The sequence below is a fragment of the Rutidosis leptorrhynchoides genome, chromosome 10, assembly GCF_046630445.1.
Source record: "Rutidosis leptorrhynchoides isolate AG116_Rl617_1_P2 chromosome 10, CSIRO_AGI_Rlap_v1, whole genome shotgun sequence".
Lineage (NCBI taxonomy): Eukaryota > Viridiplantae > Streptophyta > Magnoliopsida > Asterales > Asteraceae > Rutidosis > Rutidosis leptorrhynchoides.
Genome location: NC_092342.1, coordinates 41,754,889 through 41,826,977, shown reverse-complemented (window position 1 = coordinate 41,826,977; position 72,089 = coordinate 41,754,889). Strand labels below are relative to the sequence as shown.

At 33.8% G+C, this 72,089-nt stretch overlaps 6 protein-coding genes across 6 annotated transcripts; 5 read left to right on the top strand and 1 right to left on the bottom strand.

The window, feature by feature from the left end:
- The first annotated feature begins 13,102 nt into the window (after positions 1 to 13,102).
- Positions 13,103 to 15,464, top strand: LOC139873386 (uncharacterized). The gene is made up of 2 exons (XM_071861320.1): positions 13,103 to 13,250; positions 15,043 to 15,464. Exons 1-2 carry the CDS (start codon positions 13,190 to 13,192, stop codon positions 15,255 to 15,257), a joined length of 276 nt encoding a protein of 91 aa, XP_071717421.1. The 5' UTR covers positions 13,103 to 13,189; the 3' UTR covers positions 15,258 to 15,464.
- Positions 15,465 to 17,295: 1,831 nt separating this feature from the next.
- On the bottom strand, positions 17,296 to 22,881 carry LOC139872379 (ran-binding protein M homolog). The gene is made up of 10 exons (XM_071860237.1): positions 22,261 to 22,881; positions 21,747 to 21,893; positions 21,569 to 21,658; positions 21,400 to 21,445; positions 20,863 to 20,939; positions 20,464 to 20,620; positions 19,460 to 19,528; positions 19,100 to 19,159; positions 18,832 to 18,918; positions 17,296 to 17,791 (listed from the first exon to the last, which is right to left on the bottom strand). Exons 1-10 carry the CDS (start codon positions 22,686 to 22,688, stop codon positions 17,510 to 17,512), a joined length of 1,443 nt encoding a protein of 480 aa, XP_071716338.1. The 5' UTR covers positions 22,689 to 22,881; the 3' UTR covers positions 17,296 to 17,509.
- Positions 22,882 to 25,685: 2,804 nt separating this feature from the next.
- Positions 25,686 to 30,553, top strand: LOC139872207 (protein disulfide-isomerase 5-2-like). Its single transcript, XM_071860047.1, has 5 exons — positions 25,686 to 25,991; positions 26,925 to 27,028; positions 27,631 to 28,001; positions 29,152 to 29,459; positions 30,064 to 30,553. Exons 1-5 carry the CDS (start codon positions 25,779 to 25,781, stop codon positions 30,370 to 30,372), a joined length of 1,305 nt encoding a protein of 434 aa, XP_071716148.1. The 5' UTR covers positions 25,686 to 25,778; the 3' UTR covers positions 30,373 to 30,553.
- Positions 30,554 to 40,146: 9,593 nt separating this feature from the next.
- Positions 40,147 to 43,524, top strand: LOC139872599 (transmembrane emp24 domain-containing protein p24delta3-like). The gene is made up of 4 exons (XM_071860514.1): positions 40,147 to 40,454; positions 41,791 to 42,000; positions 42,349 to 42,425; positions 43,226 to 43,524. Exons 1-4 carry the CDS (start codon positions 40,236 to 40,238, stop codon positions 43,368 to 43,370), a joined length of 651 nt encoding a protein of 216 aa, XP_071716615.1. The 5' UTR covers positions 40,147 to 40,235; the 3' UTR covers positions 43,371 to 43,524.
- A 2,677-nt stretch (positions 43,525 to 46,201) lies between these two features.
- Positions 46,202 to 49,147, top strand: LOC139872029 (transcription factor PCL1-like). Its single transcript, XM_071859815.1, has 2 exons — positions 46,202 to 47,483; positions 48,661 to 49,147. The coding sequence occupies exon 1, from the start codon at positions 46,420 to 46,422 to the stop codon at positions 47,437 to 47,439; it is 1,020 nt and encodes a 339-aa protein (XP_071715916.1). The 5' UTR covers positions 46,202 to 46,419; the 3' UTR covers positions 47,440 to 47,483; positions 48,661 to 49,147.
- A 4,284-nt stretch (positions 49,148 to 53,431) lies between these two features.
- LOC139870215 (uncharacterized) lies at positions 53,432 to 55,081 on the top strand. The gene is made up of 2 exons (XM_071858052.1): positions 53,432 to 53,766; positions 54,103 to 55,081. The coding sequence occupies exons 1-2, from the start codon at positions 53,432 to 53,434 to the stop codon at positions 55,079 to 55,081; spliced, it is 1,314 nt and encodes a 437-aa protein (XP_071714153.1).
- Positions 55,082 to 72,089: the final 17,008 nt, after the last annotated feature.

Genomic DNA, 72,089 nt, shown 5'->3' with positions numbered 1-72,089 from the left:
ATACCCCACGAGTAATGATGATTATCATTTGAAGAATGTGAAATATCGTTAAAAATGGTTATAAGTGGAATTAGCTTCCAATTAATGGCCGACACTCTCCAAAAATTGACAAACCCCACTTAAGATTTTGTGTTGTTTCTTTTCTTTCTTAATTGGGAATTTGTTAGTGACTGATAAAGCACAGAAAAATCATTTGATTCCCTAGTTGGGCCGAAGTAATGCCATTTAAAGTATTGGGCCGAGATTTATTAATTGTTGGGTCATATGAAGATGATCTATTGGGGCCTTTTTGATGTGGAAGTCGCAGATAGATTAAAATAATTTGAATCCTTCATTTAATACAGAAATGATTAATTAGAGTGATGGTTGTGGGTGTTGATGTATAACTGAGAGGTCTTGAGTTCGAGCCTTGGCCATGGCATTTATTTTTAGGCTTGTTTTGAAGGTAGATGGGTATGATAATGCTTTGATGGTTTAAATACTGAAAGTTGGGGACGCATCCCACTCAGTGCCTTCCCAGCTAACCGCCTGGTGACCACTGAGCGTACCTCAGACACTGATTTTACAGCCATGCCTCTCGGCAAAGCCAACCATATTCGGACCGTGAGGAGTAAGAGCCAATGCTTCATCACAGGTAACACTGTGAGAACCCCCTCTATGATTAAGCCGACGACACGGCTTAAACCAGCTCTAATAGCGATCCTCATTGTTTCTCCTAACAAGGACAGTGTTGCACCCGACCACTTTATATAACCCGAGGAGTAAAGTCTCCAAATCGACACACTTGCTGATTTATTTCAGAAGTCGTAGTCCAGACCAGTTGTAGGGTGACGAAAAATCTTGAAAAGCCATTGCTAAAATTGACTGGAAATCTACTAGGCCTCAACGACAAATAGGAAAACTGGTAGTCAGACTTATCTCGATAAGGGAGATCTGTCTCGTCAAATGGGAAGCACACCATGATACACAATTCTGTGATTGATCAGATTCTCAGTTGGATAACCTCCAGAAAGGTAAGATATCAGCTTTTAAGCCTGATGAACTTCAATCTTTATGATTGACTTAACGGATTAGATGATTACCTCATGATTATCAATGATATCTGGACGTAATGTGTATCCTCATAAGCACATTATTTTCTTACCGACATCGCACGATGTTAGGTACTGTGGGAGGCATTGACTTGACCAATTGCGGGGTAGCCCGTGCGTTCTTTTTGGTACAGGCGTTCAATTGTCATATCTTTGGTGTTTGGCTCCCACTTGATTCCCGGTTCCTCTGAAGACTTACATTATGGTTCGAGATTCTTTGCCTCATTTTATTTGGTACGCTATTCAAGACTTTATTTAGCTACTTTGTTCATATTGCTTGAGGATTGGGAAGTTAATTTTGGGGGAATGCAAGTGGGAGGTATGGTTGGTGATTACTCTAAATCGTGCCCATGCTAGATGATGGTTTGTTGGTTGTTTGTTTGGTTCTACATATACTTTTGAAGATGTTAATTCATGGTAGAAGATTAATTTCGAGTTCTATTACTTGAGGACAAGCAAAACTCTAGTGTGGGGTGGTTTGATATCGCATATTTTATACACATTTTCCTTAGCGATATCGGGCACATTTTGGTCCTTTTGGATACGATTTGGTGTTATTTCGATAAGTGTTGTGAAAGTTCGAGTTCTAAGACCAAGGAGATGAAATTTGAAGTTATTTGATAGTTTTAGTGAATTTCTATGTAAACGAGTGAAAGTGATTGGTCCGATTCGAGTTTGGGTGGTTTTACTGAGTTTTACAATCCGGAATCAGCAAAAAGGGCCTGGAGCGCCGCTCAGAAACATGGAGCGCCGCTCTAGTAGGCAGCAAATCCAGTTCGAGAGTTTTCAGAAAACCAGAAATCAATTTTCAGTGATATGGAGCGCCGCTCCACCTTCTGTCGGTTTCAGAAATTTACTATTTAAAGGCCGAATTTTTACCCTAATTATTCATTATTGCATCCAGACGAATTTCAGCAGCTTTTTGATGAAAAAGGGTGATTTTTGGGGAATCCCAAGATCATTTTAACACATCAATCATTCTGGAAACGCGTCTCGATCCGTTCATCATTCAAGAACACAATTTTCACAAGGTTTAATTCTTATCATCATAATGAATACTCTTAATTATTTATTTGTGATTTTGGCTTTAGCTATGATTGTTGGCTAAGCACTTTAATGTTTGTCTAGATTGAATATTCGTATGTGTTTGGATGATATTTTAATGTTTAATTTGATTAATGCATGATAATTATGAGTTTTGATTAAGAACTATTCTTGTGGGTGTTGATTATTGTTACTAGGTTGATTAGTGTACTTGTTTGAACAAAGGAAACCCTGTTTCAATTTAGTGCATTAGTGTTCAAGTGCTTTGTCTTAACCAATTGGGTGCTTACTGGACCAAGGGGGTAAACCGGGTAACATAGATTGAACAAAATAGGGGTGAATTGTGTGGAGCGAACGCGTAACCAATTGAATCTTAATCTTATAATTAGTTAATTACTAAGTCACAAATGAAAGAGGTCTTTGGTGAAAGGGAACCCTAAGCCAATAAATCCTAGTTTGACGTGTTTGCTAAAAGAGAACTCTGGGTAAACCGACTCTGTAATTGCATGTATTGATAAATTGAACTAGTGCTTAATAACAAATCATCCGACACTGTGAATAGGAGATCTAGGCGAACATTCTTTTATCTATTGAATTCAAATATCTTTACTTTTCGTTGAGTCTGCATTTACTTTTTATAAACTTAAAAACACAAAAAAAAATATTGTCTTTTACTTTTAATCTATCCTTGATTTGGCTAATCGTTAAATAGCCACAAAAAAAATTATCTCGTACTTTCGATTTTCATAGACTAATTTATTTTATTTTTATTAGTTGCAATCTTAGTTCTCACGTTAAACTGTCCTTGAAACGATACTTGGAATTACCAATTTTATACTATTGCACGATCGGGTACACTGCCCGTTAGTGTGTAGTAATCTTTAAACCGGCATTTTTCCAGAGATAAATTATATACTAGATTTTACACATCAGTGATACTTGTACGGGTGGTAAGTAATTCGGTTGAAGTAGCGAAGGATAGTCTGAAATCCTTCGTGTGCTCAAGGGTAGAGCAAGTGCATATTATGGAATACAGGACGGATGGATCTTGTTTTTCTTTAGCATGTTGGTTGTATGAGTCTCGGTGAGACGGAGACGGGCTCGGCGGTTGACTAATTCAACAATGAGTGGATAATGGTTTCGCGGGATACTTTTATCTCGATGATGTGGTTACGGAACGGAGTTCTAAGTGGGAGAGTTTGTACTCTCGCACGAAGATGTTCTAGTGTGTTGATATTGGACGATGCTCGTATAGATTCGAGGCTAGCGTTGAGACCTACGTTGGTCAATTGTGGTAAAAGTACGGTCTGGAATAAATTGTACTTATGATTTTGGATTTAAATTACCACCGAGGTTGTAATGTGGTGAAATCTCTTTGGGAGATAAATGGACGTGTTTGACGAGTAAGGTAAGATCCCTCGGTTAAGGGATGTGCGTATCGGATTCTCTTCTAGAGAATTATTGTTGTGCCTATGTATAATATAGGTGGTTCTTGGCTCGATTGTGATAGCGATGTTCGCGTGTGCGTATGATTCGTGTGCGGAAATTCCAGGCGGTGTGGAATGATTTTAAGTATGCGTATATACTTTTGTTTGTGGTGAATGGTTAGTGTAATCCGTCAGGATTCACTATGGTGTGTGCAGTGCGTGATGCCACACTACTCGTTGATTGAGGCCCAAAAGAGCGTGTGTGATTGGTGGGTTATGGCCATTGATTCGATCTGCTAACTTCACCTTGGGATTAGTGTTACGCGGTGTTAAGTACACTAATGGATATTTGTGTTGGGAGTAGTGTTATATCGACATGGTATAACGTTATCGCGAAATGCGAGTACCGGTAGGGAATGAGAGTACCATTCTTTGCATTGTGATTTGGGAAGTGAATATTGGGTTGTTCGTATTCATAATATTTCGGGTAGTACAATTTTTCCTGTTGGTCGGACTCATAGTTTGAGGTAGTGAATGTCGGGTGGTTCGGATTCACTAAGGCTCTGTTTGCACGGCCATCCTCCGTTATACTATGTGGTGGAGGTAGTGGATATCGATTTGCGCGTATTCACAATGACTCGGGTTGTGTGGTCATTTCGTTGTGGGAAATATGGATTGGGTTGGTGAATTTCGGGTTGTTGCGAATTCACTAAGGTTCGGGTTGTTTCGACCATCCTCCATATGTGTTTAGGCTCGGGATGTTTCGGCCATTTTGGCGTGAATTATGATGCAATAGTCGTATTTTTCTCACGTGTTTGCGGTAGTTGCGTATTAGCCGTGTTGCGCACTACAAGGGATGTTAAGTGGTAAGTGTTATCCGTAAGGATTCGCTTTTATTCGGTCTTCATCGGTTAGATGGTTGACCTTATTTTGGTATGTGGTTGTTACTAGCGATGTACTTGGTATGGGTACGCTAGGAGTTGATATCTCAGTACGAGATTGGTTGAGTTTTCCTGATGGGAGGGATTGAGCAAGTTTTAGTGCTCGAATTTGTGGATTTTAATAAATCGCGGGTGACGATTTAGTTGTTAAATGTGACTCTTTGAGAAGTGTGACGATCACTCCAAATCCATATGGACGAATACGTCATTCATCGATTTCATTGCGAGGTATTTGACCTCTATATGATACGTTTTATAAACATTGCATTCTTTGGAAAAGGTATACCATAATGAATATTTAAATCTAAGGTTTTCGACATTTGATGATTTCTACATATAGACAATCACCGTAAATAATAGTTTACAATAATACTTTTGTTGACAATGCAGTCAAAATAGATACATGATGATGGTTTTGTGAATGCAACGTTTTCTTGAATAAAGCATGTATGACTCCATGCACAAAGCTTGTCTAACATATAAGCAAACAGCGGAAGACTTCTAAGGAACCTGAGAATAAACATGCTAACAAGTGTCAACACAAAGGTTGGTGAGTTCATAGTTTTAATGTATCGTATAATCTGTATATAAAGGTGGATCACAAGATTTCAGTTGTTTCATCCAGAAACGTTTATCAAAATATTCTACGAAATTGAGCACCCTGGTAACTAAACTTAACGTATATATAATTTGTACCCTTTGTATAATCATCTTAATAATACACGCAAACCAACGTGTACGCTTCTCAAATAGCATACGTCCGTTCAAAGGCTAGCGCTCTAGCTCGGACGGGGATATCAAGCCCTATGGATCCATATACTACTACTCGCGCCCACCAATTCTTATAACTGGCAGTTACTAGTTACCAAAGCTAAGGGATTTTCGGTTCAAAGTCAGTGTAGAATTTAGTATGTACTTGTATCCATTGTTTTTAAAATAAAGTGCATGTATTCTCAGCCCAAAAATATATAATGCAAAAGCATTTAAAAAGGGAGCAAATGAAACTCACCTTAGTAGCACATAAAGTCGTTCACCGAAATGTGACCGAAACTCGGAATACCAAATAACCGTAGATCTCAACCTAGAGAACATATGTTGGTCAATAAATGTCTATCAAGCTAGGTCTGGTCATAGTGTATCACAATCCTAATGCTCGAGACCGACATGTAAAAGTTAACAAAAGTCATCTCGAAAGTCAACCTGACCCAATATAATCTTTAAATCTATACATGTTTATTAACATAGTATAAGTCTTGATAATTGAACGAATTTATAGTTTATCAAACTCAAAATATTATTTATTTCAGGAGTTATATTTTATTTGACTTATCATGACAATCGAATATAATTTTCATATAGTTTTCCAATAGTTGAAAAATCAAATTATAGTGTTTATAAAGCTTTAAAACATGATAAGATAGTCAACTTTGACAATTGTTCAACAAGACGAGACGTGTCTTATATAGAAATTCATTTACTCGATTAGTAATATCTAAAAATCCAATTTATCAATCTCATAGATAAGTTATTTAAATATTAATTTATAGTTTCAAAAACAATTTCAATTAACGTCATACATAATTTAGTTGACCATCTCTTTTAATTCGTTCATCGAAATCACGCGATTTCTAAATGAAAAGTTAATAATTTTTCGCCAGCTTTCCAAAAACATGCATATCATATACTTTATATCCGTTGCATGTGTATCAATTTCGTGATTTATCATAAACTATCTAACGACAAAATTAAAGCATACTAGCATGCATAAACATATATACTCGAGCACTAGACATGGATACACTATTAATATATAAAAGATAAGATATGAATGCTTACGTATCAATATTATGATTCAATATTGCAGGAAAGTACGTAGACGCAACGGAGATGATAAACACTAGGTTTGACTTGCGAACAATACCTATGTACATTACCCATAACCTTCATAGTTATAACCCATAGTTTCCTTAGCTCTATCCCGCTCGAAAAGCTTGTTTGAAATAACTCGCTCATGACTTCGTCGTAGTATTTTATGTATAATAATACTACTAATAATAATATTAATACTCTTAATAATAATAATAATAATATAATTAATAATAATAATAATAATAATAATTTAAATATAAATATAGAGAGAGAGATACAGAGGGATGAAGAGTTGAGCAAAATGATCGCGTTTTATAGTACCTGACATGTTCCAGCCCTCCATGCGATCGCATGGTTTTTGGGCATCATGGCCATGCGATCGCATGGCCCTCTGATCCAGCTAATATTAGTTTAACATTTTGCTTGTCGACATAATATTATATAATATATATAATATATTTAATTTATATAATTAATTATATATTATATTAAATTCACGTGCATAGTTGACTTGTAATTTTCGTTCCGATGACTCGTACATTGTCACTCGACTTATGTCCCGGTTCCGGTTTCTCGAACGCAATTTTGTACGCTTAGAAAACTAGCACTTTTCGTTACGCGACGTGTACCTTTATCAAAAATTAAACTTAATCATTGATAAACTATGTCACTCGAAGTGTAGCTTTAATCAATTAAGTGTTTTGATTATTTGCTTCTATAAATCATCGTCTCGTAGTATATACATATACATATATACATTTTTATTTTGAAATAGTGTTTTGCTGTAGCAAAGTTACTGTAGCAAATAGTGATTTTCGAAAACACTGTAGCTTTTCGGGTAATGTAGAAATTCGAAAATACTGTAGCAAATTAGTGTTTTACTGGTTCATCTTAAACGTTTTAGTTAACTTATTTAAATATCAATCGAATCAATAATCAAATGTTACTATCGTTTACTAAATAACTTGAAATCATATATATATATATATATATATATATATATATATATATATATATATATATATATATATATATATATATATATATATATATATATATATATATATATATATATGCACATTAAGTTATATATATATATTGTTCGTGAATCTTCGAGAACAGTCAAAGAATAATTGATTACATGAATATAGTTCCAAAACTTTCGTGACTCAACATTACAGACTTTGCTTATCTTGTCGAAAACATTAAATCATTTAAAGATAAAGTTTAAATTTGGTCAAAAATTTCCGGGATGTCACAAGAAGAATTGCCTAGAGGAGTTGGAAGAATACGTGGCGATTCCGCATATTCTGAGTGGTCGTTATAGACTTCGGATGTTGTGTATTGTACGGCTCGAAATGCGTGCAAAGGTGTATGTAGTTAATGGATTAATCTTCGGGTTAATGAGTAATGTGGTGGAAGTCGGATTGGAACGATTGTTGAAGACCGTCGGGTGTAGGTCCGGGGTGGTTAAGTGACGAGGATCACGAGGACGTGATCAAAATTAAGTGGGGGAGAGTTGTAACACCCCATTTTTCTAAACATGATGCTCGAGGCGTCATATGGAGTCTAAGGTAGGTGTTTAAATCTTTAGGACACGTTTAAATTAACCACATTTGACTTATGGTGTTTTTAAAGTGGAAAAGGGTACCATCAGGTCATCTGTCGCGTTTGAAGGAGGTTCATCGCGTTCTGGTGGGTCGCGAACCGCGACATTTGTTGTTGAAACGTGACGTCTTAAGAATCCCCTCACTAGATCAACATATCGCGTTCAATTTGGGCATGTCGCGTTTGGAGGTGTTGCGAAACGCGACTGGCACACTGAAAGACTATTTTGTGCTCGTTTTTGGGGTTAAAATGGGGGTATTTGTGTATTTTCACTTTGAAACCGGGATATATGCTAGAGATCAGTTCCAAACCTTATCCCAATCTCATTTTTCACACACTTCACCTCCTTCATCAAACCCTAGAGTGAGAAACTCATTTTAGTGAGAGAAAGCTCCGTTTGGAGAAGGAGAAGAGTGTTTCAGGTCAAACCTCAAGTGTTAAAGTTGTTCTACTTGTCAACGGCGTCAATTTGGTGGTATTGGTAAGTCTCAACTCCGAATTTCATCTTTATGATTTGATATTCAAGATTAGGGTTTTGAGCTTGTTAGTTGTAAAACCCATTTAGATGATAAAGAGGGTTTATGAAAACTTGTTATTTTGATACTTGGCGAGTTTTAGGTTGGTTGATGATTTAACCATGTTTAAGGCTTGTAAGTGGTGTATAATCACTAGTGTTAGTGATTATAGAAGTGTTGGAACCGATTTGGGTTGACTAATTTTGAAATGGGTCAAAATTAGGGTTTAGGTGTCAAAATGGGCAAGATTGGTGTTTAACACTTATGATTGGGTTTGATTGGTGTATTAGGACCATTCTCACTTGTGTTGGTGATTATTGGTTAGTTTGGACGCGGTTTATGCTTGAAAGTGCAATTGGGTCGAAATTGCACTAAGTGTCAATTTGGGTTGAATTGTAAATCCACCCTAATGGTGTTGTTTGTTATGTGATTAATGGGATAGATACATTCCATTGGCGATTGTGGATTATTCCGGTTGCATTCATAAAGACGATAAGGTGAGTATAAATATATTATATGCATATGTATGCATAGGATGGGTGCGGGTTGGTAGGGTGATCCTTGCTCGGATTCACTCTACATGTGATGGGAAAATGGATTCTTGGAGTTTGAGTCCATGTTGTACGCTTGTTCGTTTTGGGTTACCATCCTTGGGGTAGTGAATCTTTGGAGTATACGGATTCACGTTGGCATGTCGGGCCAACCCCGTCGTTGTTGATGATGTGGAGGAGATGAATCTCGGGTAGTGTGGATTCATGAAGACTCTGGTAGTTCGGTCATCTTAGTGATGAGGTGGTGAATCTCGGGTAGCGCGAATTCACTAGGGTACGAGTAGTTCGGCCAACCTCGATTGTTGAAGCGGTGAAGGAAGTGAATCTCGGGTAGTGCGAATTCACTAAGGTCCGGGTAGTTCGGCCAACCTTCATATGTATGAGGTTAAGGGGTTAACCTTGGTGTCTTGGTTATCTATTGTATATGCGTATATATATTTATTATATGTTGTAGCTAATCTTGCGGATTTAACTCAGTGGTAGCTTGCTAGTTATACTTGGATTGCGGTATGTGTGTACTTTAAGTGTTCGGTTGTACGTATTCATTTTATGTATATGTATGTATATAGTATATTTATACTCACTAAGCTTTCATAGCTTACCCTCTCGTTGTTTACATTTTTATAGGTTCGCGAGGTGACGGCTTGGGTAAGCATGAGGACTAGTGCTTGCGGGCTGCTTTAGAAGATTGTGCTCTAGACTTTTGATTAGGATTGGGTAGCGTTCCCAATCACCATGCTCGGTCTTTTGTTGGAAAACTTATTAGTATCTTTTGGTTACGTCAAACGAGTCTCGGGTTGTATGCCCGTTTGTGTTTCAACTTATGTAATAAATGTTTTAAAGTTTATTAAACTTACTATTGTATTAAAGATATTTTTGGAAACATAATTGAGACCTAAATGTTAACGATATTAATGTATTATATAAAAAAAATATATGGGCCGGTTTAAATACGGGTTGGGTTGTTTCAAAATCCTTGTTTAACTCACTTCGCACTCCAATAATCTCCCACTCAAAGAGACGTTAAACAACATCCATCTTAACCTAACATCATCAACATCATCATCCCACAATAACAACTTGACCCGCTAATTATACCTCCTTTTGATACCGCCAGATTTGCACCCAATTCACGCCACACTTCCCCCGATAACCTTCGAGCAAGTGAAGTCTTTCGATACCAAAAAATACCGCTGAGCTATAATTCGATCCTTTTGTAACTAGCTTGGGAAACAAGAACCTCTCTTTGGCTATGACACTTACCTCCTTAGTTTTGAAGATAACGGGTCGTTTGAGTCCGACCCGACCCAATTAACCCCATCGCCCAAGCGATCCACCCGTACACAATATCATCTACCCGATTCAACTTTTCAACAAAGAATAAACTCGCCGGTAGATCAAACATGTGAATAACACCATCAAGGCAGCCGTGTGAGAACGTAATCACACCCTTGATCTTCCACATAACCGCCTTTGCTTTCACCAAACATCGACCACATACATGCGCACGTCTTTTGACAAACCCGATTTTCCATCTCGAGCCAACTCCCATTGAACGGATGTATCATCAACCATGACTCTTAAGAAAACCTCTTGTTCATCTTCCTCGGTTGACCACAACAAATTTGCCATTGGAGAAGATCTACCCGAAGTACCGAAAGCTCTAGTATACCCAATTCGACCCGAATTTTCACTAACTTCAACTCCATTTGAGCTCCCACTCAAACAAGATCCCTCAACAATTCCGAAAAGCATTAGCATGCTAGGACTTTTGACATCCACAAAATTACCTAGCCATTCCTCCTTAGGAACTTCAACCATATACATGGTTCCCCTTTTAAACGCGCAAGCTACCACATAATCTCCTTTAAACACTACCCATTTTTTATCTCCAAATAGGACATGACAATTATCGTCATCCAATTGCCCAACCGAAATCAACCGACTCTTGAGCTTTGGAACGAACCGCATATTCCTCAAGATTCAAGCATAATTCAAGTGTCCAACTACGAGATCACCAATACCAGCAATATCAAGTGTACTCCCATTCGCAACTCGAACCTTATCGGAGTATTCCTTGAAGTTCACCATCTCGTTCATGTATGGGGTAACATGATATGAGGCACCTGAATCTAAAACCCAAGATTCGTCAAGAACCTCTTTTTGGCACATCAACGCATCTTCGATCACCATAGTCGATACGCTCCCACCCGACTTAAGACTCGGGCACTTTGACTTATAGTGACCAACTTGTTGACAATTCAAACACACCACGTTCTTGCTCCTTGACGGACTTCTTAACCTAGCTCTTCCCCGACTAACACTTAGAACCGAACCCGAACTTCCATTCGAATCTTTCCTACGAATACCTTCGCTAAGAATGAAATTCCGGATTCCTTGAAAAGTTAACTCAGTAGTTCCGGATGAACCACTAACCGCCATAACCGTACTGACCCAACTATCGGGCAATGAAGATAGCAGAAACAACGCCTCAAGCTCATCATCGAATTTAATATTCACCGACTTTAAACGAGTTAAAATCGAATAAAATTCATTAACATGATCCGCCGCTGAGGAACCTCCATCATCCTAGCATTCACCAATTGCCGAATCAAGAAAACTTTATTCAAAGCGGATGACTTTTCATACATGTTAGATAAAGCCGTAAGTACACCCGCCGTTGTGGTTTCACCCACGATGTTGTAAGCAACGTTCTTGGCCAGAGAAATTCGAACAACTCCTAGGGCTTGCCTATCCAACAACTCTCGCTCGCCTTGAGTCATCTCTTCCAGTTTAACACCCTTCAACGGTTGGTAAAGCTTCTTTTGATAGAGCACATCTTCAATTTGTATCTTCCAAAAGCTAAAATCATTCCCATCAAACTTATCAATCTTCACATCACTCTTTTCCGCCATTGTTCCCGTAAAACCGAACCGAAGCTCTGATACCACTTGTTAGGAATAAAGCACGTGAGCCCTAACAAGACTTGATAACCCTAGGTTATCAAACCCACTTACAATAAACGAAAATAATTGATGTATATGAAGAAACTAGCAAAAACGATAAAGACAAGAGAATTTAACGAGGTTATATGTAATCACGAATGATTACTTTAATCCTCAGCCACCAAAGAGAGTTCTTTTATTGATTATTTTCGTGGATACATGTATGAGTTACAATAAGATGCTTAAATAGGCAAAAACTCAACAAGAAAATAGCTTTGAGAACAAGAAAACGCGTTTTTGAAAACTTCCTCGTCAGACTGTAGCCGCATCGCGCTAGGGAGAGCCGCGCAGCGTCTCCAAGGCAAAAACCAAAACAGAATTTTTTCTTTCTTCATTTCGCAAATTCTTGTTTAACTCGCTCCGCACTCCAACATTTATTTCGTCATATATCGAGTAGCTAGGGAACCGAGGAAACATGTGAATGCGGTCAATGCAGATGATAAGATTTTGAAACAGATGGTGGATCATCGAGATCTTAAAGATGCATTCAACAAGATCATTTACCCTTAAAACTAAAGTAGTTGATTGAACTTGATGTGTTGTCTTAAGATCATGCAACATATACGTGTGTATCATCAAGTTGGACCTGTTGACATATAATCCTAAAAATAAACAACCACGACCATCAAACAAAATGAATGAACAAAGACATAGAAACAACCCACGCACCCCACGTAACACAGTGCGCACGGTGCGCTTTGGTCTGCTATAAGATTAAGCAGTCTACAAGATAACCACGATAGCACTTGTATGTCTGCCTAGGTTCTCGGGGACCACGCATTACACACTAAGTTACACGTATCGTGCATGGTGCGTGATGCGTGGTCAAGAGACATTATTACAACATTCAAAATACGAGGACAAATTGTTAAATAATTTTAAATTTTGGGGCATTTTGACCAATGTCCCAATTAAACTAATTCCATAAAATGGGCCAGGTTTAAAGGCTGGTTATGTTTCATAGCCCACCGAGCTGCGGCCCATTTCTTTACCCCTAATATGATGATCGGTTCAATTGATCTGAGCACCGTTCAATTCGCTGTTGAATATATACTCTATTATTATTTTTTCTTCATTTCATTTCCTGCATCAAACACCATCACAATCACCTTCCCTTGTTTCATCACAGTTTCAATTCATGGCGTTGAACAACGGAGTTAGATCGCTCACTTCAAGGTTGATTGTTTCCACCAAATCTGGTAAAATTCTTAACCTAACCTAATCTATTATTTATTTATTTCATTTTATCTGGTTCTAGGTTTAATTTATTTGAGCTTTATACATATATTTAATATATAATGTAATATTATGCTTGTGTTCTCGTATTGTAATATTGGATCTATATATCCGATGAGTAGTGTATTCTTTCATAGATCTGGCTGAATAATTCTGATTATATGACATATATATATATATATATATATATTATATATACCTAATAATAATATTACGAATTTTTATGGTTTTTTTATACGAGCTTTAGAATTTTGATGAAATTGAATTTATATTTAAATTTCCCTGCTTAGCGATTAGTTTTTACAGTTTGTTATCAATATTTAAGTTTTTATTTGATATTGTCCTACCATTATTATTTGTTTCTATATCATTCTTTTGTAGATAAAACGTTATCAGATGATGATGAATTAGCAACCTTCAGTTGTTGGCTAAACGTTTTTAATTATTTATGAAAATGTCATATTTATACATATACTTCATGAAGTTAAGCTTTAAGCTTGTATTTTGTACCATTCATGTTGATGTTGACATGTTGGTTGTAGAAAGGTTTAAAATTGATTTTATTTATTTATTTATTTATTTATTTATTTTTTGTGTAAATATGTAATATGTAATCCATCGGTGAAAAATCTTTTTTTGAAGCTGTTCTATGGATGATTAGTATTGAGAGAAAATGAGTTAGGTATAGATCAAGAGTGCAATGCTAAAGGCTTTTCGAGCTGAACAATAAATGTAAAGAGCTGATTTCAACACAGATATATGTGATTTATATCCATAAGTTTGTGCTATTATGACATATATCTAGCTGTAATAAAGCTGTTTTACCAAAAAAATTATGTAATGATCACGGACTTTGAATATATCAGATTAGCGAGGCCTAATTGCTTTTAATTGTTGTAAGTTATTTGGATAAGGGAGCTGTTATATACACTAGGGCAAGCATGTGTACTTGAAACTGAACCGAAGATCGAAATAACGACCCGTTAAAATCAACAGAACTAAAAAACGGTTTAGGTTTTCGGATTTTAAAAACTGGAAATTTAATGGTTTGGTTATGGATTTTGTTGGAAAAAAACAATCGAAATGACTGAACCAAAGTGTTTGTAAATGCATAATTGAGTTTATAAATGGCACTTTGGAAGAGGTACACAAGATCTGAAGTTTCAGTCAATTTCTTGCATACACGAAACGTATATAAAATACCACTTTTTACTCTTGATCTAATCAATGGTAGCCTACTCCAATATCTGTCTATTCTAGCGTTTACTTTATTCATTCATAGCTTCAAGTTTTTTATTCATTTCCTTTTGCTTTTGGAATGTTTAAAGTACGTAAATAAGTCATTTATTGAACTCTGGTTGCTTCAAATTGTCGAACCGTTTTGAAACTCCACACACTTAATTTTCGGTTTGGTTTTGGCTTTAGCCAAAAACCAAATCAACCTACGCACACCCCTATTCTGTTAGAATACTCCTGTAAATATATCAGAATACATAGGTTTTATTGCTTCTAGTTGCTGCAAATCATTTGTAATGGTCCTCGTCTTTGGAACTTACTAAGGCCGTGTTTGATTTGAACTTAATGAGTTTAATAGGATGAAACTTAATATGGAGAGTAATAAAGAAGTGTTTGTTTTTAACTTATTAGTAACTTCTTGTATAATTACCCCACATAGAGGTTAATTTGGTAATTTCAATTATTCGGACAGTTATTCAGCACATAAAACAAATGGAGCCTAACTAGTGTTAATTTCAGGTCAACGGGGGTTTCATTCAACTGGAGCAAAGAGAATGGGAGGACATGGTCATGATGAACCGGCGTATTTGCATTCAAAGCACATGTACAACTTGGACAGGATGAAAAGCCAGAAATTGACCATGAGTCTTAGTGTTCTTGCTGCATTCAGCATTGGTGTTGCTGTACCAGTCTATGCTGTTATCTTCCAGCAAAAGAAGACTGCATCTGCTTAAACTTTCTATTAAGATGCAGACAGTTTTATTTGACTTTTTTGCTTAATTTCAATAATCCAGACGATCTATGAATGCGTTGTAGTACGTTATTCAGTATTAAATTCTTGTGATCAGATTGATATATGACTGTTTTTGAGCAGTGGCCAAGCAATCAACATGCCGTGTCTTGTTTTGGAATTGGAATTTTAATTTGTTGCTTTATTTTCTTGTTTTGATGACTTTTTTTAGATGTGTAAAAGTTAAAGGTGGAAAATAACTGACCAACTATCTGTTAGAGTACAACTTATTGTAGGTTGCATACTTATGCAGTGCAAATATAGGTGTCAACTTTTTAAACTAAATAATGAGCCAACTAAAACAAAAAACTGAGCAGGGATCACATAAGCGTCGAACTAATTGAAAATTTATCTGATGTGTATTCTTTAATGCATGTAAACTCATGTTATCTTTTGATAAATAAAAAACAGAGTTAGATTTGTTAGATGCTGCAAGAAGTTGATATAATAGTTGAGTTATTGGTGGTGTTTGATAATGGGTTTTACTTGGTTTAATTATAATGTATTCATTACATTTTCTATTTAATGTATACAAGTTTCAAGCTCTTATCGCACTGTAATATAGTTGTTTATAGTGTTGTGAAGAAGGAACTACGGTGTTGTTTGTGCATAGTACGGTAACGGACCAAACTAAATCGGTTTGGTTCTGTCCCGAGTCCCATTATATAGTAAAAAGTCGGACCGAGGACCGGACCATATAATATCGATACGGTTCGGTTCGGTTCCTGAAAATTCGTTTCGGTGCTGGGAAAAGAACCGTCCCTTCTCATAATCATATGATATATAAAAAGTACACAAATATGATATATAATAATTGAATAGCACACGTTTATAAATATATGTAATAATAGACGTCTTAAAAATTGAATTATATGCATTGTCATAATATAAAATAAATGGTTAATTAAAATTTTTTATGTTAAGGAATCGTTACCCTTGGATCTTAGTTCACGGAGCCCGAAACTTTTTCTACATTTACGAGCATATGGAGGCCACATAATATCATTGGGTTACTGAAAGTCATTTATTCTGTTGTTGTATTATTCATATATGATCTTATTTAACATCATATATTTCACATGATCCACCCCTTAGTATATGTAAATGATTGTCCTTTTTATGATACTTCTTTTTTATATATTATTGTTTTCCGCCAAAAAAGTAAACCGTTAATTATTAAACGAATCAATAAGTCTGCTAAAAGATATGTGAACAATATTATACACATTGGTTATTCAAAATATTCACGAACAAGACTAGAGTTGTTTATTATTTAAATTTTTGTCAAGATCCATTCATTACTTATTTGAAAAGAGCAAGATAAAGTGAGCAAATTAGATCTACATAATGTACATATTTTGGTCCGGTCCGTTTCCGTTTTCCGGGTTCAGTCCGTCCCGTTCCGAGAACCGAAAAATGTGAAAATTAAGGACCATGGACCCTACCCAAACTTCTCGGCCTGGTTCGGTGCCGGTCCGGTCTGGTCCGATCCTCGATATTTTCGGTTTATTCTCATGCTATATCATGCACACCCCTGGTTTTGTGGTTTTGTAGTACAGATGAGTATGAAAGTGTGTTTCATACACACTATTGTTTAGATTTGTAACGACTTAAAAAAGAAACTACCGTGAAGTTAATGTTACATTTTCTCACCGAATCCGTACACATTACCATTCTTATTTTTATTTCCATGTTCAAAATTAGCGCTTCCTAAAATATTTCCAGAACATGGATGATCTGCTTCGACCTCCATACATGTATACTTTTCGACTTGAATGTCTTTTAGCTCAACCATTTTTTACCCAATCCAATGCCACAACCACTGCAATGTTCTATTTAAATGTTTCAAACCTTTGGCTGGATAATCAGATATAGCTAGCTTGTCGCGTTCTCCTACTTTAGCAATATCTAAATTTATCTCTTTTGATTATGTTCCCCTACAGTACGATTTTTGATTATGCACGAAATGTACCCAAATACAAGTCACCTTAGCATGCAGTTTATGTATACAAATACAAATCACCTTTAGTTGCAAAAAGATTCATGCTACCTCAAACTGAAATTCATTGCTTGAACCAGTAAAAACGATAAGAAAATGTACATGCCAGTACTTCGGTTTAGTTTTACAACGAAAACATTTCATGGCAATATACCAGAAATAAGGAGATATCGACAGTATCGGTGAGAATAAAAGAATCAGTTGTGTTGAGTGTTCTTAGAGAGTAGTAGTCTTTTCAGATTGAAAGTTTCCCCTTGATCTCCGTTGAGTAATCTTTTCTCTAAGAAACACGCAGTTAGCTGTTTCAGAAGCCTCTCAAGATAAGAATGCAAGCAACTTGTTTTATCTTGCAGGTTTGGATTTGTTGATAATATCATCGCGTTTACTGCATCTGCAACATTTTCTCGATGTGAATCCTCCAACAAATATCCCACTGCCGATTTCTCCGGTTCTTGGTAGGCCAACAAAGCAGCACAGTCCTACACAATCAGATCATCCTTCATAATGGGTCAAAATGGATAATGGTTTTTGTATAGGCTAAAAAAAGTAAAATATCTTTGGTCCAATAAATTAACTTACTTGACAAAAACTAGGAAATGGGTAAATAAGAAAGTTTTGAGATTAAAATTGGATATATATGATATTAGGGTATTTAGCGTATTGGAACCTCGTAAATCATTTTCTTTCGAAAATTAGGGTTCTGTTGAAACAATATAATTTTTGTATAATATTATATAGCCGGCATTTAAACATCACAATTACAAATTTACTCAACTATATACCCTAATATCGTATATACCGACAACTTTAATCTTAAAACTCTCTTATTTACCCATTTCTTTAATTTAATACATTTAGATACATAAAAAGTAAATTTAATGACCAATATGCCCTTATTCGATGGTCCAACCATTCAATACATATCTAACCTAATAAAGTTTGCATGCCGTGTTGATCCCATCATCCAAATATTACATAAAATTTGAATGCTAAATCAATAAGACGAAAAAGGGCTTCAAAATCTTGTAATGTGGAAAGCCAATTAAAAAGTGTTAATTCAATTGAGATCTCACTATTTCTTTTATTAAGAAGAAAAAGGAAATTGAAGTGGTAGTCAAATAGATAATTGGCCATCAATTCTATGGTGAAAAATTCTTACATTTTCTATCTTCAACGAATTTATATTTATTTATATTTATATTATATGAATATAATAATAATCCAGAAGCTTATAACTTTCCGTTGTTTCATGACCTAATATAATTGAATAGATATCTAAAATTCTTATATTCACAGTTGATTTAAGAACATACTCATAAAACATAAACATGAGAGAAAATCAATTGTAAAAACTTGCTAAGAATCAATATCAAGAACCATGCTTGCACGGTGATTGCACATGGGAGCATCTTACTAACAATGTATGATATATTAGACTCAAAGAGAAGGACATAATGATCATTAATCTAATAATAAATACAAACTAACAACATTAGTTAAGTTTAATTCGGATGATTACCTGAACAAGATTTTCATACTTTTTTAAGCTATTAAACTTTTGAAAGTGAGTCCTCCCATATCTCACAGCTTCCTCCAGATGTCCAACCTGATTTACAAACAATACATCCACAAAAAGATAACATTCAGTTATTTGGGTATCATATCCATCACAAATTCAACAACTGCGTATTGCAAGCAAATCCTTTCTTAATTATTAAGAATCTTAAAGTAGATCATAACCCTTTAAAAACAGAAAAATAATAGAAAATACAAAATAAATCATTTACCCGAACTAGCTCAATAAACTCTTGACAGTATAGCATAACACAAATGGCTGACGTATCATCCTGCAGAGAGAAAAAGTCACATGAGGGTCAACATAATATGAGAACCGAAAGGAAATAAAAATAATAGTATATCCAATTTGCAGCCTAATACATGTGAGCCCCAAAATAAACAAGAACAATGGTACATCTTTTAAGAGTCAGAATGTTACATAATCTTAACGAAAAGGTTGAAACAATGTCATGTTTACTCCACACGGAACTACGAAAGGGTATTTAAGCCGCTGCTTGAATTCAGTTTTTTGGTACATATATATGAACTACAGAGTAACAAATGTATTAATTGCATTAAAGGCTGTTCACCTGAACAATATGTGGATACAACTTGCGCAGAATACCAAATGCATCGTTAATTTGACCATCTTTTATTAGCTTCAAAGACAAAAAAGAACACAATATGTATGAGTTATGCCTTGCAAATTCAAAAAACAACTGAAGGTAGTATATGATATATGAATAGAGGTGGCAAGGTGGGGCCAGTTGAAAGGTTGCTACTTGCTAGGCCCTGTTAGGTTGATCCTCAATCGCTTTTTGACCAGTCCATTTTTAAATAATAAATAAGATGTTTATTATATTATTACGGACACAATATATCACATTGATAATAACTTCTAACAAAATGATAGGAGTTGGTATGTATTATGAGTAGACTTTGGATTACTTTTGACCCACTTGAAAAAAGACGATGTCCAACTCGATCAATTCACAAGTAAATGGCTCGAAATTTCCTAAATCTAAGTATGATTTATAATAAAACTCGAATATGGACCTTATTGAATTTCGGATCATTTTCCCGCTATTCTTAGTTCTTACTTTGCCTTCAGTTGGGAAAGCACGTATTAAACCGTTTAGATTCATAAACTTGCTTGTTTACAACTTTACGAGAAGTGTCGACTCATGTTCTTACAAGTCACAAAATTAGGTAAATATTTAATATAATATTTATAAATTACAGAAGAAAATAGAAAAGCAAGTGACTATAATTTATTTTAGATTAACTAGTTGAGCATGTTGCGAGTCGGTGACTTCAGCATCGCCCCTCACCCAATAGCTTACCCATGCCTAATCCCAAAAACTGAACTATATAAATGTACATAATAGATGATATGCATTCTTATTCTTATTAGTTTGTTATACACTACTAACTTAAAATCCGAAAATTTATGACATATGACACGTTGTGAGTTCTCATAGCAACCTAGTGGGGCCACAGGCACATCTTCCTCTCCCCCTCAGATCTTACAAGGTAAATGAATATATTAAAACAAATAATACAACTTTTTAAATACACTGACTAATTGACATACCTTTCGAAGATTTTTTCTATCTTCTACTTTATACATATGCTCGTTGAAGCCATTATCATGAAAACCGGTAATAGGAGGAACAGATTCTTGGGTAGCCTGGTCAAAGACTTCAAGAGTTTCCGTGTAACCATAATGTTGTAGATAAGAACGAACAACTCTGATACAAGCAAAATTGTTATAGCCCTTTTAGCACCAGAATATAAACTAGTAGTGCATGTAAATGCTTAACATACATAGAGAAATTGAAATTCTAAGAACATGAGCACAAAAAGGCTAGAAAAAGAGATTCAAAAGATACTATAAACACCCAAGCCATTATCATTTATCAAAAGAGACACATGTGCAAATGAACTTCTCATAAGTATTAGCAGTGTCGAAAAAACGTAGTAAGATACATACCCATAACTGGCTGTCGGTGGAATGATTATCTTTTCAATATATGCGTGTATTTTTGCCCTTTCTGTTGCTTCATATGTCTGGTCACCGATTTAAAAATATGGTAAACACATTAGATAGCAACAGCATGTGTAGAAACAATCTAATAATGCAAGAAAAAATAAGGGTAAGCGTGCAAGGTTACCCTGCTATCACAATTGGTCCTATTATAGAGAAAAAAATTCACTTTGGTGTTATTTAATAAAACTGAAAGATAAAGTGTTTTTATAGAATGGCTAGAAGTTCTAAATTGAGTTAAAGACTAGAAAAATAATGCAAAGATCTTTAATTTTTTTTTAAGTTTGTTCAATACGTGAGCAAGATACATCTGAGACACAGAGTTAACCAATAAAAAAAAATTATTTTTAATAAAAGTAAACACCCGTTGTGTGGGTCAACATATAACGGATTATATGGCAAACACCCCTACAAGTACTATTTGTACCAGACACATAAGAATAACAGTAGAACCTAATGAGATATTGAAATATCATATCTTACAATGAGGTCAAACATGAACTGAGTTTTCCCGAAATTAACAGTCACCCTGCAATACAGTAGCATACATACAGATATCAAATTATCAATGATTTTGAAAATGCGGCAAATTGTCTGAAAGATTTTAAAAACTACAGGAACATCCAAAACCTATCGAGAAGCAGAAGCTTACTCCTCATTTAAACTGTGAACACCAACTGTAGGATATAAGCGATCTTTAACAGTATTATCTATAAAAAATCCTACCATTTGACCATTTTTCCTGGCATCAACAAAATAAACACATTTGTTACAACATTATGACATAAAGACGAGACTAATTCTAAAAGTAAGTACATAAAAAATCTTACGTGAAAAATATCTTTTGTAAAGCGTAGTTAATACCCGCACCAACCGTATCACCGACAGTATAAGTTGGGCCAAACGCTTCTCCTCTACCCTGTCCACGGTATAGAAGCCCATCATCACCATGATACCCATAAGTGTTTGCTTCCCACCTGTAAACATGATCAAACATTCAAGAAATCAATTTTAGTATAAATAACTATTCAGCAAGAATCATATGTTATGGACTTAACAATATAAGAACAGACAATTGATAAATTAGGAGCATTTGTTGCCCATTTCTGAAATCTTCCTAAAAGATAACATATCAAGATTATACCCAAGTATCGTCTTTATATTCAAAATTTAATCAACTTGGTTCATTAGTAAAAGATACATCATCTTGTATTCAAGAAAGACTATAAAAAGGATACAAGTACTAAATATATAATTCAAGAATCATCACAAATAATAGCAGTTGCAGATAACACATAATGATAATGATCTAGTATAAAAATTCAATTAGAATTAAAAACATACCCAGGTTGTCGATTCAAATTGACATCATTGGGAGTAAATCCAATTGAAATTTGACCTTTAGCACCAGCATTTTTAACAGTGATCTCAAAGTAATAAACAAGACGTTTAACAGGTGCAGGATGATTAGCTTGAACAACACCAACATCATGACCATGTAAATTCACTCTTGGATACTTAACTGATACTTTATCTGGTAACACAATTGCAAATCCACTCGAACTTTTCAACGTATCCAATTCACTCGGTTCCAATTCAGGTTCATCTGAATATAAATCTAAAAGTAAATCTTCTTCTTTTTTGTCTAAATTCATCATTTCAACGACGTCGTTTTCATCTAAGGATGTTGCTTCTCTTCTTTTGGACTTTATTCTCCATAACTCCATGAAATATGAACCTACTAGATCTTGATTTTCTTCTACTTCTGTCATTTTTTGAAAAATTTGAAAACTGCGATTGAATTTGAAACCCTAGAAATAATAATAGAAGGAGAGATGATAATTGATAAAGATTATATGTCTAATTTCTCTCTAATTACGTAATGAATACTGTGCTTTCAAGTGTACAAATGATATATGTATGTGTGAAAAGTCGGTTTTCAGGGGAAAGAAGGAATTGAGTATTACGGAGTATAAGCAATGGAGGATAAATTGAATTAGATGATGATTGTGGTATTATTGTAATAATTAGTATTTTTTTTCTATTAATTAATTAAAAATTATAATTATTTTTTTTAGTAAGCAAATAAACTCTGCTATCACATTGCCTTCCCCATAGAAGATAAAACATCGGGTAATCAAGCCCCCCAAGCGCGAGACTTGGTACCGGGTGAATTACACATTATGCTCACCCTCTAGTCACACTCCCTTTTTGAACAATTTGGCATAGCCAGAAATTGAACCCGGGTGATGTGCTTCATTAGACAACTCGGTGGCCACTCATGCAAACATGCGTGATTTAAAAAAAAATATAAGTATAATTATAATATGTGAGAATATCTACGTGTGTTACAAGTGAGTTTATTAGACCTGTGTATGCTTAGAGATCCAATGATCTTTGATACAAAGATTGACCCATATCTTATAACAACCATGAAGTCGCAATCACATGCCCGAGTAAAACCTTCAAAAAACAAGCTCGATGAGTAAAATCGAATAATGCTTGAATGGCGCCACATAGTTGAAACTAATAAATGGATGTCGTAAAAGCATCCTTGAGACCCATGAGCAACATCCATTAAGAAGAGCCAGAGCACCAAAAGAATAGACACATTAAAGGGTAGCTTCCAGGAGGAAGAGTAGCAATACAAGCGGAGCACGCCATAAGGACATTAAGAACGAATCGTCACTAGATAAGGAGAATGAAGGCAGCAAGTCTAGTTGTATAATCGTCACCAACAACCTATGAGCCCATCCATTGCAAATGGCGGCTCGGTGACTAGCTCGTCCTGATTCGAATAAAAAAGTTTAATAAGTCAAGCAACGATAAAAAGTTGGGTCAGAGTCGGTCAACATTAATTAAAATTCGATTTTTCTCTGTTCTAGTGTAAACGAAAATCTAAAGCCTATTTAAAAATAAGCTGAAAAAAACATTGACTTACATAGTATCTCTTAAAGATAAATAACTAAGTACACTATGATTAAAGAAAACATTATATATATAAAACTTTTTTTTTTTTACGAGGAACCCCCCTAGCGACGAGCCATAATGGCTCCCCTCTAGTTGGTAAACCCCGGGTAAACGGCAAGCCAGGCCTCCACCGCTACCAGGCAAAGCATCCTCTAGTCAATCAGTCACTAAATGGAGCTCGCCCCAAGGTATTTGCCTTGAAGGGAATCGAACCCGTGACCTCTTGCTTCATTGGAAGTCCTGGTGGCCACCCAGGCTATGCCTGGATGGTTTATATATATAAAACTTACATATCATTTAAACTAACACCACATGATTTTAGTTGAAAAACATTTATTTTTAAAATATTTAAGTATAAAGTACATAAGTTTGAATATATTTAATATTTAATTTCTTTATATCTAAGTAAACTTCGTTCAACATCGTCTCGACCACGTCTCGACCAACTTGACTTTTCAAGGTCCTGACTGAATCGTCTCCGTCTCAACACTTTTTTCAACCTTGAGCCTAACCAACAGAAAGATAATTGATAAGATCTAACATATAAGCAAATATTTCGGTGACCTACATCGCCATTTAAAAATGAGCACATGAACTAAATGGTGTGTGATCCACACCCACAAAACCAAACAACGCAGCAACGTTATTGATTAACAAAGATGGATCACCATCACCAGAATATAGAGGTCTGATCAAGAAACTCTGAAGACCCTCTCTCGCCTGGTAAGAGTCACCTCTTGAAAAGTCAAATATTCAATTAAACGATAGAGCACACCAAATTCACTCCCAAAACAAACACTATGAAGCAAACAACAAGCTCCTAACTTAAGAAAAAGCATGAAATAGGAATTGATTACGGTGGCATAGAAGATTCGGTGACGTTGTTGAACATCGAAAATGAAGGCAGATATAAATCAAAGTTCGAGAAAATAACCAAGCAACAACCCATCACTCAAACTAACCCACCATCGAACTCATAATCCGTTGAGAACATCAGATTTGTCACTTGAGAGACGTCAGGAGAGTCTAAAAATGGAGTAAAGCTCGGCACAAAAGCCAAATCGAAAATAGGGAAGAAAAAAGGAAAGTAACAGAGACAAAATGATGAAACTCACGACCACCAGCGAGGAAGTCAATGGCCAGAACGAGCGACTGTATCGAGCGGGGAACTTTACTTTGAATTATAGAAGAACATGTCACATTATTTTTTAGTTACTTTAATGAATGTGCTAGTGATTTATTTGTAGTTATATGATATGATGGACTATATACTAAGCGAACATTAATTGTAATTTTTCATATTAGTTTAATGTCAAAACTTATGAAATAAATCACATTTAAATAAAATACATATATTTAGTTGATAGTAACATAAAATTAAAACTTAGAAACAAATACTTATATTGTAGTGTATTACTCTGCGATGGTAGCCTAATGGTAGCATCGTGGTTGGGAACATGTAGCATAAAGCGGTGGTTATGGGTTCAATCCCTGCTCCGTGTTTCTTTAATCATGAGTTACGCGATATTCTTTTCACATGTTAACCATGAGACGATCGGTGTGAGACTGCCAAAGGGTTGGTTTTACCTCTCCTCCGTATGAAAAAGTACCACCATTTTTCTTTTCGAGAGTCAGATTTGTTATAAAGTTCCGTTTTCTTGCTAGGAAAAAAAATTCTTTTCTAGCAAAAATTTGAAAACAAGTAGGAGTTGAGGGATCATTTACGTAATTTACTCATAATCTAAACAATAAACAATGTATTTGATCGTCAATCTCTATCGTACAGTTCCCATCGTTGAAGCAGATTTGTTAATTTGCATCATCTGATTTCATTCCTTTTCTTTATTACAGTATTAACTAATCAAACAAAAGAACCCTAACTTGAAATCCCGATGTCTATAGTGGTGATGTTACAATTATCACTTTGTATCGTATCTATATTCATATATACTGTATCTTGTCATGAATTTAAGGAGTCAGATTACGATGGAAAAGTGTTGGAGCTTAACGAATCCAATTTGGATTCTGCAATTTCATCTTTCGATTACATCTTTATTGATTTCTACGCCCCATGGTGTGGTCACTGCAAGCGTCTTTCTCCAGAGGTTATTTATTTATTTAATTCAATATTTCGATTTTAATTAATTAGTTTCAAATCATTTATGCCTAAAAGGAATTAACTTGTTACCTGTTGTGCTTGAAAAATAGGCTTTAGTGATTAGTTTTGTATCAATTATACAAAAAAGGAACAAACTTGTTACTTATTGTGGTCAAGGTATGTTAATTCACCTAAAACCCTATTGTTATTTTTAGGCGAAAAACTGAAATATTTTAAAATAAAGTTGTGAACTTTTCAACAAAGTGGTGAAAATCCACAACTGGAGGTGAAGTTATAGGCTTGAGGAATCTTATATTCAATTCTACAAATTTTTATTTTATGTATTAAGTTTAATTAAATTAAATATTAAATAATTAAATATAAGTCATAATAAACTGGAAAAATTCATCAGCATTAATGATGTATTGATGTGTGATCTTATGTGTTTGTTAGGTCAAAAGAAATACCAGTTATGTGATTTAGAAGTCATTTTATATATACGATAGCAATATTGAAAGTTTTATACATACCATAGAAATACATAGAAACTCATAAAGTTGAATACATACAATATGATGTTGGATCAAGATTGATACTTTCGCAGGCACTTAACCCTGAAAAATATGGTAGTAGCATTCCTTCTTTTGTTCAATCATTATAATAACTTGCTAACATGTTTTATACCTGTGACTCCGGTGTATTTTTTATATGTCTTTCAAAAGGAAGAAATTTAGTATATTGAAGCTATTTGGTTCTACACGAATGAGCCAAAGAAAACATTAATTTGGCAAACAATCGAGCTACATTTATTGTATGTAAAAGCAGATGATGTTGCTTCATTATACTAAAAATAATCTTTAGTTATCGTATTCACGTGAAAATTATTGTTTGAATTGAATGTGAACTTAGATATGACTTAAAATGTTATTGTTTATTTCAGTTAGACAAAGCTGCTCCTATGCTTTCTGGGTTGAAGAAGCCTGTTGTAATTGCAAAAATAAATGCTGACAAGTATTCGCGTGTTGCTTCAAAATATGAAATTGAGTATGTTCCATTCATTTAATTTATTTCCATCTCATGTTATCACAACATATATATTCAAACTTGATGTGGCAAAATGAGTGGGTCAAACCAGTGTGATGTGTCAAAATGGGTATATTTTGGAATTGTTCGAGTCAGGTCTGGTTCGGGTAGGTTTACCTGAAAAACATTTGTACTAAATCATTAGATCATAGATAAGTATTCAGGGTTTCAATTATGATCACAAAAGTTGTTATTTTACTAGTATTCTATATTTTAATAATATGATGATATTGAAGGATTTATGTATTAAAATTTTACTCTTTGCACCGTTTGATTCCCCTGTAAGAGAAAAAAACTCACTTCACACAATATAAACTAAATTTTTTTATAGAACTTGTTAGACACATAATTGATAAAACATACCCCTACTCAACCGATATATAAGTAAATAGGTTGAAATTTCCATCTATAATGTAAACATACTAGGCAAGTTGATAATATAACTACAACTGCTCAATAGGATTTGTTTACGTGCGAAGCTCTAGATTATACGTTATAGTATCGAAAATAGAAGATTTTTTTTTAATTTTTTTTATGAAACATAAGTTTTTACTATGATACAGTGGGTTCCCGACCTTAAAGATTTTCATGCATGGAGTACCAACCGATTATCACGGTCCAAGAAAAGCCGACTTATTAGTTCGGTACCTAAAAAAATTTGTAGCTCCCGATGTTACCGTTCTTGAATCCGATTCTGGTATTACCGAGTTTATTGAATCAGCAGGGACGTCTTTTCCTATATTCATAGGATTTGGTTTGGATGAGTCAGCAATATCAAATTTGGCCATTAAGTTCAAGAAAAATGCATGGTTTTCTGTATTAAAAGATTTTTCTGAAAATACCATGGATTTATATGATTTCGATAAGGTGCCTGCTTTGTTAGTTCTTCATCCCAACTTCAATGAACAGAGCATCTTTTATGGTCCTTTTGAAGGTTAGTTAAATTCACCTTTCGGGTTTTATAAATTGATGTTGAGGATGACGATGACATGGCATAATATGATATTGTGGTAGGTTATTCTTAAGTTAGCAAAATAATAGAATAAACAAAATAAAACTGGTTACCTGTTAGGTATGTCTGTCAATACATACATTTGAGTTTTTAGAAGGTTTATCTCAAACCAAATAACCAATAGATGGTTTAAAGTTGGGCCCATACTATACTATAATGACCGAATTTTAATGCGTAACCAAACAAAAGCCAAATACTATGGAGTAGTATACATTTACAAAACCTTAATTACTACAATAATATTTATCTGCTTATATAAAAGGTTCTAGTAGTTATTGTTATATGCATTTAAACACACATTAGGCTAATTTTGACCCGTTAAACCCCTTTTCCTTTTTGGCTAACATATGGGTTTAACCATCTTGACCCTTTAAAACCTTAATTTACATATTAACTAATAGACAAAAGTTATGAATAGTACCAGGGGCATTTTCGACTTTCACCTTTTTTTAAAAAAATTTAACTAAATTTCATTTTACCAACAAAGGCCCCCACATTTTTTGGAAAAATTCAAATCGACCCCCCAAACAGGGGGGTAAAGTGTCAAATAACCATTTTCATAAAAAATCTTAAATAAACTCCACCCAAATATTCAACGGGTCATATCTTCTCGCTCGCAACGAGTTAAATTTTTCCGACACCATCGTTAAACTCGAAATAATTTTAGGAACACAATGTCACTAGGTATACGCAAAACGAACGCTTTTTAAAAAACGCTAAATATTTGTGGTACTTTTCATACACGTTGATTTTGCGTTAAATTTTTAAAAGTCGACAATTCCTTAGCGAAACGCGGAGATGCACATATATTGTTAATTTAAAATAACATTTAAATCTCTCACGGGTTATACCTTTTAGTTCGACTCGAGTTGCGCTTCAACGACATCATCGTTAGCCACAAAATAATTTTACTAAACGCAATAAAATACATTAAAAATCGAACACCCGGCGCGAAGCGAGGGTTCAATAACTAGTTAGTACAATAATCTAGAATTCTTTGTAGTATGATGTTTTTTTTTTTTTTTTTTTTTTTTTTTTTTTTTTTTTCGTTTTTCTTTTTATATACACGCAGACAAGTTTTTGGAAGAATTTATACAACAGAGTTTATTGCCGTTGACCCTGCCCATTACTGGTGAAAGTATGAAGCTATTGAAAGATGATAACAGACGAATTGTGCTAACGATTGTTGAAGATGAAACACACTATGAATCAAAGGAATTAATCAAGCTATTAAGGGTTGCTGCATCTGCAAACCGTGATTTTGTATTTGCTTATGTCGGTTATAAGCAATGGCAAGATTTTGCAGAAGCTTTTGACGTTGGTAGGAAAACTCCATTGCCGAAGATGGTTGTATGGGATGGTAATGAAATCTTTTTTTCGGTAAGCTGCAAATACTTTTACTGCTAAATATAGTTCTCAAGTAAGGTTTCTTTATTGTTTGACACACTACGGGTGTGTTTGTTTGCCTCTTAATTGAATGGTTCAACCATTCAGTGCGTTTGTTTTTGACCTATGAATGATATATGTGCTAAATGGTTCAACATTCAGTGTTGAACCATGTAGAGTTGATACACTCTCTTAACTATTAACCATTAAGCACTTAAACTTTCTATAATATCCTCCTCAAATTATATCAAGAACACTTATCAATCAAACAGTTATATTTAATTTTTATTCTTTTAAAAGGTTAATGAGATAATTTTACCTCATTTATATAGTTCATTTAAAATGATTTTCAAATATGGTTTGGTCATTCAGAACCAATATTATTCGGAATCTTTGAAACATTTAAATTATGAACTATTTAGCGCTTAATCATTATAATTTACCAAACGCAGCCAAGTTTGTGGACAAATAGTGCTCCGGGTCTGCGAAACCCGCTCTAGTTGCCACCTCAATTGTGGATTATGAACTATGATAATTGGTAATTAGTATGGATAATAAAATTAGATACTCAAATTTTTCTTGTGTCACTTGTAATCAGGTTATTGGCTCAGAGCAGATGCATAGTGAGGATAAAGGTTCACAAATCACACAATTTCTCGATAAATACAGAGAGGGAAAAGTTATCGAAAAGTCATTGGGACCTTCGTTTTTGGGATACATTAGTTCACTTATTGGTATGCGGACTATCTACATCATCATCTTTTTGATTGCTGTCGTATTTCTAATTGCAACTATCGGAAAGGAAGAACCATTGGTGGTTGGTACTCGGGACCCATCGGCTGCAACCAGATCATCATCTATTGCTGATAACAGAGAATCACGAGTATCTGCTGAGAAGGAAGACTAGGAGGCGGGTTTTTTTTTGTATACGAATCCACTTTCCTAGTTGTTTTGAACAATGGTTGTTAGATGTTAGCTGTTACAAGCTTTTTTGTTAATTTTGTTTTTGTTTAGTATACTTTCCTATTTGTTTTGAACCATAGTTTTTAGATGTATGTTGCTATAAGTTTTTAAATTATATAAAATATTAACAACTAGCTTTAAGAACCCGTGCGTTGCACGGTTGCTTTAAAACTCGGTATCACGAAATTACATTATGTTTACTATTGCATGTACCATCTACATCTACATTGTTAATGATAAAAAATAACAATATATTTAATGTAATGTAAACGTCTACACTTGAAACGCGTGTAGGTGAAGTTTGTAAGTAGACAAAAGACAAAAATTTTCCGATGGTCCTTGAAGTTAGTATCAAACATTGTAGATGACTTTAATCTATTTTTTTGCCTTCGTTGACCTCGCTTTTTCAAGTTATTCCACAGATAACATTGCATAAAACAATTGTTAAGATTCTGACGTTAAGTATCCTCACGTGAAGTCCACGTGAGGGGTATTTCTCGTCTGTTTAAGATAAATATATGCTTGACTTACATAATTGCTTGTTTGTGTATATGTTGTATTATATCATTCGTAAACAAAAAGTGCCAAACTGATTTGGCTTATTACACTGTGTGATTGAATCACTTTGGCACACAATTTCTGTAACACAATGTCAACAATATGCAGTACTTGAATGGACACGAATTGTGTAACAACACTAAAGTGCCAAACTGATTTTGTAGTTAGTACTTAAATGGACACGAATTCTGTAAGCCAAACTGATTTTGTAGTTGTAACAACACACGAATTCTATAACGCCATAGTCAAAGTGAAATATGCAGTACTTGAATGGACCAAAAAATGTTGCTGATTTCATAATTCTGGTTAAAGCTGTTTAATTATAAGACGTTGATCAACAGAAAGTTTGATTTGTACTTGACCCATTACCCATAAAGCCACCTAGTCTTTAAAGGCATGATTCTGACAATAGGTTTCAAACATAATCCAACAATGTCAAGAATCAAAAACATAAATAATTTAACACATATAACATCAAAGCATTTAATTGATAAGGATAAAAATATTCCACTTGATAATAAAAAATAATTCAAAACATAACTATCATTCTAAAGTAACTAACTGCTAAAAGATTGTTTATAATTCAACAAAAAACTATCATTATAACCTGGAATCTAAATTACCTAGTGCTTGTTGAAAGTTGCAACCTAAGAAATTCAAGAAGACAAAACAGTTAGCAGCATATGCGAAAATTAATAAATTGAAACAAATTATTCATACCTATTTCAAATATCGAGCGACATTTCATCGAACATGTTAATTTCAAATACACACAATATTAATTTATAATCATCCACCTAACAAAATATGAGGAATATGTTAAATTTGCAAACATATAACAAAACATAGTCAACTCACTACACATTTTTACTGGGATTAAAAATAGAGATGTTAAAAGCATAACAAAAACATTGCGTTAACAAATCACTCCGTCAATAAAACAATGACTATGAACATGACCTAAAATAACCGGGCCACATAAGTAATCTCATGACCATTTGTATAATCAAGTAATCAAATATAGATACTTAGCTGGATTATGAAATTGTCCTCATTTTTTTAAACAACTCAACTGCTATATCTTTTACTTGTAAGATTACATTGCTCTAACAACCATTGCCATAATCATCTTCTTTAGATGAAGATGCATCACACCACAACAAACTATGATTTAAAAAGGATATAAAACACAAAGAAATTATAAAGACAAAGGTGAAGTTTATAGAGATATGAAATAAGTACCCATCTTCTATCATACTCCATATTTTAATATTTCCTATTTTGAATCTCATTAGATTAGATGGAAACAAATGAATCACCCCTTCCCTATTAAACTAACATACCAATGTAACTTAACGATCAATGATTTTCCACACAATCCTTCACCATCAACAGGCCATTATTAACAACTTATGGCGGAAATATGTCTTACCAAAAGTTACCAAAACTAATGACTCCTAAGGGTCAACTTCAATCCCCTACAAAGAAACATTAGTTTTTTGCCAAATTAAAATGAGAACTGAACTTAAAGTAACAAACAAAAATGAGTAGTAACATAAGAATCGGAAGATAAAAAATGAAATTAATACCTCTTCACTTACACATAAGGACATAAAAGGGTATCATAAATTCGTAGTACTAAGGAGACTCGTATAAATTGTGTAATAAGTATATTGGTGCTTGGCACAAATTTTTGATATTAGATTTTTGCAGGGTTGTTCGATGATGGCTGTTCCGGCAGTTTCAAAGAACGTGAATTCGACATCATCTGTATCGTCTGCAAAGTTGGCTTTGAAGCAATACCTGAAGTAATTAAGTGCGTATCAAGAGTCAATTACAACAAATAATGTTCTATGCTGATTAAAGCTAGTAATGAGGAAAAGCTGGTAGTAAGGATTTCTTAACATCTTGAGGTGCAAGAATATATTATTCTGGCGTAAGGAGTAAAGCATTTACATTTACACAACTGAAAATCAGTAACAACAGCCATAGCAGAATTCGAGTCATTTACATGAGAACAAAGTTTACGGAACAAAAGTCTTCGAGTGATTACTACTTTGCAAAATGCTCGTAGTGTTTGCTGGTCTTAAGGATACAACAGGCATAACAGAATTCACAATATGACCATCAATATCAGTTTCATTAGAACAAACATAACTATCATTAGAACTTAACCATCTTCGACGTATGGATCCGCAAAGTAGGCCCGAGAGTCATTTTAAAACTTTTACCCAAAATGACACCAAATTTAGTTAACGACCCAAATTCTTATCCAATGTACCTGAGACCCGATTGACCCAAAATCACTTCATAACTCTAAAATGAAATTCTAAACATGTTGAAAGCTTCTTCTTTCCAGAAATAATACAAATGGGTCAAAATGGACTATGAGCATAAAGAGCATTTGCCAAAATCACGGTTTAATTTATACATCATTACATGTTCTATAGTATGTGGTTTATGAGTATCATTAGCAGCCCCATCTTTACACAGTCCTAAAGTGACCCATACCATTCTAAGAGTTTATATATAGTAACTAAACTGACCCGTACCAAACCCGAAAGTATGTTATATGAAAAATCAACCGAAGGAAAACTTTGCATCGAAAGAAACTGTTTCAAACAACTGTAAGTCTGAACTAACAGGGCTTTCCAAAAATGAAGTAACATATATGATTCATCTCATATTAAACAACTGAATCAACATAAATGAAGGCATAGTTAGAGATTACTTAAACTTAAACAGCTGATTCAGTTTATGACGTTATTAATAAAACACGGTTTAAAAAAATTATCATATGCTCATATAGTAAACTGGTACAGTTATGAAAAAAACATGCTTATGTTGTTTACGACAATACCTTGTTTCTGAAAGCCAACCGTCTGGTTGGGCTTCTAATGATGAATACGACTGACACAATTAAAGAAATGAGTAATTTTGTAGTCGATGTTGACCTGCAACAATAGCAAATATCTATAAATTAGTGTTACAAAGGGCCTCAGATTTATTATTAACAAACAATAATCAACCACAGTCACACGACATAATTTAATAACAGCTGATAAAGTGAAATCAGATAATGACCTTCTCTCTTAGCATGTTTTGCAGGACTTGCAGTCTTGTACTATTATCTATAAGACACATAACAATTTTAGAAATATATCCTATTTGCTCAAATTTTCTTTTAATTTTTCAATCTCATAATCTGTAGAATATGCAACTTCAAACATGATAATGAGATTAAAGCAAGGACAAAATAGTTATAGAAGCAGGGATATATCAAACATATGTTTGTTAAATTGACATATAACAAACAAAATTACATATTTATGACTAAAAGTTTATGCTAAGATGAATAACTTACTTAGGTGAATCCCATCTGTTACAGGTAATTCATCAAACATCTTGTGTGCATCTCTTAAATGGCAACATTCTATATAAAAAACAACCAAACTGACCCGAAAATTCTATATAAATTTACACACCCACAATAACCTACAACCATATGATGTGAAACAACAACAAAATCTCGATAGGTTCATCATTATGAAAATCAACACGATACATACCTATGAAGATAAAGTAAGCAGAGACTAACAAAGATCGAACCTTCAAACACAACTGAATTGACAACAGATTACCGAAAGAATCGGCATTTTGTGAAAAATCCTCAATTTGTTTCGATGTGAACATAAACGATGGAGTGGATGCGATGGTGAAAGTTACAGGCGGAACCCTAATTTAATTTATACCATCTGAAGCGTATAAATCTGTTGGCAATTTTATGGGTGCAGGTGGAAAAATGGTAAAGATAGTGAAGAGAGATGGAACCTGCGTACAAATAAAAGAGAAAGCGGTTAAGGTTTAAGTAGCCCAATTACAAAGTGACAGATGTCATTTTGTCAGAGATTAGCATAAAAATCCAGATTAATTAGAAAAAAGACACGTGGCAAATGTTTGAGAATTATAATAGGTTAATTATAATTATAATAGGTTAATTATAATTATAATTATTCATATCAGAAAGTGTTAGCAAGTGTAATGTCAACTGACACATTAGGAATTGTTAGTGTCACATCAAATGTTAGACCATCTTTAATACATGCATCAAACTGTTGAAAGTAAAAATAACGTTGCATCAAATTTGTAACAGTTTTTAAATTGATAGGAACCAAGTACATTCTGGCTGCATCTATATAACGGTTTGTTCTTGGGTAGTACCAAATTAATACAACTATTTCACGGTTTGTTTTTATCTTAAAGATTAATACGATGATTTATACACAATAGGAGCCCTTGTAGGGCACCTAGAGCCTTGACTTTTCATATTTTTAGTCAATGAGAATTAATCGGAAACTCACAAACTGGAAAAAAAAAACTATTGCTATCGATACCATATTAACTCAAGGGGCACCTATGAGATTGGGACATTATATTATATCTATGTAGCGATTTTATTCAGAGTGTTCGTTAAAAAAAATTATTAAACAGATTATTTTAATCAATAATTAAAAAGAACTTTTTAATCATTCAAATTTTGAATCATTGAATCTTTAATTGTTTTATTTTATCAAACTCACGCTGAGACGAGTTACCCTTGTTAACGGAAAGGAGTAATTGATGATCTTATTAATTTTTTTTCCCAACAATCGGAAAGCGACAAATAAGAATTTGTGACTTTGTTTAGTACACAAAAGACTTAAATTGTCACCCGATGCACGGGTTGTCAACCCGTTCCATCCGATTAATAATTGATATGGATATTCTAAATGAATATAAATACGGATATAGATAAACCTTAATGGAAATGGATATGGATATGGATGAAAATTTTCATCTATTAATATATCAATTAACGTCTGAAATACATATACAAATACATAAATATAGATATATGCATACACAATAATTATTACAAATACATATTGTTTGCTACCATATAATGAACACTATGAGTAGTGACAATAAAAACATGCATATCTAACTTTATAAACATACAAATTACACATTTAACTTATCATAATCTATGTTTAATAGTAAATTTAACATTTGTGTGTTTTATCTTCGATAATGATTGCACGTCCTGATGAAATGATTTTAATGTTATGTTATATTTATTTTTTATATTATGTTTTTGTTTTCATTCCATATTAAAAAAATATCATAATATTTCTTAGATATTCAATGGATATTCATCAACATGCTTAATTCACATAATATAAATATGAATGGATGAATTGAAATTAAATAGATATGATTATGGATCATACAATAAACAACCACTCAACTACCCAGTACACGGCTTCCGGTAACTCCCAATGTCTCTGGTTTACCACATCTTCTTCGACTAGGCTTCTGGCTGACGATGGTCTGATCTATATGTCGAAGCCACGATTAAATGGCTTTTCGTCTACTAAGTCGTATGATAATCGTGTAACTTCGTTTATGATTTTCAACCTCCCGGACTCATGGACCCGTGTTGATTGTCGGAGAGTTTTCGAGAATTACGGTGCTCTTAAAGATGTGTATTTTGCACGGAAGAGATTGTCGAGTGGTCAACATTTTGGTTATGTTCGATTTGAAGGAATTTCCGAGATCGAGTCTTTTTCCAAAGTCTTGAATTCCATACAAGTTAATGGGAGATGGATTTGAGCCTTCAAGGCTTTGGAGAAGAAAGTTGTAGATCATCCTCCTTGCAGAGATCGTGAAACCATTCCGAATATTGATGGTTTCAAGGACTTTCCTTCGACTCCTTGGAACCGAGGTCAGACTAACTTTATTTAAATGGGGAGACAAAAGCTTTGCAGATTCACTTGCTAATCACGAATCCAAGAAGATTCATTTACCCGTCAATAATCGTATTGAGATTAAGGTTGGAGGTAAAAGTTTCGAATTTAATATTCCCGATTCGGTGAGCAATCACAACCTCGTTTTTAGCTTTAACAAAGATCGTGTATCTTGGTCTTTGATCGAAGTTAATAAGTTTCAGGCTGATGTCGATGGCAGAGACGCTTCGAAGAAATCCCATGGCATCTCCAGCGTGGGGGATATGAAATCTTCGAGTGTGGGGGATGAGGTTTCGTCCCAATCGGTAGATTTTGCTGACGACAAAGATACTCATGTGATGGATAAGGATGTGTCGAGTGTGGGTGTGAATTTCGAAACCTGTGATGAAGTGTTCAACGAACAAGATGAAGATGATGATGGGTTGAATAACTATGATTCAGCAGATGTTGTTGCTGATGATCTTGAAGATGGGGAATTTATCCCGGCTTCGTCCGATGGTTTTCCGGCTTCAACCTCCTCACCGAAAATTATGACGGATAAAACTCCGATGTCAGGTGAAGCTCTTGGACCGAGGGCAGCAGATGAGATTTCCAATAATGATGCAGGTATCGAGGGCACGCGTGACATAAGGGTTAAGTTGGATATCCCAATGCAGTTTCAAAATAACTCTGGGCCTGAACACAACTCGTTTAATGGGCCAGTTCATTCTAATGTCTCTAAGTTGGGCTTTGAATATTCAAATGAGATGGGCTCTGTTTCAGATGTAGATGAAAGTGATCGGGGTGATCCTAGCTTAAATAGAAGGAATTGCGTCATTTCGAATGAAGTTATCGCTAGTCCAACATCTACCGCCGTAGCTCGTTTTCGTGGTAAGGAGAGAAAAGTTCATCCTCTGATTAGAAGTCATTTCATTAAACACGTGTGGGGTAGGAGAAATAAGAAACACAACGGAATTCGGGATAAATTTCGATGGCAAGATAGATATCTTATCGAGAACATGATGAAAGTCTCAGAAGAGGATATTGATCGATGCTCAGGTTGCTCTTCCTGCGCGTCATCGGATTCGGAATCATAGTCTAATTAGCTGTAGTGTCGTGTTCTTTATTATCCTCGTGATTGTGTGTTTCCTATAGCTTCGTGTTGTTGGTTGTTTGTGCGTTTTTGGTGCGATCGCTTGTAGCCTCGTGTCTTGTCTAGCCCCTTGCTAGTTTGTTTCGTGTTTTTTTTTATTTTATTAAAACTTACTTGCCTTAAAAAAAAGATATGATTATGGATGAATACAAATTAAATTGATACGAATATGAATATAACCCTACTTGATCAATTGTCATCGTAACATAGCTTAAGTTTCACTTGGGAGTATTTAATATTAGATGACTTGAACTACAACATGAAAAGATTTAGTTCCATATAAATTGCAATTTAAATATTTTTATTTATGTTATATAATATTTAATTAAAGTTGTTTGAATTAAAAATAATATAAAATCGAATCCTTTTGTGTAATACACACAAAATACTTAAAATCAAAAATATAAAAATAAAGTGTTTAAAAAGTTAAAAATTATAGTTATTTTGCGACGGAGGAGTATCAAACAATATTTTCTTCTTATGACTTTTAAGTCACGGATGAAACGTGCGGTCATACAAACAAGTCCAGTGCAAGTTTTGAAACCGGATTTAAAGGGTAAGAGGGCTACCAAGGCGGCACACAATATCGGTTTATGTGCCGTTTTGAGATTTTGGTTTGTTGTTGATTATAGACTCTGTTTTGTTGTGTTGTTGCGTTTGGTGTTCGATAGTTGTTGTTTAAGTTTTTTATTTTGTCTTAGTTCGGTTTTCCTAGTGGAAATCGTTTTGCCTCTTGTCTAGCTTACAGTGACGAGTTTAAGTAGTGACCCGTGGAGTCACGGGACACCGTTAGTTTGAAAATTATTATTAGAAAATACCCTGTAAATTGTATAGGACACCACTAAATTTAACTGGAGGACCCCATTAAGTATGCATCCTGGAATCGCCACTGCTAGCTTAGTTGCATGTTTTTGTTGATAAGTTAATCTTTGTTTGCTGTTAGGTGTGAAGCGATCGTGTGTTGTTTTATTTCTTGTATTTACAAAACTTTTCACCGTTAGTGAAAGGTGTAAGTTCTATATAATTTTGTTAGTTTATAAAAGAAAAATCAAACAATATATTCAGAGTTGCAACTCTATTAAAACTTGAACTATGGATGTATGGGGGCATGTTCAAACGAGAACCACAATAAATGCGAGAATTGCGAGAACTTTTTAATTTCATTGTTTTTATGCATTTAAATGCAATAAATTACATGCAAATGTTAAGTAATATTTATATTATTAACAAACAATGTCCATTACCACAAATTACATGTTAAATTGTTAATTATATGCAATGTTCACATGTATCACAAATAAATATGGACATGTGAACGAGAAATTATATATTTTATTATATAGGTAAAATATAATTTTTTTCAAACTATTTTATGTTCATTATTACTCCCCATCAACCTTTAGACCATCTTTAACTCTCACGGCCGTGTTGGCGTGTTGCTGGGTGGGTGTGGGGTGCTTGATGGGCGTGTTAGTAAACTGAGAAATAATGGGGTAGAGTGTTGAGTGATGTGTTGGATGATGTGTTAAAATCTGATTTGAAGTTGGGTGAAAAAGATGATAAAAATTAATCAAAAAAACAAAAATCGGCCAATCAAAAATCAGCACACCAAAATGGTTTCATGTGCTTGGAGCACACACGCCGCGAGCACACACGCGAGCACGCCCCATTAGCCATGTGTTGGTGGCGTGCTCGGTGCACATGAGGCCCAACACGCATGCGTTAGGGATGGTCTTATAGGTGATTGAATATACTAACATAATGAAAATCTTTGTAAATTAAAAGTTCTTGCAATTCTCGTCCTTTTTGTTATTCTCGTTTGAACTTTTGACCGGATGGATATATACTTTCGGAACATATAAAAAAATTGGTCCTCAAACAATTTTCTTTTCTTCTTTTTTTTTTTGGCAAAAAACAATAACATATAACAGATCCAAACATTAAAAGTTCACTTCTCGTCCTTTTTGTTGTTCTCGTTTGAACTTTTGACCGGATGGATATATATACTTTCGGAACATATAAAAAAATTGGTCATCAAACAAATATTTTTTCCTTTTTTTCGGCAAAAAAAACAATAACATATAACTGATTCGAAGATCAACAAGTACCATCCATACATATGGAAACTCAAACATAGCCAAAAACAAACGGCAATAAAACTAACCTAAATCAATAACAATTGCTCGTTAAAGTCTAGACTCGTTTACGGAAACCGCGAGTATAAAACGGTCAGATACATCAGATCTCCTGTTTCTCCTTAAACTTTTTCTTCAATTCAGAAAAATAAATAAAAAAGAAAAACAGAGAAACAAGATTGACCAAACTTATTGAATGGCTGCTAAGTGGGCGATTGTGCTTTACATATGTTTTTGGTGTGCAATCGTCAATATTATTCCAACCACAGAAGGTTTATGGCTAGATTTACCTGCATCAGGAACAAAGTGTGTATCTGAAGATATTCATAACAACGTTGTTGTTCTTGCTGATTACTCTTTAATCAATAATCACCCTGACTCACATCTTCATCCCTCTCCCACTATTTCTGTTAAGGTATTAATCCTACTTTACTATTTACTATCTCTATATATATTCATAGATTTGGGTCTTTTGTACAACTATTATTATTAATGGATGTAGTTTTAACTATTTATTTCCCGGATCTTGATTTCTTTTTGTTTAATTAAAATATGGAATTATAAATGATTATGAATTTTTAGGGTTTTATTTTTAATTTTTTTAGGTTAACTTGATCAGATTGATATTAGCTGCAACAAAACCTAAAGTAACTACCTTTATGCAAATGCAATGTTTTTGCCCACTAAAACATAGCTATATTTGTAAACTTGGTAACTACTTGCATAAATAGCTCTGTCCCAGTTCAATTATCGTGTTTTGACTTTAGGGGTCTTTGACTCTTTTCTTTCCAACTTTGACTTTAAATTAATTTTTGTGTGTTATATAATATTTAATGATCATTGTAATAGTAAAAATATATTCAAAAACCAATTCGTTGATATAAATTTCATCAAATAATATATAATACAAATAAAAATATTTAGAGACAAAGTTGAAAAGAAAAGACCAAAGTCAGAACAAGTGGACAATTGAACTGGGACGGAGGTAGTACTAAAATAGCTACCGAATTAAGAGCATAATTTGTTTTCTATGATGTCCAACGTTGGTTACAAAAATTTGCAACCAGTCAGATAGTCAATGCAGTCTAACTGATTTGAAATACATAGTATGTCTTTTACTATTTCGAAGAACAAATCTGTAAAATGTTATCAAATTATACTCTGAATGAAAACTCTTGAAAAATCTAAGTTGTTTTAGTTGATTTTTTTTTTGTGACCGAGTTTTTTTTTAGTTTCGGTTATATCAGTAGGGTTTGTGGATAATTAATTTAGATTCATGATGTGAAGCGTAGGTTCCAAATGAAAATGCTATTACATCTTTAAAACGCGGTACACGTTGATTTTGAATATCCAGTGGGTTTACTTTATATAACGTTGCAAGTTAATATATTGTTCCTTAGCGCTAGTTTAAAATAGTCTTTTAATTTGTTTAATATATACATCAAGTCTTATTGAGGATTAGGTTAATGTAGCTTTATAGACTTAATAGTCCCATTTGCTATCTAACCACCTTTTTATCTCTTTCTCTTTGCCACCAAGATATGCATTCAGTTTAGGTACAATACTTAAATGAGCTTTAAAAGATTCTTGAATTGCAAAGTATTGTAGGTTTTCTCAAAATCATAACCATTTTATTTCTTCTTGTGAATATAACTGCGAAAAACGTATCATAATCCCTCAAAAGGAATGCTATGACAATTAGTTATAGCAAAGAAACACAATAACACAAATAAACTAAATGTGAGTTTCAGGTAACCTCGCCATATGGAAACATTCTCCACCACAAAGAGAACATGACTCATGGTCAATTTGCATTTACGACTACCGAATCAGGCAATTACATTGCGTGTTTTTGGGTAGATGGGAATCATCCAGGTAGTCCTCTAACTGTTAGTCTCGATTGGCGAATTGGTATTGCTGCAAAAGATTGGGAGTCTATTGCAAAAAAAGAAAAGATCGAGGTTATTATCGTTCTCTGCTGTAATAGTCTTTATATACTTAGCTTTAAGGTTGCTAATGGGCGGGTTGGTCAATGATATTAAACCTTAAAACATGTTACAAATACTTGCACACGCTATATAATGAAAATAATAATTTATGTAGCCCTTAAAATTATACTTCAGTCAACTTTTGTTCCTTCCTTGCGACCCATTTGACTGTTTTCTGTTATGCAACATTTCTTATCATAGCATGTGACTTGCTAAATAAAATGTAACACGACAAAATTGGCTGCTTTATTAATAAATGGGTCAATATTGCCACCTATGATTTGCTAATTTCATTTACTTGTAATACAATACTTCTCTTAGGGTGTTGAGTTCGAATTGAGGAAACTAGAAGGTGCTGTGGAAGCCATCCATGAAAACTTGATCTATTTGAAGAACAGGTAAACTCTTATATATTTCTTGAATTTGTTTTGTATATATTTCTTGAATTTTAAGTAATCATTTTACATATGATTACCAACATATAATAAACCCAATGTAAATATAAAAAGTGAACTTTTTAACAATGCTATTGCCACAAATATAAATATATAATTTGGGGGCTAATCAAGGGGGAAGCGCTTTTTCGGGGAAGGGGGAAGTAAATTTTAATTTTTTTTTCTTCGTTTTTTTAAAAAAAAATTCACGAACATTAAGATAAGGTAAAAATATGAATATTTAAAAAAGACACTTTGTGATAAATGGTACCGAGTATTATTTTGACCAGAAAACGCTCGAAAAAAATAACATTCATCTATAAATGTTCCTGATAACATCGTGATCTTCGAGCATTTTTTTTTTTTTTTTCATCTTTTGTATAGTTTTTTCAAAATTTATCTCGATTTACAGTTTAGTTTATTCCCTAAACCCAAAACCATAAACTCTAAGCCGTTCGTGTTAAACCCTAAATCTAAACCCATCTTAATTTCTAAACCCTAAAAAAACGCTCGAAGAATAACATGCATCACAATGAATGTTATCAGGAACATTTATCGATATCGAGCGTTTTCTGGTCAAAATAATAACATTTATCACAAAGAGTGTTTTTAAATGTTTATATTTTCACATGATCATAATTTTTTTTTTAAAAATTCAGAAAAATGAAAAATAATTTACTTCCCCCCAAAAAAGTGTTTCCCTCTTGATTAAAACACTATATAATTTATATATTTGAACACAATACATGTTGTTGGACCCGCAGAGAAGCAGAGATGAGAGGAGTGAGTGAGAAGACGAATGCTCGGGTTGCGTGGTTCAGCATCATGTCTCTCGGTGTTTGCATTGGTGCTGCGGTTTTGCAGGTCTGGTACTTGCAACGTTTTTTCCACAAGAAGAAACTTATTTAAAAAAAAAAAACTACACATTGTATTATCGCGAGTTAGTTTAAGAGAGGAGATATTGAGATGTGAATGAAGAACTGTAGAAAGTTATATCAACTGTATTTGTCATGTGCTGGATTAACCTTACAAGTAATTTAACTAGGCTGCATTTTAATTCAAAGCATTATCTGGATTCTGTTTATAGATGAGTTATGTTTTGTGGCAGCTTTTATAGAGATATGATGTTTGCTGGTTTCAAATTAGACTTGAAATGCATAAGACTATTATGCGATGCCATGTCAGAGTTAAATTGTGCACTTTTTGGTAAAAAGTGGTTTTTGATTGTGTCTGTATTTGATCTTCGTTAACTCTAAATGTCAAAAATTTGCGTCAAATGTTGGTAGGATGGTGTTGTAAAATCTGATTAGAAGTAGGATAAAAAAAATAAATTAATAACAAAAATATATTTAATATTAGTTCTTGATAGGTTGATGAAAGTGTCGAGCATCCGTCAAAAATTCAACTGACGCCCCATACGTTAAACGTTGATGCCCCGTTAATGGCGTCAGCCATAAGGGGCGTCAAATATGTATGGCCAACTCAGTTGACGGAGGTGAAATGACGCGGCGTTGCATTAGTTTAACTAGCTTATCTTAATCATTTCCCACATACAACTACAATATGGTTAGTTTGTATCGATGTCGCAATGCCTAAATCAATTACTCACAATTATCCATATTCATTTAATTTATTACTTCTATTTACTTGCAACTCAATTAATCTTTGAATCATTTTAATTTTAATTTCAATTTCTGTTTTTTCTTTCTTTCAATAAATGTATCTAGACAAATAGGTTCTAATGGCTTAAAATGATACTAATCATTTTAACAATATTTAAGTATAAAGTAATTGTATAATTTTTCATAACCTCCAACGCCAACACTAGCCACAATCTTCGGTTTCACTTACAGTCTCCACCAGATCCTTATAGTTCATGCCAAATATACTCAAGGTTCAATTTTTTTTTTTTTTTTTTTTTTTTCAAAAAGAGGATCATATAGACATCTTCATTTTGGGAAATGGAGGGAAGACGATCTCAACCGTTGATTTATGTGATAAACAGTTTAGATCCGATACAGTGCATTATACGTATACACTGCATTTTACATAAATTGCATTATTGTTATGGTGTCGACGTGTCGTTTACCTTCTCGTCATTTAAAATGAGCATCCCCTTCCCAAAGATATCAAATTTGTTAAAACTAACAATAAAGTGAATTTTTATGGCCTAAAAGAACTCACAATTTGGGATTGGCCATAAAAGTTAATTTAAAGGTACTTGTTTCATTTTGAAGGTTCGAGAAAAGAGTAATCAAACTATGAGTTCGAGAATCTGGCAAGCTACGTAATGGATGTGCGCTTACTTAGTGTGGAGGAATCGTAATAAAAAAGTCTTCTCAAATAAAAAGTTGGAGTGGACCTACGGCACTTATGGAAATCCAACTCAAATCATTTGAATGGATATCATCGAGAGTCAAAAATATGAAGATCGATTGGTCAACGTGGTTACATAATTTAAATTCACATGTTGTGTAATTCGCGTTTGTATAATCTTATTTCTTTCTGTTAAGGTCTTATAGTTGACCCATTTGCAACTCGAGAACCGTTTAGCTGCGACTCTAATGCCTGCGATATGCTCCTATTACTCGTGTTGTATATATGGGTTGGGCTCCCACATTAGCCCTTCGTGATATAAAAATTTCCTTGTGTTTTTGAAAAAAATAATATAATAGAGTAAATTATATTTTAATATTGTGTCATTTTTAACATTAAAATCAAATTAGAGTTTAAACCTAATGTTAAATTGGTGTTTATATACTCCGTATTGCAGAGTAATATATTTTTCTAGATCAACAATATCACATATTGATTTATTAGCATTATTCTATTATAAATATATACCACCTATGTCTCATTATTAATTTTTTATATTTATTCCAGTTTAACTTTTGATTTTTTTTTTTCAAGTTTGAATTTAACTTTTTTTTAAATGTTATATGATGTTTCATGAAGGTTATACAATGAAAATACATTAAAAATCCAAGTCATTCATATAATTTTTATTAAATATAATATATCATAAACAAAATTAGTTAACATTAAATTTGAAAAAATAATAATTTTCAAAAATTAAAATATGACACTTATAATGAAACAGATAGAGTTAATTTTCAAACTTCACGACATAAAATATGATAAATAAATATTTTGTATTGATATTATACTTTAGTATTTTTGTTCTTTTAGAACTTAAAATAACAACAATCATGTTACATTTATCACTAAATTACTAAATTTTAACAAACATGGTAAATTTTGTGTAATACACTTTTGAATTTTTATCCTTTTAAACCTTAACAAAAGTTATATTACATCAAAAAGTTTCTAACCCAACAGCACTAAGAAGTCTTATTAGCTTAGAGTTTATGAGTTCAAGTTTCACGGTGAATAAAAATGATTGTATATGTTTGTTGTTTTAAAAGAAAAAAAGGTCATATTACATTTTATGTAAAAGAAAAAATTGTTCCTTGTGTAAAACACATAAAAAAGTTTAATGATTGTATATGTTGTTTTTAATTGAAAAAAAGGTCATATTACATTTTGTGTAAAAAAAAGGTTGCTCCTTGTGTAAAAAAAAGGTCATATTATTTCTGTCAGTAAAACACATAAAAAACAATTTAAAGCTTATTTTTTTATTTTTTTTTTACCTATTTTATCATCATCATGATCGTCATTGGTACGGTATAAGATAAGATTTAAAATGGAACTTAGAAGAGATATTTTTTAGGGAGAATCGAGAGAGTGTGGGGGGTAAGACTTCCACGGTGGCAACTGGAATCAGATCCTGCACTTTTGCTCTTTTTAATTTCAATTAATAAATTTAAATAATCGCACTTTTTACTATTTTCATTCTTTATTTCCATCACTCCCTAAATATCTCCCAACAGTTTCCATTAAAATCCGAAATTAGGGCTTCAAATCAATCAATTGTGATTTCTCAACCTCAATTGTAATCATGGGAGAAGAAGTCAGAATCACCGATTACGATATCTCCGGCGACGATGACAATCGTGTATCTGAGTGGGAAGCCGGATTACCTACCGTTGACGATTTGATGCCGCTATCACACTCATTGGTTCCGCCGGAGCTCGCGTCGGCCTTCAGTATCTCGCCGGAGCCTCAACGGAGTATGATTGACGTCAATCGCGCTTCACAGAACACTCTATCGAATCTCAGAGGTCAGTCAGTGAAACAAAACTCGAATAGATTTACTAGTTTTAAATCGTTTGGTGTCGATGATGATAAAGGTGATGAGATGATGATTATAGAAGGTGATGAAACTGCTGATTTAACCGGTGACGGTTGTTCAGATTCTAGGAAATTGAGAAGAGTTGATAGTGGTGGTGGCGGTGGTGGAGCGGTTGTTGGAGGTGGTGAGGAAGCCGATTCGTCTGCGAGGAATTTGAAACGGCCTAGGTTAGTCTGGACACCGCAATTGCATAAGCGATTTGTGGACGTTGTTGCGCATTTAGGCGTTAAGAATGCGGTACCGAAAACGATTATGCAGTTGATGAATGTTGAAGGATTGACTAGAGAGAATGTAGCTAGTCATTTACAGAAGTATAGATTGTATTTAAAACGAATGCAAGGGTTATCGAATGAAGGACCTTCTTTATCAGATCAGTTATTTGCTTCAACTCCTGTACCTCAAAGCATACATGAATCTAGTGGGAATGGGAATGGGAATGGGAATGGAAATGGAAACGGGAATGGGAATGGGAACGGGAATGAGAGTGGAAATGGGAATGGGAATGGTTATGGGAATATGCAGATTCCGTTGCCTTATCCGCCACAAATAGTGCATATGCCTTATCCTCCACCACCGCAGATGGTGGGTCAAGGTGGTGGTTATCATCATGGGTATGAGATGCATGCTCATCCGTATAATATGATGATGCAGCAAAGAGATTGGGCTGGGAATAAATTTGGTTCAGTTTCGCCGTATCAGCATCGTATGACTCCTAATGATAAGTAGATGTTATATATCGTTAAATGGATATTTAATCTAAGCAAGAAGAGGTGAGCTACTTGTTTGCTTCTATTTTTCCTGCAGTACATAATTGAATCTATGTTTTTAAGGCGTGTTAGAATTCTTGTTTGTTCTAGTTTGTCGCAGTGGGGGATAGTAGACAATATAAGTTATAATGTGAAATTATAGTCCCTTGTGAACGATATTTGTGAAGAACAAGTGAAGCGTTTAATTAGAGATTGGCTGTTAATGTGTCCAGATCATGTGTTATCTTGGCCTAAATATCTATGTAGATCTCTCGTTACTTGAAAACACTACTATCTTCATTTAGTTGGTTATCTATCTGTCTTTTGATATGCTATGGCATCCTACACTTTATCGGAGCATCTTAGTGGACCTGGTAAAAAATTTCACTTTCACCAGTATTTAATTGTATGAGTAAATGTTTCGATTCTTCAAACTTTGTCACAAGTCTCGTTGCCAATTCTTCATGAATCACCTTAGAGATAATTGCATTTATTTAATCATCCCACTACAGCCCAGTTGATGGGCCCTAAGTTCCTCCCAAGAGATTTCAGGTTCAAACCTCACTAGAAGCATATCTTGGGGTGGCAAGGGAAAAAGGTCAGAAATATATATAGTACATGCATCAATAGACCTCTTTTACAATTATATTTTCGATATGCGAGTCTCTGATAAAGTTACATATAAGTGGGAACTAGTTTAGGGATTCAAGCCTAATGATTTCTGGCCGAATGAATTCAAAATTTCCTTTTTTTTTTTTTTTTTCCATGTACATTTTATCAAGCTCTGGTCTTGAATCTAGAATTTACTTATTAGCATACTAATATCAGATAGATATTTTGCGAGTCTAGTTCTGTAATATAAAAAGAAGTCTGCATACATCTTTCTCCCCGAGGAGCAGAGTTCACGCTTTTTCTCCATTATTACCTTGTTTTTCTCTATGATATTTGTTATATAGTCTATGATATTTAGAATCCTTAAAAAAGGTATATGGAATCATCTGGATGCTTATCCCTATTTTTACTCCTGTATTAGGAATCACAATAGGTCTATGAAATAAGTTCACGTATTCTTGCTTGTAGGTATGGTTCCATAGACAGTCACACTGCTCTCTTGAAGTATGCATGTTAAATTTGGCTTTCTCAGATTTTTTGCTATGCCTTTTCTAATCATAACCATTAGTTTCCTTTTCCACTCTGACAGGTATCGTGGTCCATAAGGTAGAAAAGGAGCTGCCCGCTGACAGTATAAAGTAACCAACTTCTAGCAGGGTAATGGTGTTTGAATGTTGATTTAAAAAAATCATAATGATATATCGATTCTTGTCAATCCAGACCCTCATATCAATACTGGCATCAACTTCAAGTTTGAATTGCGATTTGTTGCGATGATGCACCGCTTCGAGTGGCTTGTGGTAGACATGAGTTTGAAGACAATGGATTTGAAATTTCAACTTCGAGTTAAGATGTAGCATAGATGATTATAATAGAGTAACATGATATGCGTATAGGGTGGATGAAAAATAAACTGCGCTTTTAATTGAAAGTGTGTATTAGATGGTAGCAAGCCAACAGTTGTTATTAGAGTAGTTCTATTTACTTTTAAAGCTTTTTTATAGAATAGAGGATTGTATTTCTTTCTTTTCATCGATCCGTCACTCCATTTTTGCTGTTTAAAAATAAAGTAGATGTTCGGTATTCAATCGCTATATTGCTTTTTCTATACTTGTCAAGTTATTAACTTTAAGTTCACATTCACTACTATTAGATGAGTTTACGAGTGTCTAATAAGCTTTGCTTATCCTCGCTGACGTTTTGAACATTGTTTATGTAGACTTGTATCTTTTCAGGCGCAAGAAGTGGGTCAGAAACTATCAACACTTCAAGATAAACCAATTTCTAAGCTAACACCTACTAGAACTTAGCTCTTGAAAAGATGCATAAATGGTCACCCGTTTATAGTGGAAAAAGAAATCGTAAAGAAACAAACACAAATGATAACTAGAATAAAAAAGAGATGCTCAGTGGGAAGGTGATGATGGGTGGAGAAATCATAATGCTACAAGTTTGTCGCACACAAGTGCAAAAAAATCCTATGTAAAATCTTAACATGCGAATTTGTTTGGTAAAAAATATCACTTTTCTAAAACAAATAGTTTTTTCTAAAAGGTAAGTTCATGAACAGAGGTAGTATGTTCTTATGTTTTTGTAATATATCAGTTACAAATATTTTATTGAAGGCATATTTGGGTGGACTTATTTGCAAGTTTACTGATTACTGTTTATAAACAACCATCTCTTTTTATAGCTTTCTATGCACTATGGGCTGTTGCTGCTACATCGGTTATGTAAAGAGAAGGTTATGGAGTTTAAACTTATTTTTTTTATAACATTTTGCTTTTAACATTGTTTGGTAAATTAATTTTAGGAACTTATAAAAAAAAATAAACGGGTTGAAGTATCTTTTATAAAAGGGAAAATAGCCCGAAAAGGTAACAGTTACCCAATTTGAAAATCAAGGTAACCCCCAATTTGCACAAGCCCGAAAAGGATTTCAATTTTTTTTTTTTTGCGCAAAAAAAGGATTACGTGTTCAAAAAATTTAAAATCGAGGTAATATTCGTCAAATTCATTAACGATCGTTAGTCAAAAATACGCAATTAGTCCGTGAAATTTGTTAAAAATTGTACCCATCATCCTCTTCATCATCTTCATCACCATGTCCCACTTCATCATCATCAGCACCATCTGCATCATCATCATCGCCACCGTCTTCATCATAATCGTCGGAATTAAAAATGTAAATCACTTCATTAACATGAAACCCATTAACATGACACTCATTGAAAAATGTAAATCACTTTATCATTAATAATGTAAATCACTTTATCATAACTGAATATAATCTTCAAAGCATGAGCCAACAGTTATCAATTACTACTTTTGTGAAGAATCGATCATTCATCAAGACATCACGAATTTTCAGAGAGATCTGTTCTTCATGAATTTCGCCAATTGCAAATTGTTTGAATTAAGGCTCAAACTCAACTGAAGATGATTCATTATCCTGCGTCTAACATATATCGTAAAGGAATCTGGTCCAAAACAACTTTGAATCAACAGAATCATGAAGAACACAAGATTTTTTCAACTTTTGAACTTGTATATTTGGAATCACGATTTGCCTGTTGTTAGGCCACATTTTCTTCATAAAAGAGGTAGTGAATCATGTATATAACATTCGACAATCGAATTCATAACCTGTAACATCACATAGACTTCGAATTTCAATCATGAACAGTCGGTTGACTTTTTATTACGAATCTTTGACCACGAAATTCGAGCTCGATATTGAGAGTTGATATCTGAGATTTTGCATAGAGCGGATCGATGAGATTATGAACAACTATACACTTTTATATTTCTCTCTTTCGTTTCAGATCGATCCAGAGTGATCGATTTTGATGATCTGGAGGCCAAATCCGTCCTCGATGAACACGAACTAAGAACTCGAATCAATTCTCCTTCAATTCGTTTTTGTTGAGCTGTTGTGATGATTCTCGAAGAGTCGATTTCAGTTAAGATTCATGTATCGTGGTTGCAGATCTGATATGTATTTTTGTATTGTACAGGGACCAATTTTGTACAAGGACCAATTTGATTTTAGGACATATGGTGCAATTTTTACTCAAACTTCAGGGATCAATTTTATATTTTTGACTAACGACCATTAATGCATCTGACGACGGTTACCTCAATTTTAAAAATTTAATGAATATTACCTCAATTCTAAATTTTTTTAACACGCAATCCTTTTATTGAGCAAAAATTAAATTGCAGTCTTTTCGGGCTTGTGCAAATTGAATGTTACCTTGATTGTCAAATTAAGTAATTTTGATTACCTTTCGGCCATTTGCCCTTTATAAAATAAGGTAAAAGCTTATGTAATGTGAAATTCTATTATTATCCATTATTATATTTTTATAATGTCATATACTTTTATCATTATATGTAATTTTCAACTAGTTTAACAATTGCTTATATAATATAAACTTCAACTTCTAGCTCGAAATATCACAGCTTTAGCAACGTGTTATAAGTTTAAAATTTGGAATATATTTTGAGCTCTTTCAAATAAGCAAATAAGCTACCAAAATGAAATTATCCAACACATCGATAGTTTATCATGTTATACATGTACAAATGAGTAATTATGCTCGTCCAAACATCCCCTGAATTGATGCGAGTTCATAATATACTTTAATGATATCTTTTTAAATTTAATCACAAATTCTATCAACAAATATTTGCATCGTATATAATGATGTAATAATAGAAAGCGCGTATAATGTTAGTTACTGCCTTGCTGGATATTAATGAGTTTGATAAGCTACAAATGAAATAGTCTAGTCAATGGGGTGAGTGGGTCTTGTTTGTGGCCTATTGACGAAATAATTTTTTGGTGGGGACGATGACTTATGTAAGACAATATCATCTATTTTTAACAATGACTAATCCTGTACTTGTGTTATGGTAATAACTATGGGTCAAGGTGGTGGGACGGTGGTCCAAATCGGTGATTCACGATGCTGGTATAAAAAAAATGTTGAACAATTTTATATGGGTGTGTAAAGTATTAGAAATGTGGATCGGTGGGTTGAGAATATGTAACCGGATTGATACTAGAATTATGTGAACACTTTCTCAATAAAATATTTCGACCTACTTGGTTACGGGTATAACGAAATCAATGTTGGGATAAGACTAGTATGAACAACTTTCTTGATCATAAGAGAATTGTTCCTTACAATTGTAGAAAATAGAATCCGTAAGTTTGAGTGTTGAAAGTGATTTAGAAATGTCAAATTTCTTGAACCTTTAATCAATGAATGAAGGTTTTCATTTATAATGGGTCAAAAGGTGCAATGAAGTGTTGCAAATCTTTCAAATTTAGTTATGATCAAAAGTCACAACCTTTGGCAATGAACATGTTTGAATAAGTGCTTTAGAACACTAATAAACCACTTGAACATGTCCCAAAATGTCCAGGGATTAAAGGCACCAATGGTGAACCGTTGCAAAACGTTTAGGTAAACTTTGCAACCTTTCAGCAGTGCACGCAATATGGTGCGGCGCACCATAACACTAAAATGTTCACCACAATTTTTTAAAATCTTCGGATGTCAATTTTGACATTCTACGTTAAATGGGTCGGCACTTTTGCTCCCAAGTGCGGCGCACCATTTCAGTGCATGGTACGGCGCACCAGTCAGCCGGTGCAGCGCACCGTAAGCTTGGACAACCATTTTCGTTTACTTTTAACAAACTATCACCCTAACCAAACTATTTTTTTAGCTCTTTGATGAATGTGTACTTCACACTCTCCAAATTCATTCTAGAGAATTAGAAATAATTTCACTTTCAACCGAGTAAATCCAATATACTAAAAACGATTCATTGGATCACACTAAAATCACTAACATGATGTGTGTATAAATTATCATGTACATGTTGTATGAGATACATACATACATGCAAGGAATACAAAACAAACTAAATAGTTCTAATCGTTCAACATGCAAACTAAGCGATCTAAATAGAAATCAACAAACAGAAAAAGAAAAACAAAGGAACTCGAGACAACCCCAAGATATCAATCTCCCTTTTCAACTACCATTCATCATCTCTTTCAAAGTGTTTTTCTCGGAACGATTATGTATCTTGTAAGATAAAATATTGGCGGATCCATCACTTGGTGCACTCTTCCCGGCCAAACGTGTCTATAAAATATATATGTTTTTTTTTTTTTTTTGTCTATAAAATAATTGCAACTCTGAAGTTACTTGAAAGTTGATCTCAATTTTATGTTGTTAGTCTTTTTGAAAGCAACAAAACAACGTGCTAAAATGGCATATTGTTTGTGTGGGTCATAGCAAATCAATTGATGTATAACGAAAAAGGCGGTTGAGAGAGGGATGTATAAAGGGGTGGAGGTGGGTAAAGATAAAGTCGTCATTTCTCATTTGCAATATGCGGACGATACGATTTTTTTTGGCGAATGGAGTAGACGTAATGCGCGAAATTTAATGTACTTGTTGGAATGTTTTGAACGGGCTTCGGGGTTGAAGGTTAATTATAATAAAAGTCAATTATTTGGGATAGGCATTAGTAATGATAACGTGGAAGCTCTTGCGTCTTGGTGTTCATGTCTTGCAGGTCGGTTGCCTTTCATGTATTTGGGTATTTCCGTGGGTAATAAGATGAAGAAATTGAATGATTGGTCCCCAGTGATCGAGAAATTTAACAAGAGGTTAGCGGACTGGAGAGCAAAAATGATTTCATTCGGTGGACGGTTAACTTTAGTTAAGTCGGTTCTCTCTAGCCTACCTCTCTATTACTTCTCGCTCTTTCGTGCCCCTACTTGTGTGCTAAATTCTCTCGAGAGTGTGAGACGGAAATTTTTTTGGGGCGGGACGGGTTCTAACTCTAAAATGTCATGGGTTAAGTGGGAAAAAATCCTTCTTCCTCACGAAGAAGGAGGTTTAAATATCATGTCCTTAAAAAGTAAAAAGTTAGCTCTTCTTTGTAAGTGGTGGTGGAGGTTTAAAACCGAAACTAACACTTTGTGGGTCGCCGTAATACGTAGTATTTATGGTTCTAATGGAGGTCTTGTGCTTGGAAACGGGCTTGTCCGAAAACCAAACGCTAGCCTTTGGAATTCTATTTGTGTTGCAGGAAAACATGTGGACGGGTTAGGGATTTCTTTCTCTAAGTCTTTCATACGCTTGCTCGGGGACGGGAAAAGCACCTCTTTTTGGAATGACATTTGGGTGGGGAACGCAAGCCTCAAAGACAAATTCAAAAGATTATACAGGCTCGAGATTGACAAAGATATCAACATCAGTAACAAAACCGAAGAATTTAAGGGAGATGGGCTCGGCAATTGGGCCTATCCACCTATGGGACGAACGAATAGTGAACTAACTGAATTGCGAGATACTGTTCGGAACTTGCAGCTGATCGAAGATAAAAAAGACTGTTGGAGCTGGAATCTCAATTCGAAGGGTACATATATGGTCAAGGACTGTTCGGTTCTAGTGGACAAAGTCATCCTACCACGTGCGGTTAATTCAATTGAGTCGTTGCGAAATGGTTTGGTTCCAAAAAAAGTAGAGGTGTTTATTTGGCGGGCGAGATTAGGTCGTATACCGGTAAGGTTCGAGTTAGATAAACGGGGCATCGATTTGAACAGCGTGAGATGTCCGATTTGTGATGGTGACATTGAGACGGTGGAACATATACTTTTTTCTTGTCAAATGGCCAAAGACATATGGGCGAAAGTCCTTAAATGGTGGGGGTATAATTCGGCTTTATTCGGGTATGAGGATATTTTTAATGGTACCTTCGGCTACGTAGCACATGATCACAAAAGGAACCAATGGCAAGCGGTTTGTTGGGTGGTTTGTTACATTATATGGAAGAATCGAAATGCAAAGGTGTTCAAGAATAAGCTCGAGACGGTCCCATCTTTATTTAGCGAGGTTCAAGTTCTTTCATACGATTGGATTTCACGACGTTGCAAGGGTCATATTATGGATTGGCTTCAATGGTTCTCACAACCTTAGTTTCTCTCTTTTGTTAGTTGCAATCTTTGCAATTAGCTTAGGGCGGTGTAATTTGTTTTCTCTATTTCTTTCGTGATGTATTGTGTTGTTAAGGTTGCCCAGTCAACCATGTACTATTCGTGATTGTTTAATATAAGTCCTTCTTGCTTTTCAAAAAAAAAAAAAAAATAAAAAAAAAATAAACTCAACATTATCGTTAAGTAAAAGTTGAACATTTTTAGGAAATAACATTAACATTTAACATTTATTATTAAACTATACCTAGTGTCCTAAACAAGTTAGTTCGTGATTAAATATAGATCAACATGCTAAACATTAGCAAGTTGATCATCGGTAAGCATGTCAACCTTCCACAGAGGGTCAGAAATACCGTGTGCAATCGTCCTAGGTTCAATAGAGCGAGTTTAATTTACTCTTTAATAGAATAGTTTAGCGCTGAACACTGAACCATTCAGCATTCGGCGTGTTTGTTTCTGACATCTGAATGACAGATGATGCTGATAATTCAGATATTCAGTGTTGAACCATTCAGAGCTGTAACACTCTCTTAACCATCAATCACATAACTTTGTGTAATATCCACTTTAAATTATCTCAATAACACTTATTAAACAATTATATACTAGTTTTTATTTATATAAATGTTAATAAAATACTTTTACAACATTAACATTGCTTATTCAAAATGATTATCAAACGGCTTATTGTCATTCAGAATCAAAGTCATTCAGAACCATTGGATCATTCAGAATATGAACCATTCAGCGCTTAACCATTCAATTTTATCAAACGCACTCTAAATTTTCTATGATATCCTTCTCAAATCATATCGAGAACACTTAACCAACAAGTATATTGAATTTTGTATTTATATAACTCGTTAATAAGGTAATTTTACTCAATTCATACAGTTCACAGTTTATAATCATTCAAAACAAACTTTATTAAGATGTTTTGAGTTATTCAGATTTTGAACCATTTATCGCTAAATTATTCAAGTTTATCCATTAATCTCACTTCTAAATTTATCTATTAGATATTTAAATACAATAATAAAATAATGATAATGATCTAATTAAAGGCGAATTGGTTGAAGATCTAAATTGGTTCGGAGAAAATTGTGAAATTTCAGATGGTTGTAATGCGTCTTTCGTAACTTTGGTCCCGAAAAAGACGGATCCCTTAGGGTTGTATGATTTCAGACCTATCAGTCTGATTGGATGCTACTACAAAATTCTCGCGAAAATACTTTCGTTGCGTATCAGGAAATATTTGCCCAACTTAATAAGCGATGAACAAAGTGCATATCTAAAGGGCCGGTATATTCTTGATAGTTCGCTAATAGCTAACGAGACGGTTGACTACCTTCAAAAGAAAAAAAATCTAAAAGCTTAGTGTTTAAAGTGGACTTTGAAAAGACTTTTGATAGCTTGAGTTGGGACTTCTTGCTTGATATGATGGGTAGAATGGGTTTCGGGGAACGGTGGAGGAAGTGGATAAGTGCTTGCCTAAAATCGGCTTCAATTTCGATTTTAGTAAATGGATCTCCTACACCCGAATTTTATATTGAAAGGGGTGTAAGGCAAGTCGACCCACTATCCCCTTTTCTCTTTATTATCGTGGCGGAAGGATTGAATCTCCTTACTAAATTGGCAATAAACGAAGGAGTTTTTAAGGGGGTTGAAGTTGGGATGCATAAAGTGGTGATATCACATCTCCAATATGCGGACGGCACCATCTTTTTTGGAGATTGGAACCGGCTTAATTTTTGTAATCTCATGTAGATTCTCAAGTGTTTTGAGAACTTATCGGGCCTTAAAATCAATTTCCATAAAAGTCAAATTTTCGGGATAGGCGCCGGGTCGAATGAGGTGGAGCTTATGGCAAATAGGGTCGATTGTAAAGTGGGAGAACTCCCTTTCATGTATCTTGGCCTCCCGGTTGGTCGGAACATGAATAGAATAGAAAATTGGAATCCCGTGGTCGAGAAATTTAGCCAAAAACTTGGAAGTTAGAAAGCAAAAATGATTTCTTATGGTGGAAGATTGACGCTTGTAAAATCGATCCTTAGTAGTTTACCGCTATATTATTTTTCTCTCTTTCGCGCCCCTTCGAGTGTCCTTAAAAATCTTGAGGGTATTAGGAGAGATTTCTTTTAGGGCGGGTCGGGCGATGGGTCGAAATTATCTTGGGTTAAATGGGAAGACACCCTTCTACCGTATGGTGAAGGTGGTGTTAATATTGGGTCTCTTAAATGCAAAACCCTTGCTTTATTGGGTAAATTATAGTGACCCGAACTTTTCCATGTTTATATATATATATATTAAATGAAATTGTTATTTACATGATTAAGTGTTTCCAACATGTTAAACAATCAAACTTGTTAGGACTTGATTAATTGAAATAGGTTTCATATAGACAATTGACCACCCAAGTTGACCGGTGATTCACGAACGTTAAAACTTGTAAAAACTATACGATGACATATATATGGTTATATATATAGTTAACATGATTTTATTATAAGTATGTATCTCATTATGTATTTTAACAATGAGTTATATACATAAAAATGAGACTATTAATTTAAGAAACTCGAAAACGATATATATAACGATTATCGTTATAACAACGTCTTACTAGGTACATATGAATCATATTAAGATATTGATACACTTGGTTAATTATGTTAAATGATAAGTAAATATATTATTAAGTGTATTAACATTGAAATACATATGTAAAAATAAGACTACTAACTTAATGATTTCGAAACGAGACATATATGTAACGATTATCGTTGTAACGACATTTAACTGTATATATATCATACTAAGATATATTATATATCATAATATCATGATAATATAACAATTTAACATCTCATTTGTTATAATAAACAATGGGTTAACAACATTCAACAAGATCGTTAACCTAAAGGTTTCAAAACAACATTTACATGTAACGACTAACGATGACTTAACGACTCAGTTAAAATGTATATACATGTAGTGTTTTAATATGTATTCATACACTTTTGAAAGACTTCAAGACACTTATCAAAATACTTCTACTTAACAAAAATGCTTACAATTACACCCTCATTCAGTTTCATCAACAATTCTACTCGTATGCACCCGTATTCGTACTCGTACAATACACAGCTTTTAGATGTATGTACTATTGGTATATACACTCCAATGATCAGATCTTAGTAGCCCATGTGAGTCACCTAACACATGTGGGAACCATCATTACCATCATTTGGTAACTAGCATGAAATATCTCATAAAATTACAAAAATATGAGTAATCATTCATGACTTATTTACATGAAAACAAAATTACATATCCTTTATATCTAATCCATAAACCAACGACCAAAAACACCTACAAACACTTTCATTCTTCAATTTTCTTCATCTAATTGATCTCTCTCAAGTTCTATCTTCAAGTTCTAAGTGTTCTTCATAAATTTCAAAAGTTCTAGTTTCATAAAATCAAGAATACTTCCAAGATTGCAAGTTTACTTCCAAGTTTTCTAAATCCATTCCAAGTAATCATCCAAGATCAAGAAACCTTTGTTACTTACAGTAGGTTATCTTTCTAATACAAGGTAATAATCATATTCAAACTTTAATTCAATTTCTATAACTATAACAATCTTATTTCGAGTGGAAATCTTACTTGAAATTGTTTTCGTGTCATGATTCTGCTTCAAGAACTTTCAAGCCATCCAAGGATCCTTTGAAGCTAGATATATTTTTCTCATTTCCAGTAGGTTTATCCAAGGAACTTAAGGTAGTAATTATGTTCATAACATCATTCGATTCATACATATAAAGCTATCTTATTCGAAGGTTTAAACGTGTAATCACTAGAACATAGTTTAGTTAATTCTAAACTTGTTCGCAAATAAAAGTTAATCCTTCTAACTTGACTTTTAAAATCAACTAAACACATGTTCTATATCTATATGATATGCTAACTTAATGATTTAAAACCTGGAAACACGAAAAACACCGTAAAACCGGATTTACGCCGTCGTAGTAACACCGCGGGCTGTTTTGGGTTAGTTAATTAAAAACTATGATAAACTTTGATTTAAAAGTTTTTATTCTGGAAAAATTATTTTTATTATGAACATGAAACTATATCCAAAAATTATGGTTAAACTCAAAGTGAAAGTATGTTTTCTAAAATGGTCATCTAGACGTCGTTCTTTCGACTGAAATGACTACCTTTACAAAAATGACTTGTAACTTATTTTTCCGACTATAAACCTATACTTTTTCTGTTTAGAATCATAAAATAGAGTTTAATATGAAACCATAGCAATTTGATTCACTCAAAACGGATTTAAAATGAAGAAGTTATGGGTAAAACAAGATTGGATAATTTTTCTCATTTTAGCTACGTGAAAATTGGTAACAAATCTATTCCAACCATAACTTAATCAACTTGTATTGTATATTATGTAATCTTGAGATACCATAGACACGTATACAATGTTTCGACCTATCATGTCGACACATCTATATATATTTCGGAACAACCATAGACACTCTATATGTGAATGTTGGAGTTAGCTATACAGGGTTGAGGTTGATTCCAAAATATATATAGTTTGAGTTGTGATCAATACTGAGATACATATACACTGGGTCGTGGATTGATTCAAGATAATATTTATCGATTTATTTCTGTACATCTAACTGTGGACAACTAGTTGTAGGTTACTAACGAGGACAGCTGACTTAATAAACTTAAAATATCAAAATATATTAAAAGTGTTGTAAATATATTTTGAACATACTTTGATATATATGTATGTATTTTTATAGGTTCGTGAATCAACCAGTGGCCAAGTCTTACTTCCCGACGAAGTAAAAATCTGTGAAAGTGAGTTATAGTCCCACTTTTAAAATCTAATATTTTTGGGATGAGAATACATGCAGGTTTTATAAATGATTTACAAAATAAACACAAGTACGTGAAACTACATTCTATGGTTGAATTATCGAAATCGAATATGCCCCTTTTTATTAAGTCTGGTAATCTAAGAATTAGGGAACATACACCCTAATTGACGCGAATCCTAAAGATAGATCTATTGGGCCTAACAAACCCCATCCAAAGTACCGGATGCTTTAGTACTTCGAAATTTATATCATATCCGAAGGGTGTCCCGGAATGATGGGGATATTCTTATATATGCATCTTGTTAATGTCGGTTACCAGGTGTTCACCATATGAATGATTTTTATCTCTATGTATGGGATGTGTATTGAAATATGAAATCTTGTGGTCTATTGTTACGATTTGATATATATAGGTTAAACCTATAACTCACCAACATTTTTGTTGACGTTTAAAGCATGTTTATTCTCAGGTGAATACTAAGAGCTTCCGCTGTTGAATTCTAAAATAAGGACAAGATTTGGAGTCCATGTTTGTATGATATTGTGTAAAAACTGCATTCAAGAAACTAATTTCGATGTAACATATTTGTATTGTAAACCATTATGTAATGATCGTGTGTAAACAGGATATTTTAGATTATCATTATTTGATAATCTACGTAAAGCTTTTTAAACCTTTATTTATGAAATAAAGGTTATGGTTTGTTTTAAAAATGAATACAGTATTTGAAAAATGTCTCACATAGAGGTCAAAACCTCGCAACGAAATCAATTAATATGGAACGTTTTTAATCAATAAGAACGGGACATTTCAGTTGGTATCCGAGCGTTGGTCTTAGAGAACCAGAAAATTTGCATTAGTGTGTCTTATCGAGTTTGTTAGGATGCATTAGTGAGTCTGGACTTCGACCGTGTTTTCTTTAAAAATGATTGCTTAACATTTTTGTTGGAAACTATATATTATTAACATGTATATATTATGTGATATATTAATCTCTTAACATGTTTGATATTGTGTGATAGATGTCTACCTCTAGCACAAATCCCATTGACTCACACTCACCTAATAATAACGAAGAGTCGAATATATATTGGACTGATTTACAAGTTCCCGAAGAAGAACCGGAAGAAGAATCAGAACCGGAAGAGGAGGAACCGGAGGAGGAAATAGAACCGGTGGGGGAAATAATAAAACGGTTAAGTAAAAGAAAATCCTCAACCAACCGACCAAGGTTAATTATGGTCAATGGTGTTTCCGCCAAGGAAGCAAAATATTGGGAGGATTACCAATTCTCCGATGAATCGGATTCCGACGAGAATTCCGATGATGTTATAGAAATTACCCCAACTGAATTTAAAAAGGCAAAAGAAAATAATAAGGGAAAGGGCATAAAAATAGAGAAATATAATTCCAACCCCGATGAACTTTATATGTATCGTCAACCCCCGAAGCCCTTAAGTTGTAACAATGACCCGGGAACCTCTAAACCACCAGGTTTTTCTAAACCGTTGTGGAAAACGACAGCTCGTATTAGGGGAACATCATATATCCCTAGAAACTTGGCAAAACGAACCAAAACCGAAGAAGAAGAAACGAGCGAGTCGGAATAAGATAGTTGTATTCGTGTGGTGTAATATATGTAATATAGTATGCTAATGCTTTATGATATATGTAAAAATTGTTTGTATTATGATGTTATGCGAGGTGTATATAAAATAGCTATTATATTTTAGCAGAAAAATACTATTAAATACGTGAAATACTATATATTTTTTATACGAAAAGCGATACAAATTACACAAGTTTTAATTATTTATTGACAAATGGGATATACCTAAACCTTGCTACAACACTTATAGGCAGTGTACCTAATCGTACAGTAGTGTAGTTTTTAGTAAGTCCGGTTCGTTCCACAGGGAAAATCTTTAAACAAAGCTTAACGCTATATTAGTTTACTTTTATAAAAATACAAATATATATATAAGTAATATTATTATTATAAAGGGGGGTTTTTACCGTTTAATGACCGGTTTGTCGATTTTAAAACTTTAGTCGCAGTTAAAACCAAATGTAAAATAATAAATAAATACAAGACTTAATTTAAAGCGTAAAGTAAATAACGATAATGAAATTGTGAATAATAAAAGTGCGATAAAATAAACTTGCGATAATTAAAAAGTACGATAATTAAAAGTGCAATTAAATACAATAACAATAAAAATGCGATAATTAGAAGTGCAATTAAATATAAAATAAAAGAAATTAAATATGAAATAAAAGAATTATGCTTATTTAAACTTCCGTAATCATGATGTTTGACGTGTTGATTTTAGTTTTATGCCCATGGGTTAATTATCCTTTGTCCTGGATTATTTAATATGTCTGTCTGGTTTTTGTCCATAACAGTCCATCAGTCATAAATATAAAGTGCGAGTGTCCTCGTCAAATTATCCCTATACCCGAAGTTAAATATTCCAACTAATTGAGGACTTAAACTGTAACAAGATTTTAATACTTTGTTTAATAATTACACCAGGATGTCGACTGAGTGTAACCCAAGGTTTTAATATTTTGTTATCAATTATACCAAGTGTCCTTGTACATAATTTCACCCCTGTTTTAATTATTCTAGTGGCTATTAATCCATTCCCGTGTCCGGTTAAATGAACGATTATTCGTACATATAAATACCCCACCCATCGTGTCCGATCGAGTGTATATGGTAATTTATAGGGACGCCCAATTGTAAATCTTTATATTAACATTAACAAACTATCATTTAGTTAAACAAATATAAAGCCCATTAATAGCCCATAGTCTAATTTCCACAAGTGTCGTTCTTTTGTCCAAACCCCAATTATGGTACAAAGCCCAATTACCCAATTTTAGTAATTAGCCCAACATCATGATTACTTCGGATTAAATAAGCATAATAATAACTTAGCTACGAGACATTAATTTAAAAAGGAGAACATAGCTTACATTGAGTATTTATCGCGTAGTGTTACACGAACAGAATTTCGACTTCAAAAACCCGTAAAATAACCTTTACATAACCCGAACTAATCTAATATAACACTAATCTATACTATATATATATATATATATATATATATATATATATATATATATATATATATTATATTTATTTATTTATTATCTTACGGAGTATATTATTATTATTATGTTATTTTACTCGGCCAAATGCTCGAGCCTTTTATAGGCATTTCTGAAATCTTGTGCTCCGCGAGTCGCGATAGAAAAAGGCTGGGATCTCCGCGAGTCGCGAAGATCGTGAATACAGCTCATCCAAGTTTGGAACTTTGCTTTGCCGACATATTATTTATATAATTATAATATTTAAATAATTAATATAATTATTTAAATATTATATTATATTCTCGTGCATAGTTGACTCGTAATTTTTAGTCCGTTGCGTCGAGCATTGAGAGTTGACTCATGTCCTGGTTCCGGATTTTCAAACGTCCTTTCGTACTATTTTATATCGTGCACTTTACGTTTCGCGATTTGTAATTTGCACAAAAATTGTTCTCCTTAAATTTCAAAATCCGTGCGAGTCTTTTACTCACTTTTTAGTGGCACTTTTAAGTGTACTATGGCTTTAGTGGCACTTTTCAGGCTTTAGTGGCACTTTTTCTTCAATTCTTTAATCTTCGTGCTTCGTCTTCACATTTATTTATTTAAACAATTACAATAAAAATATAATATAATTACATATAAAAATCTATTATTTAGGAGGGATATTGCTATGAAATATATGTTCCTTTTTAGCCTTATCAAATATCCCTACACTTGAGCGTTGCTTGTCCTCAAGCAATACAGAACTTGAAATAAAAATATACATGAATCACTTTTTTATTCATCACACTTTGTACATTAGTGATTTTGATATGGTGGTATAAACAATGATAGTAACGAGAGAACCATGGTTAAAGGTGGGTGTGTCATCCACAGTTGCCTCGGGTTTAGGTCAACGACACTTGCAATCAAATAGCCGATTTACTTTAGGTTTCCAAAGCAAAGTGCACATTTGAAAGGCGGTTTACAGTCCCACATGACTATGAAAGTTTAGATCCGTAAGGAAATTGGATCTTTATGAAAACATTTGATCTTTTGAAAATTCAATCTAGTTTTTACCCTAGATAAGTTTTCCGGAATAACCCTTCACCGGTGTTTGCAAATTATTTTTGTGGGTTGTGTGGGTTTCAGATTTGAAAATTTTAGCTCAACACTTGTGGTTTTGTGTTACCCACTTGCTAACCTTGTATTGGGAAAGCAACACGTCCAGTATACTTGCTCCGTATATTACCTTTCGGTAAACTACCGTCCGGTTGTAAAGGAAAGCGATGAACAAGAAACTGTTAAGGCAATGTCTAATGACATGCATTTGATTATGGTCCACAAACGTGTCAGATGCTATTACTATCCTTTGTAGGAGCAATAGTAAAGCTCACCCTTATAATTTTTTGGTCTGGCACAAGGTCATGTCTTCGACCATGCTATGCAACCACCGTTCTTACGGTTGACACCCGATTTGGTTCAGGTGACCTAATGAATTCCAGGTGAATTCCTAGGATTTTACGTTCAATGGTAATGAACGCATTGAAAATAGGTTTTCAGAAAACAAATCGGTTTTAATTTGATCAAAATATTTTCTCGTTCAAGCTCGAGTTTAGATATCATCGAATTCCATGAGTTTGTAATTCTCAATCTTTAAGGTCAATCTCAAGGATTGAGTAATATCAGTCTTAAAAGCTGATTTTTAATCTTTAAGGAGATTATCCTTTCTGGGGATCTGATTCATTAGTCTTATCCAGCTAATTTGCACGGCGCCCTCCCCATTTTATGAGATAAATCCTTCTCATGGTTAGGATAAATCTGACCACTTGGCGACCCTGTTTGATGCTGAGGTCCGTGGATTTCCTGCTGATTTTAGAGATGACTTTTCTAGATTTTTCGTCAACCTACAGCTGGTCTGGACGACAAATTCTTGACCTAAATCAAGAAGCGCGTTTCTTTTTCGGAAGACTTTACTTCCTTTTAATGATGGAATTGATTCATCGTGTAGATCCATCTCTTGTTTTCTTTCATCGGGTAAAACAGTTTAGTTTAGTCCAAAGCAAAAGTATTTTCAGTTATTTGTACAAAAATATGTGATATATGTTTTGAATAACTTGGAGAATTTTCTCACACTTGGCTTTTATTTTCCTTTTTTATTGTCCTCTATTCCATTTTAAATGAATTTTAACATTTTGGTTTGTTTCTCAATTTATGTCCTTTCTGAGGTAACAATAATTTCGGTGTTAAAACCTAGTTTTATTGTTCATAAATATGTATAAACATGATTTTGAGTTCATTTAATTGAAAATTTTTAAAAATTTTACTAGAATTAGGTAGTCAGTATATAATACTAGGGCTGTTCTTTATTATCAGAGAGCACTAGATTCTAATACAACTACTGCTTTACTAGTATTTTTAATGGTAACCAAGTGTTTAAGATAAAAATTTTAAAATCCGAAAGAATTTAACCCCTTCCCACACTTAAGATCTTGCAATGCCCTCATTTGCAAGAAATCAGTAACAATTTAAATTATTGAGGGTGATTTGTGTGAAAATGATTAAATTTTACCAAAGTTTCCAAATATATTGGCGTTTGTTTGCTGAATGATAAATGGTGCACATCATTTGTTCATTCCGTCTTGTTGTTATTTCACATATATTTTGCATCTTGTCGTCAAAATTAGTTGCTTTTGCTGAACTTAATGCCAGTCTTTGAAAATGCGTTGTTTTACCCTGTTGTGTACATAAGATAAACTGCAAATATATATACATATTTTTGAAGTTTGGTATATTACCCCACATTCAAAAATTATTAAAATCTAAGAATAAAAGTTAGAAAATTAAAAAAAAATATTACAATATTAACATAAGTATTAAACGTATCAACATTACAAATTACAAAATAAATAAAAATAAGTAGACTAGGGATGATATTGATACCAATAGGGGTTCCAGGCATAACCATAGGTGCTATAGAATGCTTCGGCAGGGTTATACGTAGGATACGGTGGTTGCATCTCTATAGACCAGGGAGGGAATATGGGTTTCGGAGTAGGAATATAGTTTCTACCTATATGTTGGCAATAAGCTATGATTTGGTTTTGATGAACTTGCCAATCTTCAAATGCTCTCTGTCGAGCATTTTCGTACTCCTGTGCGGCTATAAACCTTTGCATTTCTTGCATCTCATTTCCCCCTCCTACATTACCTTGCTGTTGGTTTCTCTCAACCTGTGGATGTCTACCATGGTATTGTACTGCGGCGTTATTTTGCCTCTTCAAAACTTTCGCACCATGGTATACATTTAAACCTATAGTATCGCGGGGTTCTGGTTCTTCTACTAATAATCCCCCCCGACTTATATCCACACCGAGATATTCAGCAATCAAAGTAATAAAAATACCACCTCCTATTATGCTATGTGGTCTCATCCCCCTAACCATAGCTGATAAATAATAACCCACACAATAAGGTATACTTACAGCGCTTTGTGGGTCTCGAATACACATATGGTAAAACAAATCCTGTTCATTTACCTTTTCCTTGTTCTTACCTCTTTGTGTAATCGAATTAGCTAAAAACCTATGAATTACTCTTAATTCAGTTCTATCTATATCCAAATAAGAGTAATTTCCCCCTTTGAAATGGTGATGGCTTGTCATTTGACTCCACACACCGTGTGTATCAAAATTTTCATCTATCTTTCTACCATTTAGTATCAACCCTCTACAATCGGCAGATGCTAACTCCTCAGGCGTATATATACGTAAAGCCTGAGCCATGTCTAGTAAAGACATGTGGCGCATCGAACCTCCTAACAAAAATCTAATAAAAGATCGATCGGTTAAACTAGCTACCCGATCATTCAACTCTATACTACACAACAATTCTTCACACCATACTTTATATACAGGTCTACGCATGGTGAATAAACGTACCCAGTCATTAAAAGTAGAATTACCATACCTCTGTACAAGTAATTCTCTAATTGGCCCGGCCAATTCTACAGCTTCTAAGGGTTCCCATTCTATGACCCTAGGTACCTCAACAACCTTAGAATGAAGAGTATGCAAACCCCTTTGGTATTTTGGATAATCAATCCAAAGTCTGTCAAATCTCAGGTTCGGGTGCAACTCTTCCAAGTGCATATCGGAAAATGTCATGACTAGATGAGGTATATCCTGCTTGTAGTAGTTATCCACCTCCTGTTGTTCCGCATTCTCAGCAGGAGCATTGCGGGCTTAGGATGAAGATTCACCCCTTTCAGTCTGCAAAACACATCAAACACAATTTTTGTGCATCCAAATATGCATTAGTGTCAGCAAAATCATCAATCAAAATAATTATAATGACATGATCAATTTATATCAAACTTAAGCTCATTTTCACATTTTTATCAAATCTACACTTTTTCAAATAAGCATATACGAAAATGTTCGCCAAGTTCATAAGCATTCAACTCAAATAACATGTCAAAATAATCATTACTAGCAATTAAACAAGTTTCAAATGGCATTATCTCTCAAAAATCAAGTTCATGAATTTTAGACTTGAAAAAGTCCACTTTAATTCTCAAAATTATGTTTAGGCTCAAAGTTTGGATCATTTAACTACCTAAACATGTTATACTACTTAATTTAGCAACAATTCATGACAAAAATCGGCCATAACCTGTTTATATCAAAAAGCCCCAAATTTGCTCAAGAACACAAACCCTAGATTACTCAAAATTTTAATTTTAAGGCTTCTAATCATGTTAAACAGCATCAATCTAGGTTATACAAGCATAATACATAAACAATTTAAGCCTAATTACACTAAAAAGCATCAAAATCAAATTGGGGAAAAAATTGCTCAAGAACACTAATTTCGGATTAAATGGTGTTTACGTGTAGAAATTTACCGTTTTTCTTGAGTAATTCCTTGATAGCATCCTTCTCAACATGATTTTAGTAAAAGATTTGGTGATTAACGGTTAAAATTTGTGATTTTGGGGGTGTTTTTGGGGTTTTTTCGCAGTTTTTTCGGCTGTTCTTTGCTGTGTTTTACTTGTGGTGTGTGGACTGAGCTGTTTAGCTCGATTTTATTTTTTCTGTATTTCGATCCTCCCGCGACTCGCTGCATTTAAGCCTTCAAACTCTGCGAGTCGCGGAGTTTGGTTTTTTTTTTTTTTTTTTTTTTTTTTTTTAAATCTTATACTAATTAAAACAATTAAGTAATTAATTTTAAAATTTTGTTTCACTTGTTATTTAGGACGAGGTCGTTTCGGATCGATGTCCTAGTCTGTCATTCGACAAAATTTTAAAATTTGTCTTTTTGTAGCGATTGTTTTAAAAGCTAAGATTTTTGGGTTTTTTTAATGTTTTTGGCATACTTTAATTCAATAAGATTAAAAATAATGATAATAAAAGTTCTCGTCCCTCCCTCGGGTAAAGCAATTTCGGTTTGAAGACCTAGTCTTCAACTTACGACGAATTTTAAAAATCATATTTTTAACTTAATGAGATAAAGTAAATTTTTATTTTTAAATTCACACATCTTAAATATAAAATTCAAAATTAATATTAAAAATTCACACCAAACTTACAATTTAAAATGCATAAAATTAAAAATTCATATTTTAAAAATAAAAAAAAATTCACACCAAACTTAATTTAAAAATTCATATTATAAATTCACACCAAACTTATATAAAATTTTCAAATATTTACAATTTTAAAAATATTGTTTTTACAAAGTTTACAATATTAATTTAAGATTTATATATTAATTTTAAAAACATGGTAAAAATAAAATTAAAAATCTTTTTGGCTTTTTATCCCACTTTAATCAATCAAATATTATCAAAAATATGCGCCCCTCTTTTCGGTAAAGTAATTTCGGTTCCAAGACCTAATTTAACTCATGACGAATTTTTGAAATATTTTGGGTTGATTGATTAAAGATATTTATACCTTAAGAATAAACGTTAAATTTCGCAGTGATGTAATAAATTTTTGAATGATATCAATAATTTCGGTCGCCAAACCTAATTTTATTCAATACCAATTTAATACTTTATAGCGAACAAATTAGCGTTTATTATCAAAAGGTTAAAAATAAAAATAAAATAAAAACTGTACAAACATACCTGTGAAATAGATTTCTTAGTTATATGATCTATCTCATTCATATGATAGTCGGTTTAATTGGTTTTCCATGGCTACATAGGCGTAATCTCGAGCATTCAGTGTCTTTTCTTCTAAACATATGAACGGTCCGTCTCTGCATAAAGTAACAAATTCGGTATTTGAATAGGTTTGATTATTTGAACATTTACCTCCATGTGACCATTTTCCGCATTTGTGACATCGTTCTAGGTGTCGTGCTCTTCTTTTCGCTGCGGATTTTGATTTTCCTTTACCAAATTGTAACTTATTATCTTCGCATCTGAATTCTTTTCTAACTCCGTCCATTCTTTCTCTGATTACTGATACTATTTCACTCGGTAGTATGTCATTATTACGTTCAGTGATCAAAGCGTGTAGCATTAGACCATGGTTTAGTTCACAGGCAGTCTTCATTTTGTAAAAACCTAAAAAAAATAAAAATTCAGAATGGGGGGAGAAGACTAGTTCTTTAGGGTCTGCTAGGGAAAGACCATTCGGGTTCCATTTTCGAGAACTACACGAAAACAGACAATCTAACTCTAACAGAAATACATATTATTCTTTAAAGACTTGATTCTCCCCACACTTAGTTAGCTGTGGTGTCGAAATTGTGGTTAACTTCATTGTTGACTTCCATCGGACCATGTATGTAATGTTTAACTCTGTGACCATTAACTTTAAATTCAATCTCATTTGAATTTATTAATTCTATCGTTCTGTATGGGAAAACTCTTTTGACTATGAATGGTCCAGACCATCTTGATTTCAATTTTCCAGGAAATAGCTTGAATCGTGAATTGAAAAGAAGAACTCTGTCTCCTTCCTTAAATTCTTTTGAACTTCTGATTCTTTTATCATGCCATTTCTTCGTTCTTTCTTTATAGATTAATGAATTTTCGTATGCTTCATGTCTTAATTCTTCTAATTCGTTTAGTTGACTTAATCGTAGACGTTCGGCTTCATGTAAATCAAGATTACATGTCTTCAAAGCCCAAAACGCTTTGTGTTCAATTTCTACTGGAAGATGACATGCTTTTCCATAAACAAGTCTAAAAGGTGTGGTTCCAATTGGAGTTTTGTAGGCTGTTCTAAAAGCCCAGAGTGCATCCTCCAATTTAATGGACCATTCCTTCGGATTTGATCCTACGGTTTTCTCTAGAATACGTTTTAAAGTTCGGTTGGTATTTTCAACTTGTCCACTTGTTTGTGGATGATATGCAGTGGAGATTTTATGAGTTACTCCATATCTTTTAAGAACTTTCTCAAGTTGATTATTACAGAAATGAGTACCCCGATCACTTATTAAAGCTTTCGGTGTTCCAAACCTTGCAAAAAGACGTTTTAAAAAGTTGACTACAACTCGTGCATCATTAGTTGGGAGAGCTTGTGCTTCTGCCCATTTAGATACATAATCAATGGCTACGAGTATATATAGATTATTATGAGATTTTGGAAATGGACCCATAAAGTCAATACCCCAAATGTCAAATACTTCACATACTTGGATGACATTTTGTGGCATTTCATCACGTTGACTTATTTTTTCGGCCCTTTGACATGCATCACAGGATTTGCAAAGAAGGTGTGCGTCTTTGTAAATTGTAGGCCAATAGAATCCAGCATCATAAACTTTTCTTGCTGTTAGTTGAGGCCCATAATGCCCTCCTGTTGGTCCTGTGTGACAATGGTTTAAAATTTTACTAGCTTCATCTCCAAATACACATCGGCGTATTATTCCATCGGGACAACTTTTAAACAGATGTGGATCTTCCCAAAAATAGTGTTTTATATCATGAAGAATTTCTTTCGTTTTTGGTACGATAATCCTTTTTCAAGGAATCCACAAACTAAGTAGTTTGCATAGTCTGCAAACCATGGAATTTCTTTATAATCTATCTTCAATAGATATTCATCAGGAAAGTTGTCTTGTATGGCCGATTCATTTAGAACTTCTAATTCGGGATTTTCAAGACGAGAAAGATGATCAGCGGCGAGATTTTCTGCTCCTCTTTTATCTCGGATTTCAATATCAAACTCTTTTAAGAGTAAGATCCAACGGATTAATCTTGGTTTAGCATCTTGTTTTGAAAATAGGTATCTAAGAGCAGAATGGTCGGTATAGACCACCGTTTTTGCTAGAACGAGATATGATCGAAATTTGTCAAAAGTAAAGAAAATAGCAAGGAGTTCTTTTTCAGTAGTTGTATAGTTCGTTTGTGCTCCTTGTAACATCTTACTAGCATAATATATAGGTTGAAATCGTTTTTCAATCCTTTGTCCTAAAACGGCTCCCATTGCAAAATCACTTGCATCGCACATTAGTTCAAATGGTAGATTCCAATTTGGTGTTATCATGATTGGCGCATTAGTGAGTTTTTCTTTAAGAATATTAAAAGATTTGATGCATTCATCTGAAAAGATGAATGGAGCATCCTTTTCTAGGACTTTATTCATAGGAGTGGCAATTTTAGAAAAATATTTTATGAAACGTCGGTAAAAACCGGCATGCCCTAGAAAACTCCTAACTCCTCTAACATTGGTGGGATGTGGAAGTTTAGAAATTACATCTACTTTAGCTCTATCCACTTCAATTCCTTCTTTTGAAATTTTATGTCCAAGAACGATGCCTTCTTTAACCATGAAATGGCATTTCTCCCAATTAAGAACTAGATTTGATTGTTCGCATCTAATAAGCATTCGTTCAAGATTAACTAGACATGATTCAAATGTATCACCGAAGACTGAAAAGTCATCCATGAAAACTTCCATGCATTCTTCTATCATGTCGTGAAAAATCGCCATCATACACCTTTGAAAGGTTGCAGGGGCGTTACAAAGTCCAAATGGCATGTGTTT

Bases quoted from the DNA above. Each gene is read 5' to 3' on its own strand.
- LOC139873386 (XM_071861320.1), top strand. From the start codon at position 13,190: ATGGCGTTGAACAACGGAGTTAGATCGCTCACTTCAAGGTTGATTGTT. The intron at 13,251-15,042 runs GTAAAATTCTTA...TGTTAATTTCAG, and splicing joins GATTGTTTCCACCAAATCTG to GTCAACGGGGGTTTCATTCA.
- LOC139872379 (XM_071860237.1), bottom strand. From the start codon at position 22,688: ATGACAGAAGTAGAAGAAAATCAAGATCTAGTAGGTTCATATTTCATG. The intron at 21,446-21,568 runs GTAAGCTTCTGC...ACTGTATTGCAG, and splicing joins GTTCACAGTTTAAATGAGGA to GGTGACTGTTAATTTCGGGA. The intron at 19,160-19,459 runs GTGAACAGCCTT...TTCTCTCTGCAG, and splicing joins TGTATCCACATATTGTTCAG to GATGATACGTCAGCCATTTG.
- LOC139872207 (XM_071860047.1), top strand. From the start codon at position 25,779: ATGTCTATAGTGGTGATGTTACAATTATCACTTTGTATCGTATCTATA. The intron at 27,029-27,630 runs GTATGTTCCATT...ACTATGATACAG, and splicing joins GCTTCAAAATATGAAATTGA to TGGGTTCCCGACCTTAAAGA. The intron at 28,002-29,151 runs GTTAGTTAAATT...ATATACACGCAG, and splicing joins CTTTTATGGTCCTTTTGAAG to ACAAGTTTTTGGAAGAATTT.
- LOC139872599 (XM_071860514.1), top strand. From the start codon at position 40,236: ATGGCTGCTAAGTGGGCGATTGTGCTTTACATATGTTTTTGGTGTGCA. The intron at 40,455-41,790 runs GTATTAATCCTA...TGTGAGTTTCAG, and splicing joins CTCCCACTATTTCTGTTAAG to GTAACCTCGCCATATGGAAA. The intron at 42,001-42,348 runs GTTATTATCGTT...TACTTCTCTTAG, and splicing joins CAAAAAAAGAAAAGATCGAG to GGTGTTGAGTTCGAATTGAG.
- LOC139872029 (XM_071859815.1), top strand. From the start codon at position 46,420: ATGGGAGAAGAAGTCAGAATCACCGATTACGATATCTCCGGCGACGAT.
- LOC139870215 (XM_071858052.1), top strand. From the start codon at position 53,432: ATGTATAAAGGGGTGGAGGTGGGTAAAGATAAAGTCGTCATTTCTCAT. The intron at 53,767-54,102 runs GTTAGCGGACTG...CGTAATACGTAG, and splicing joins ATCGAGAAATTTAACAAGAG to TATTTATGGTTCTAATGGAG.